Source organism: Stenella coeruleoalba, assembly GCF_951394435.1.
Source record: "Stenella coeruleoalba genome assembly, chromosome: 8".
NCBI lineage: Eukaryota > Metazoa > Chordata > Mammalia > Artiodactyla > Delphinidae > Stenella > Stenella coeruleoalba.
The window spans coordinates 9463754-9523662 of NC_137154.1; the positions used below are offsets into that span (position 1 = coordinate 9463754).

At 49.4% G+C, this 59909-nt stretch overlaps 2 protein-coding genes across 2 annotated transcripts; one reads left to right on the plus strand and one right to left on the minus strand.

The window, feature by feature from the left end:
• The first annotated feature begins 42666 nt into the window (after positions 1-42666).
• Positions 42667-45607, plus strand: FTH1 (ferritin heavy chain 1). Its single transcript, XM_079929965.1, has 4 exons — positions 42667-42996; positions 44602-44748; positions 45062-45187; positions 45284-45607. Exons 1-4 carry the CDS (start codon positions 42883-42885, stop codon positions 45446-45448), a joined length of 552 nt encoding a protein of 183 aa, XP_079786091.1. The 5' UTR covers positions 42667-42882; the 3' UTR covers positions 45449-45607.
• A 1447-nt stretch (positions 45608-47054) lies between these two features.
• Positions 47055-53946, minus strand: BEST1 (bestrophin 1). Its single transcript, XM_079930390.1, has 9 exons — positions 53768-53946; positions 52780-52874; positions 51973-52206; positions 51194-51348; positions 50723-50800; positions 50271-50423; positions 49971-50051; positions 49534-49685; positions 47055-47791 (listed from the first exon to the last, which is right to left on the minus strand). The coding sequence occupies exons 1-9, from the start codon at positions 53917-53919 to the stop codon at positions 47119-47121; spliced, it is 1773 nt and encodes a 590-aa protein (XP_079786516.1). The 5' UTR covers positions 53920-53946; the 3' UTR covers positions 47055-47118.
• Between the last annotated feature and the right edge of the window lie 5963 nt (positions 53947-59909).

The window sequence follows — 59909 nt, forward strand, 5'->3', positions numbered from 1 at the left end:
GCCACCCAGGCATAGGGATTTAAAAAGCTCTCCAGGTGATTATGAGGGGCAACCAAGGTTGAATACCACTGCTCTAAAGTTCAAACAGGAAGACTATGGCCTCAGTGAGTGAGGTAGGAGCTGCAGCAGATGGAGATTAAAAAGGTCCAGGGAAGCCCAGGTACCACTGAGTGATCGTTTCATGGGGAGGACCATGGACGGGCAGTATCCGCTATTTCTGATGAACAGGAGCCATTAATCTGAAGCTGGTTTGGTCTGTGCACACATAGTGATGTGAAGACCCTGCCTTCTGCATTGAAAATACAGCTTTGGACTTGCCTGGTGGTGCAGCAGTTAAGAATCCGCCTGCTAATGCAGGGGACACAGGTTCGAGCCCTGGTCCGGGAAGATCCCACGTGCCGCGGAGCAACTAAGCCCCTGCACCACAACTATTGAGCCTACTCTCTAGAGCCCGCGAGCCACAACTACTGAAGCCTGCACGCCTAGAGCCTGTGCTCCGCAACAAGAGAAGCCACTGCAATGAGAAGCCTGCGCACCACAATGGAGAATAGCCCCCGCTCTCCACAACTAGAGAAAGCCCGCGCACAGCAACAAAGACCCAACGCAGCCAAAAATAAATAAGTAAATAAATAAATAAATTTGTTAAAAAAACAAACAAACATAGCTTTGTGAAATATAAACTAGGTCCCCCAAATGGTCACTTTTCTGCCAGTCATGGTGTCTGGGCTTTTCCCTTTGGCTTGTACCGGAACTGCTGAGAATCGTAGTCAAAACACACCCTGTCACATCTGCGGGTGTCTGCTGACTGCTTACTTCAGCTTTCTTGATGTCATAACAAAGCTGTCCAATGTATTTCTTAATGGGGTGAAGTCTGCTGTCTCTTCTGTTTTGAAATCCATGAGTGGCAAGACTCTGACGCATTTCCCTTAGCCTGTGGAGTTCTACTGCTTCCTGGATCGCAAACCCTGCGGGCACCAGAATTCATAGCAGGGGTGAAAACTACCATTCCTCAAGGCCACGAGTTCAAATTCAGACTCTCCCACTGTTGGCGGGGGAGTTGCGTGGACAACTAGCTGACATTTCTGGGCTTTGAGGGTTTGTAGAAAAGGAGATGTGTAAATACAAAACGTGGTTAACCCTAATTCAGACTTCTGAGGAGAGGACCAGCAGATTTCTCTCAGTGTGTAAGAGACTTGATTGTTCTCCTGGGCGACCCTGACACCGACTAGCTTTTGTTCAAACATTCAAGACATACGCACTGCCCGAAACTGTTCTAGGCTCCTAGAAAACAGGCAGAGGCAAGTTGGACATTATGGACCCGGCCTCTTTAATTTTTTGGAAGACTTTATTTGTTTAGAACAAAAGGTTTACAACAAAATTGAGAGGAAGGTACAGAGATTTCCCATATATCCCGTTCCCTTCAACATGCATAGCTTCCCCTATGGTCAGCATTACTCACCAGAATAGTACATTTTATTTTTACCGAGGATGAACCTACACTGACACATCAGAATCACCCAAAGTCCACAGTTTACCTTAGGGTTCACTATTGGTGTTGTATATTCTATGGGTTTGGACAAATGTATAATGACATGTACTCACCACTACAGTATCATACAGAGTATTTTCACTGCCCTAAAATTCCTCTGTGCTCTGCCTGTTCATTCCCTCACTCACCCTCCCAACCCCTGGTCTTTTTATTATCTCCATAGTTTTGCCTTTTCCAGAATATCAAGAAGTTGGAACCATACAGCCTGGAGGCTTTTCAAATTGGCTTCTTTCATTTAGTAACATGCATTTAAGATGCCTCCGTGTCTTATCACGGCTTGATAGCTCACTCTTTTTTAATCTGAATAATATTCCATTGTCTGGATGGACCACAGTTTATTCATTCACCTACTGAAGGATATCTTGGTTGCTTCCAAGTTCGGGCAATTATGAATAAAGCTGCTCTAAACGTCATGTGCCGGTTTTTATGTGAACATGTTTTCAACCCCTTGGATAAATACCAAGGAGCTCATTGCTGGCTCATAGGGTAAAAGTACGTTAATTTTGTAAGGAACTGTCCAACTATCTTCCAAAATGGCTGCACCGTTCTGCATTCCCATCCGCAACGAATTAGAGTTCCTGTTGCTCCGCATCCTCCCCAGCATTTGGTGTTGCCAGTGTGCGGGATTTTGGCCATTCGGATAGGTATGTAGTGGTATCTCCGTGTTGTTTTAATTTGCGCTTCCCTGATGACATATGATGTGGAGCTTTTTGTATGCTTCCTTGTCATCTGTATATCTTTGGTGAGGTATCTGTTAAGGTCTTTAGCCCATTTTTTTAAATCAGGTTTTTTGTTTTCTTATTGTTGAGTTTTAAGTGTTCTTTGTATATTTTGGATAACAGTCCTTTATCAGATGTGTCTTTTGCAAATATTTTCTCCCCATCTGTGGTTTGTCTTTTGATATTGTCTTTTGCAGAGCAGAAGTTTTCAATTTTATCTGGACTCTGCCTTTTCATGAAGCTTACCAAGATGTGTGCTTGGGAAATAGCATTTACTGTCTTCAGACTATTTTTTTTCCAGTTTTATTGAGACATAATTAACATATGGCATTGTATAAGTTTAAAGTGTACAGCATAGTGATTTTTTTAAAACTTACCATTTTAATTATTTTACCATTTTTTGTGTGCACAGTTCAGCGCCATTAAGAACATTAACATTGGGGACTTCCCTGGTGGTCCAGTGGGTAAGACTCCGTGCTCCCAGTGCAGGGGGCCTGGGTTCGATCACTGGTCGAGGAACTAGATCCCGCATGCATGCCGCAACTAGGAGTCCACAGGCTGCAACGAAGAAAGACCCCGCATGCTGCGGCAAGGATCCCATGTGCTGCAGCTAAGACAGGGTGCAGCCTAAATAAATAAATTAATAATAAATATTTTTTTAAAAAGAACATTAACATTGTTGTGCAATCATCACCACCATCATCTCCAGAGCTTTTTCATCTTCCTAAACTGATACTCTACCCATTAAACACTAACTCCCCATTCTCCACTGCCCCCAGCTCCTGGTAACCAGTATTCTACTTTCTGTCTCTATGAATTTGACTGCTAGAGACCTCACATAAGTAGAATCATACAGTATTTGTCCTTTGTGCCCGGCTTATTTCACTTAGCATAATGTATTCAGAGTTCATCTGTGTTTTCGCATACAACATAGTGATTTGACTTACATGTAACCTTGAACCATTCTTTTTCACTTAATTAATAACAGCGAACGCTTAGGGAGTGCTTACCGCATGCCAGTTCCCGTGCTAAACCCTCGGTTTGCACTCCTTTTAAAAACAGCTATTTCCTTTTATCACAATTCTTACTCCCCTTTTCCTTTAAGCAACCGTCCTAACATGTTTTGCGTATGTCCTTGTTTGTGGTTGTGGAATCTTCAGTTGTTGTTTCTATGCATGCATTTTAATTTATATTTGTCAGATATGCTTATGTAAATTAGGGTGGGCGCACTTTTTCTTCCAGCATATGTTAGTATGATCCATCTGTGTTGCTAGCTGTGCGTCTCCCCTCTTCTCATGGTTATAAATGACTCACAGAGTGCAGCCACTGTGTTTCACCCGTCCACCACCCCACGGAAGGGCTGCGAATTGCGCCCAGCGCCCTGCCCCTGCCAGCAACCCTCTGCTACAACGAGCATCCTCGTGTAGGTGTCCTTAGGCCCCTGTGTGAGACACTTCAGGATATATCTCTCTCTATATATATTCCCAGGAGTGGATTATTGGTTATGTGGTACACATACAGGTGGTCAGGCTAAGGAAGGCGGATTGCCTGTAGAATGGCTACACCACCTACCTACTACCTGCAGTCACGTAGGGAGCTTATAGCCCCACATCCTAACCCACTTGACCTTACTAAGCTTTTTAATTTTTGCCGAATAGGTGGCAAGTAATATCTCGTTGGTCTAATTTGCATTTACCTTATAACCAAAGAACATCTCTCCATATTATGTGTTTAGTCCTTTTGGTTTCCTCTTCTCAAAATGACCTGTTCCTAGTCTTGGCCCATTTTTCCACTGGGTTCTTCTCTCTTTCTTGTTGATGTGCAGGACTTCCTGTCTATTCCAGACACGAGTCACTTTTGGGCTTGATATTGCAGTATCTTTGCCCAATCTGTTATCTGGTCATTATCTTTGACCGCTGTGCCCTTTGTTTTACAGAAATCCTGTATTTGGAGGGATCACATTTACCTCGAGTCCTATGATTGTGCTTTTCGACTTTTTTTTCAAGAAGTCCTTCTTTGCCTCTAGTCCGTAAAGACACTATTTACGGTTCTTCTCTTACCAGCTGAGTTTGTATTTCACAGGTCGGGCTGCAGTTCATCTGCACAGTAGCTCTGTAAATGATGTTTATCAAGGATCCACTTGTGTTTGTTTCTGCTTACCCTACTCACTGGATCTTTATAACAGCTCTCTGAGGTAGAGGAATAAACTGAGGGCAAGGAAGGTTAAAATGCTAGCAAGTGGCAAAATCCAAACCTGATTTTGTTTCTTCAAATGTCAAGTAGCTGGACCGTGTTACAGAGTTCCAGGGCAGGGGAGCAATGAAGCCTGGGACCCAGAACACAATTCACCTAGAATAGGCATTATTCATTACTCGGTGGATGGATGAGGCCCTCAGTTTGGTCTCTTGGACTTAGTTCATTAAGAAATGCCAACAGGGCTTCCCTGGTGGCGCAGTGGTTGAGAGTCCGCCTGCCGATGCAGGGGACGCGGGTTCACGCCCCGGTCCGGGAAGATCCCACATGCCGTGGAGCGGCTGGGCCCGTGAGCCATGGCCGCTGAGCCTGCGCGTCCGGAGCCTGTGCTCCACAACGGGAGAGGCCACAACAGTGAGAGGCCCGCGGACCGCAGAAAAAAAAAAGAAAAGAAATGCCAACAAACCCCCAGGAAGGGGCACACTCAAACCCCCAGCTTCAGTAGGAAGCCCCTTCCCATCTCTCTGACCCCTTCACCACGTAGGCCACACACGCAGCCTACTCCAAAGTAGCTTCTCCTCCCTCAGCTTAGGGTCTCCTTCTACTTCCTGTCCTCGTATTTTGCGCTTCTGAACTCTAAGAAATCTAAGAAACTCTAAGATGCGGAGAGTATTTTCCAAGTGCCAGGCACTGTCCTATGCACTTAACGTGTAGACACTCATTTACTGTTCATAACAACCCTATGAGGTGGGTATTATCATTGTACCCATTTTGCAGATCATAAAATCAAGGCCACAGTTCTCACTTTTAGTAAGTAGCAGAGCAGGGATATAAACCCAAGCCACTGAGCATGGAGCCTGCACTCCCAACCACTGCATCATACTGTCTCTTGTAGGGTACATTACCATCCTATCCAGATCAAGTACAACTTCAGAAACTATAAAATACAGGTACCTGAATAAGGCTGTGAGTTTTATTTCAAGCATCTTTGTAACAGACGCTGCCATTTGACATTCCAGCATCCAGAATCTGGATGAAGACTTGCAGTCATCGCGGTGGCCTGGTTACCTCACATCCCTGCTGGAGCCAAAGACCTCAAACATCTTGCTCTGCAAGAAAGCCCACCTGATTCATTAGGGCTTGCTGTGCAGCACAACTTTTTATTAAGTGAGCATCCCACTAACTGTAGAGTTGCAGTTCCCAGCCCAGCCACACAGCATGGCGCTTGTCACTGCTTTTGGCAGAATCTCTTAGTCCCCTTTGTGTAACGGAATCAGGGGGGCGGCAGTATGACCACTTCCCAGCCTGTGCTGGCTCTGTCCTGGGCTTTGTTCTCCTCTCCCATGACCCATTGTTCTCAGACCCTTTGCTTTCTGCATTATCATCTTGTTTTTAGCCCATCTTGGTTCTGTTCATCATCATCATGTTTTCTTCCATCCTTCGCTCTTGCCTCCAGCTTTTCTCTCTTCTTTCTACCTCTTTCTGTCTCCTGTTCAAAAAGACATCTTATCTACCTGTCCTTTCTCTGCCCTTCTTTTTTCTCTAACCCTTTCATCCTAAACCCACCTTGGAGCTGGTTCTGTGCAGTCACTTCTTCTCTTTCCCTCCCTGCTGAGCCCCCCATCCTCCGGGCAAGCTCAGCCACTCCGAGGGCAGCCCCCCCCGACTGTGCGACAGTGGCTCTAAATCGTCCTTTGGTCAGATTTGAATGTAAGCAACGAGATAGATCTGGCTTCTCCTTGCTGTAGTTCTGATTTATTTCTCTCCTGCAGGGAAGGTGACTGGGCATGCCTCCTTGTTGGTATTGCTTTCATTTCCTGGGAACAGTCTCCTTTACTCAGCTTTTCCAGTTAACCCTGTCACTTCAGCCCTTCCTGTCTGACCTCTAATTCGTTCCCCACCGTCCCCGACTATGTCTTTGAGCACATTTAAGTGTAAGACTGTCCCACCTTATGAGACATGTCCTCCTCATCCTGTTTGTCCAGGGCACCTGCTCTGGCCAGGTGTCCTGGAACACCTGAGGTCCTGCATTGCCCCAACAGACGCACCCGTGAAGGTCCTTCAGGGGCACTGATATGCTATTAGAAGCACACGTGGGCTGCACATGGGCTTATTCTAATGTACACAGATTATCTCCCAACACAAAACCCGACCTCTGCCAACAGCTAACGCCAGCCAGTCCTGACCCCCTCACAAATGTGAACACCTTTTGCTGTCAGCGCTTTCGTCCCTTTGCTCATTCTGTCCTTTTTCCCCTCAGCTCTCCCACTTCATCCCCATGGCTGAGACTGCCTCTAGGCCTTTCCCAGCACAAGTCCTGAGGGTCTTCCAGGACCCGACTTGAGTCCCACCTCCCCTGCAGAGCCCTCCCTGCTCTCTGTCGTCTGAGTCCCCATAGTTGTACCAGCAATGTAAGGGCACTCACATCCGTACTGATACTACCTGGTATCGCTAGGACATTTTTTATTTGTCTCTCTAGTAAGATTCTTGGTGCCTTTGAGGCAAAGGATCACATTTTCGGTGTTTAGAGTCCAGATGGGCAGATGGGGAACGATTCTGGATCCTTAACAAGTATCTGAATGAACAGATGTGGAATCTCGGACCCCTCCCTCCTGCCATAGTCACAGGCCGCCTTGGTCTACGGCCGTCCAGTTATATGTTATAGTTTCCCCCACTAGACTGTAAGCTCCTAAGGTGATTGGAGCAGGGTGTCTCCAAAAGGACCTCATCCCATCCCCCCCAGAACTCAGCACCACTGCAGACTGAGCACCCACCGAAAGTTGTCAAATTGGCATGGAGGTCAGAAGACACAGTTCTCTGCCCATGACCTCTAGGGCTGCAGGAGAAAAAGGAAGTTAAGGGGACAGGGGAGGGATCAGAAGCGCTTGGGTGTCCATCTGCTGGAAAATCAATCTTTTCATTTGCAAGACCCAGAAGAGAAGGCCTAGGCAGTTAAACCCCAGACCAGGAGTATATTGTACCTTGGCACCGGGAGCCCGGGAGGAATTGGGTACTTGAGGCCATGAGAGTGTTGATGTTGACCACTCAGGTCAGGGCTCTGGGTTCCATGAGCCTTTGGCCTCCTTGCTTTCCTGCCGAAGTGACATAGAGCTGACTGGACTCTAGGGGAAGCCCAGGACTGGGGATTCAGGACTCAGGAAGGCCAGCTGTGCCACCCTGGGTGGGAAGGGGGCCCTTCCTGGACTTCTTGTTCTTGCGTTGAGAAACCATATCACCACCAATTCACGTTATTGCTGACCAGGCCCACATTCATTTCCTTTTGCTGCTGCAACAAATTGCCACAAACTTCGTGGCTTCGAAGAACACAAGTTCATCACCTCACAGCCCTGGAGGTCAGAGGTCTCAAAGGAGTCTTACAGGGGCTAGAAATGATCCTCCTGGAGACTCTAGGGGAGAATCCGTTCCTTGGCTTTCCCAAGGCTGCCCATGTTCATCAGCTCGTCGTGACCACATCACTCCAACTTCTGCCTCCATTTTCATGTCTCCTCTGACTCTGAGGCTCCTGCCTCCCTCTCATAATGAATGACCTTGTGATGCCAGCAGGCCCACTCGGATATCCCTCCATCCCCAAATCTTTAACTCAATCATACCTGCAAGGCCCCTTTTGCCATGTAAGGTCACATAGTCACAGGTCCTGGGATAAGGCCTGGAACATCTTTGGGGGAACATTATTCACCCCACCACAATGCCCCACAGAAGGACAGTTTTAATTATAAAATATTTCAAGCTTACAGGAAAGCACAGACCATGTTAAAGAGACCCATGTACCCACCACCCAGCTTTGTCCAATCTCGACATTGTATTGTATTTACTTCTTATGTTTTTAAGTAATAAAATGGTAAAACATTGCAGATTCAGTTGAAGCCCCTTGGGTGGCTCTCCCCGACATCTTCCTTGCTTCAAGAGATGACAGCCTGGGGGGATCACCCCCCACAGGGCCCTGTGTGCCCAGCTGCCTGGGTTTTACTCTCCAGGTAAGCCTGAAGTGGGGGTTAAGGTCAACAAGCCCGAGTGGGAATTGTGACCCTGTCGTTGCTTGGCTGGTGTGACCCCTTGGAGGTCACGCAGCCTCTTTGCTCCTGTTTCCTCATCTATAATACCAACAGAGCACTCCCTAGACTTGTTGAGAGAACTCAATGCGATAAGCTTTGGAAAGATTTCCTGGAACCCTAACAGCGTCCACTGAGCCACAATAATCCTCCTATCTGCTGTATCGTAATTGAAGGCATTCACCCAGGTGGGAGAGTCTCCCCGGGTGCGGGGAGGAGAGAGGATTTGCAGCTCCAGGGGCCCACGGGCAGATCCTTTCCTGGCTGACTCTACAGAAGGTTCCAGGAAAGCCGGGAAGCATGGTGGGTGGTCGGGAACTCCCCGGCAGCTCAGCCTCCCAGGGAGCCAGAGGGAAACCCTGAACCACCTCGCCTTTCCAGAGGCCAGGACTCCAGCTTTCCAGCTCACCATCGGCGTTCCCCGCGGTGTAGCCTGGCCCCCGCCGCCCCGGCCCAGCAGCGGGAAGCAAGCCGGAGAGAGCCGGCAGCGGATGAGGGAGCTTAGGAATGTGGCTCCTTCCCTCACTCTGCGTGGCTCAAGGCAGGCTCTTCCTCTGATTCATCTTTGCCTCCTGCCCTGCCCCCTCCCCACACTGCACCTGGCTCTCGGAAGCCACGTGGCTTTGAGCAGCTCTCAGTCCAACAGGGGCTCGGGTTTCCCTTCCCAAAGACCAGGGACCTGGGGACAGCCGGTTCCCTATGAACACAGTGTCCTATTCACGGATGAGGGCTCCGAGCACTCGCCCTCAGGGAGTTGGTTGAGATACAGGGACACAAAGGCAGTCAGTGGCAGAGCTGGGACCAGAGCCCCATCTCGAGGGCTAGGGAAGGCCATTAAGTTCTGCAGTGGGGAGAGCACACATCAGCCGTACCCCAAGTCTTCAGCTCCGGGAGACAAAAAACTCAACATCGGGGACTCCAAAGGGAGAGCCCCTTTATAGGGAAAAATGAGATCTTTTGGTCTCTAAAGTGGACATGACTGATGTCACAGTTAGGAATGCATTCAGCTGCAGAAAAATAAAAAACCTGACCAACAATGTTTTAAAGAAAGAGTTGTTTATTTTTCTCATAAAGAAGATGACAGGGCTCTGGGTTCTTAGCTTTCCCCTCATGGTTTCAAGATGTTTGCAGGAGCCCCACACATCACATCACATCCTCACACCATGTTCAGAAGCAGGAAGCAGGTGGTGATATCAGGCAGCTTCTTCCCCCAGCTTCCCCCTTATCAGCAAGCAAAGACTGTTTTCAAGGACCCAACAGCTGACCTCACGTTATTGGCCAAAGAGGGGTTATAAAGTGCTCCCCAGAAAACCCAGACTGTGTATCTGGCTGTCCCAGGCTTTACAGTGAGAGGAGGACAGGAAGAAAGTTTTGGGCGATGACTCTGGGTTAGGCAGCAAAAAGTACCTGCCACAGCTGACTAGCTTGAGGACTCCTGGTTTTGAGTAACTAGACTTAGGTGAAAAATTCTTACGGTTTTCTGGTGGGAGGACCAGAGATTGACCTGCAAAGCTAAGGAAAAATCTTCCAGTTTGGACTAGAGAAGAGAGAATTTAAACTCTGTCCCTGAGTGAGACAGAAAACTTCCTGATGAGACATCATTTTCAGGTGGTGTTTCAGTTGCCAATTTCTGTGTAACAAACCACCCCAAAATTTAGAGGTTTAAAAGGATAACTTTTTATTATCTCTCATGATCTGGGAGTTGACTGGGCTCAGCAGGGCAGTTCTTACTCAGGGTCTCTTGACATCACAGAGTGGGCTGGAGCCATCCGAAGTTGTCTTTACTTAAATGTCTGATTCCTGGGCTGGGATAGCTAAAAGAGCTAGAAGAATCATCTATATCCACAATAAGTAGTTAAGGGATACACAAAACAAAAAGGTGTAAAATATGACATCAAAAACATTAGGGACTTCACTGGTGGCGCAGTGGTTAAGAATCCACCTGCCAATGTAGGGGACATGGGTTCGATCCCTGGTCCAGGAAGATCCCACATGCTGCGGAGCAACGAAGCCCGTGCGCCACAACTACTGAGCCTGTGCTCTAGAGCCCGTGAGCCACAGCTACTGACCCTGCGTGCCACAAGTACTGAAGCCCACGTGCCTAGAGCCCATGCTCCGCAACAAGAGAAGCCACCACAGTGAGAAGGCTGCTCACCGCAATGAGTAGCCCCCACTCACTGCTGCTAAAGAAAGCCCGCATGCAGCAACAAAGACCCAATGCAGCCAAATATAAATACATTAGTTAATTAATTAATTTAAAAACAACAATAACAACCAAAAAAACCCATTAAGGGGTTTTAATGGGTTTAATGGGAGGTAGTGATAATGCAGGGTTGTTACAACGTGTTCAAACTTAAGAAACTATCAACTTAAAATAATCATGTACATATAGGTTGTTACATATAAACCTCATGGTAACCACAAACCAAAAAAAATCTATAATTATAATAGATATACAAAAAAGAGAAAGGAATCCAAACATAACACTAAAGATAGTTATCAAATCACAAGGGAAGAGAGCAAAAGAAGAAGGGAACAAAAAAGAACTTCAAAAACAACCAGAAGACAATTACCAAATGGCCATAAGGACACACCAATCAATAATTACTGAAAGTGTAAATGGACTAAATCCTCCAATCAGAAGACACAGAGTGGCTGAAGCAACTGAAGTGCCCATCAATAGATGAATGGATAAAGAAGGTATACAATGGAATATTACTCATCCATAAAAATTAATGAAATCTTGGGGGAATTCCCTGGCGGTCCAGTGGTTAGGACTCTGTGCTCTCACTGCTAAGGGCCCAGGTTCCATCCCTGGTTGGGGAACTAAGATCCCACAAGCAGCGTGGCGCGGTGGGAAAAAAAAACAAAACAATGAAATCTTGCCATTCGTGACAACATGGATGGACCTAGAGGGTGTTATGCTAAATGAAATAAGTCAGACAGAGAAAAATAAAATACCATATGATTTCACTTATGTGTGGAATCCAAAAAAAAAACAAATGAACAAACATAACAAAACAGAAAGAGTCATAGATACAGAGGACAAACAGGTGGTTGCCAGAAGGGAGGGAGGCGAGGAAAGGTAAGAAATAGGTGAGGGAGAAGAGAGCTGTAAACTTCCAGGTGCAAAATAAATGAGTCACAGGTATGAAATGTACGGTGTGGGGAATAAAGTCAATAATTATGTAATATCTTTGTATGGTGACAGATGGTAACTAGACTTATCGTGGTGATCATTTTGAAATGTATAGAAATAGCAAATCACTGTGTTGTGCTCCTGGAACTAACATAGTGTTGTAGGTCAATTATACTTCAGTAAAAAAAAAAAAAAAAACTAACTAAAAACACTACATTAAAAAAGATTTGCAGCAACATGGGTGGACCTAGAGATTGTCATACTGAGTGAAGTAAGTTAGAGAAAGAAAAATGTCATATGATATCGCTTATATGTGGAATCTAAAAAAAAAGGCTACAAATGAACTTATCTACAAAACAGAAATAGAGTTACAGATGTAGACAATAAACTTATGGTTACCAAGGGGTAAGGAGGGGAGGGATAAATTGAGAGACTGAGATTGACATATACACACTACTTTATATAAAATAGGTAACCAATAAGGACCTACTGTATAGCACAGGGAACTCTACTCAATACTCTGTAATGGCCTACATGGGAAAAGAATCTAAAAAAGAGTGGATACATGTCTATGTATAACAGATTCACTTTGCTGTACACCTGAAAGTAACACAACATTTTAAATCAACTATACTCTAATAAAAATTTTTTAAAAATAAAAAAGCTAATACATCAGTATTTTTAAAATGTTGTTTCCACAAATACTATGAGTTATGTATGATTACCAAGGGGAAAAAACAATAGCAACTACCTGGTAATCATTTGTGCTTTTATGAAGTTAAATACCATCTGTGCACATTCTTAATATTTTCTCCTCAAACACCTTAATAAGCTGTACCATTGGCATACCATATGCCTCTCCTAGATGGTAATAACCGGATGAAAAGGAAAAACCCAAACGGAGCTGACACGTATGCTAACAAGGCGTACTGAAATTGCATTTGTGCCGCTGCGTGGACGATTCACCTTGACTCGGCAGTGTTCCAGTTTGTTACGTTAAAACTCCATTGTAACCCAGTTTCTTACAAGATGGGTTTAAGTATGACATTTATCACAACATGTGTGCCAAAACCTAACCACCAGAGACATTGTGAAGTTGAATACATGGTTATAGTATTAAAATTATATTGATTTTGTCCCCTAACACACATTTCATGAATTTCGGGGGTATTTTTATATTAAAAAAGTGATCTATTTTGGAGAAATAAATAAGACAGCTGGAGGATGTCGAGCGTCTCTCTTTCCATGTGTTCTCTCTGCTTGACTAGCTTGGGCTTCCTCACAGCATGGTGGTCCTGGGATCGTCGAGCTTCTTTCAAGGCAGCTGGCCCCACTCTAAACAAGTGTCCAAAGACAGGTTTCGGGACTTCCCTGGTGGTCCAGCGGGTAAGACTCCACAGTCCCAATGCAGGGGGCCCGGGTTCAATACCTGGTCGAGGAACTAGATCCTGCACGCATGCCGCAACTAAGAGTCTGCATGTCACAATGAAGATCCCGCGAGCCGCAACTAAGACCCGGCACAGCCAAAAAGAAAAAAAAAAGAGAAAATAGGTTCTGTCAGAACCTGCACGGCTTCTTGCAGCCTTGCCCTAGAAGACCTAGAACACCCCTTCCACCTCAGACGGAAGAGCCACTCACACCCAAGGTGGAAGAGGGGTCATTGAACTCCATCTCCTGACATGAGGCAGGGAAGGCTTGATGGCAGCCCTCGGAGATCGGGGGTCATAAGGTGATCTCAATGTGGCTGCTCTTCAGTGGGGAAGGAGGGACAGTGAGGCCTTAGGCCAAGGCACGGAGACGCCCTGCAGGGAAGGAGTGACATCAGAAGAGGAACTTGTGGGGTCCAGAGGGAGATGCTGGTGCTGAAATGCTGACCCAGCCCAAAGGGCTACCCCAAGGGTATGTCCCTGAACAATGGGTTCTGAGAGTCTCTGACGCTGTGAAAGTATCAGCAAAGCAGGTGTGGCCAAATCCCCCCCCTGGAATCATGGGGGATAAGGAATTATGCTGTGGGAGGAGCCTAAAAACAGAGGCGGTGAAGGGCCATTCGTGCCTGGGAAGGGAATGATTATTTGTGCTCAGAAGCTAAGTGCTTAGAGAACTAACTTATGGTTACAGGGGGAAGGGTGGGGGAGGGCACAGACTGGGAGTTTGGAATTGACACGTACACAGTGCTATATTTAAAATAGAAAACCAACAAGGACGTGCTCTACAGCACAGGGAACTCTGCTCAGTAGTCTGTAATAACCTAAATGGGAAAAGAACTTGAAAAAAAACAGATACATGTATATGTATAACTGTATCACTTTGCTGTACACCTGAAACTAACACAACATTGTTAATCAACTATACTCCAACGTAAAATAGAAATTAAAAAGAAAAAGAATAAGTTGAGCACCAAGGAACCCCTTGGGACATCACAGGCTCCTATCTCTCTTGGGAATCTGCTCTTCTCTCCTACAGCCTGTGCACCAAATCCAGCCCTGGGCCTCTTTTTATACAACCCAGAACTGAGAATGATTTTAAAGGATTGCAAGAAAAGAGGAAGGAGGGGGTGAGGAGTATGCCACAGGGATGCAAGTGGCCCTCAGAGTCGAAAATATTTCCTCTCTGGTCATTTACAGAAAAAGTTTGAGGACCCCTGCTTTAAACAAAGGGCGTGGCTCCCACTGGTGCCAAGTGCACTGACTGTAGGGGAGATCTGAGCTGATTGTAGGTGTCTGCAAGCACGTCATTCCCTTTTCAGCTCTCTCCCAATCCTGATTCCTTCCAGGGGCAAGTCTCAGTTGTGTGTGTGGGTATGTCTTGCAAGCACGACTAACATTTGAGAATCTCCTTTTCAAACAGAGAAAGGAGGCCATGGTATCCAGCTGGAATTGTTCGAAGTCCTCTGGTCAGCCCAGGAGTCCCGCATGGCCCAGCACCCCACCTCCACCCCCGGCTTGGCTTCCATGCTCAGCCTGATGCTCGGCTCTCCTGAAATAGACGGAACTCTTCAGTTTGCTACATGCATGCTGTTCCACTTCAACCTTGGACCTCTGCATCTGTGTCTCCTCTTAGAATACTTCACACCTGGCCTGCGCTGAGTAACTCCCACTCACCCTACAGGGCTCTATAGTACCATTGATTCCCATAGAACAATTTCAGTAATTTACAGACAGCCTATCTATCCACTGTCCCGCACCCACCTGTGTGGTTCAACAAATGAAACATTCTTTAACAAAATAGGAAAAGAAGTCATTTTAGGGAACATATAAATACAAAGAAAACAAAAAATAACGCTCATCTCCCAATCGCTGCTTCTCCATCCCTGGCCCTGGGCAGAGGGCTTTAACCAGTCCAATCTCATTTTTCCTTCACAGTGGGTGTGGCTTCCAGTGGACAATGGTTCCATTCAGCTTCCCAGCCCCTGACCCTGGGGGAGAACCAGAGAAATGGGGTTGGGTCTGGAAGAGCCATCTGAAGCAGATGGATGTAAATTCAACCCTGTGGCCCCGTCTATAACCAGGGCTAACCCTCCCCACCCCCCAACAGTTTCCCTCCCTTAGAAGAGAACCTGGGACTTCCCTGGTGGTCCAGTGGGTAAGACTCTGCCCTCCCCATGCAGGGGGCCTCGGTTCTATCCCTGGCTCGGGACCTAGATCCCGCATGCACGCCACATCTAAGAAGTCCACATGCCGCAACTAAGACCCAGCGCAGCCAAAAAAACAACGATAAAAAATAAGAGAACCTGATTCTTGCTGGTGTTCTCTCCAGACCGGGGTCTCAGACACTGTGTGATCGTTTCCCACTCTTACCCCTCAAAAGAGGCACCACCACACGGTGGTTGGATCACGGGCTCTTGAGTCAGACAAACGTGCGTTCAAGTTTCCACTTACTACAAGACCTTGAGCAAGTTGCATAACCTGATGCCAAATGGGTTTATTGAGAAGAAAAACATGAGACAATGTATATACCGCACTGAGCACAGAATCAGGTACATGGGAAGCAAATGTCAGCCACTATCATCATTAACTTTTTAAGTTTTTATTTTAAAAAGTATCACTACAGTAAAATTGACTTATTTTGGTGTACGATTCTTTGAATTTTTGCACCTGTATAGACTCACATAACCGTCACCATAGTCAGATACACAACAGTTCCATTATCCAACCCTCCCGAAAACAACCAAACCACTCTCCTGCTACCCAGTACCCTGCTCCACTCATAACCCCCTGACAACCACTGACCTGTCCTCCCTCCCCGTAGTTCTATCCTCAACAATGTCCTATAAATGGAATCTCACAGTATATAAACATCTGAGACTGGCTTCTCTCGCTTGGCATAAACACCATTGCGACTCATCCAAGTTGTGTGTATCAGTGGTGTCTTCCTTTTTATTGCCCAGGAGTGTACACTTGCTGAAAATGGCTTTCTCTTTTTTCATCCCAACCAACTGTCCAAGTCAGATAAACACAAATACTCTATAGGTCTTGATCTAGGAGTCACTTTCCCTGGGGAAGCTGGTAACCCCATATTTTGTCAGGTCCTCTTCCTATCAACCTCCCATAAGCCCTCCTGAAAGAAAGGCCCTGAGTTTACATTTATGGTTTGAGGGAAAGAAAAATCTTTGGTGCCCTGGATGGTAGCAAATGGAAGACCCCAAAGGGTCTGGGGAATAGCACTCTGAGCCTGGAGTCCCTTGTGCTCTGTGACCTACAATTTGCAGCCAACTGGCCAGACACAGTCAGGCGGCCAGTTATCCTATTCCCCTCATACACAATTGCAGGGCAGAAAGGCTGGTGCCTGAGGGTGGGAAGAAGAATTCCAGAGACCAACGGGGAGACCGAGCAGAAGAGGCCGTTTGTGACTCTGAATACCATCCTTCTTTGCACTATTTTGTTTCTCCAGATTGGCTTAGAGGGACACCCCAACTGCTGCCTTCTCTGCTGTTCAAAATTATTATTGAGGGACTTCCCTGGTGGTCCAGTGGTTAAGAATCAGCCTTCCAATACAGGGGACACAGGTTCCATCCTGGGTCGGGGAACTAATATCCCACATGCCGTGGGCAACTAAGTCCGTGTGCCTCAACTACTGAGCCCACGCACTCTAGACCCCACGCACCACAACTAGACAGAAGCCTGCGCGCCGCAATGAAAGATCCCACATGCCGCAATGAAGCTAATGTGTGCCCCAACTAAGACCCGACGCTGCCAAATAATAAATATTCTTAAAAATTATTATTAAAGGGGGCTTCCCTGGTGGCGCAGTGGTTGAGAGCCCGCCTGCCGATGCAGGGGACACGGGTTCGTGCCCCGGTCCGGGAAGATCCCACATACCGTGGAGCGGCTGGGCCCGTGAGCCATGGCCGCTGAGCCTGCGTGTCCGGAGCCTGTGCTCCGCAACGGGAGAGGCCACAACAGTGAGAGGCCCGCGTACCGCAAACAAACAAACAAACAAACAAAATTATTATTAAAGGGCACATCCTTTCTTAGAACCATTAGGGAACAGATACAACACTGGCCTCTGAGTTGTCCTAGGAATGTCTTTTTTGTCTTTTGTCTATCCTTCTGTCCATTCCTGGGTGGCCTAGGGCAGGGTCCTAGGGCAACTGCTCATTAGAGGAGGGGGTGAGAGAGAGAGAGTCTTTGATTTCAAAGTGCAAAGTCCATGGCCAGAGAGCCTTTCCAGCCTCCCAGATCCTTAGGGGACACACCGTGGCAGTGCCACTGACAAGTGACCCAGTTCCGCCATCTTCGGGAGGCTCGTGAGCTTTGGCTCAGGGAAAATGAGCTTGTTCTGGGTTCCAGGGCAAGAAGTTAGCTTTGGGGTTGGGCTGTGGCCAGCTGGTCTGCATGTCCCAACTGGTGCTGGAAGCCGGTTTTCACTTCCTTTGGAAATCCCACGCACTTGGCCTCTGAGGTTTCCGCAATATGCATAGACCCTAAATTCCCCTGGGAGTTTTGGTTGACGGGTTTTCTGAGCAATGGATCAACTTCAGTAAGATGACACACAACGTTAGAGCTTTCTGACCCAGGAGAGCAAAGGTTACAATCCCGAGAAGCCTAGCACCGAGAAACACAGAACACTGCGAACAGGTGTGTGAGTTAGAAACTATGTCCTCTCACCTGGACTTGGCATCAGAGGAGATTCGGGTGGTGTCAGAGGCTCGAATCCCAGCTCTGCAGACAGCCCGGAGACCTTGGACAGACCCTGGACTGCGGCCTCTTGAGCTTAGGGTCCTCTGAGTCCTGTTGTCCATTCTGAGTCACTTCATAGATGCCCAGGTCTGTGTGAGGCCCCGTTAGAGACACGGGAAGATGGGGGTGGTCCTTGCTTCCCAGGGCATGTGGAGATGTGGCCCACACACCAGATAAGACGGGAGCGTAGGAGGAGATGAGGATGTGATTCAGGTCAATAAGCGCTGGAAGAATCAAAGGGTGTGATGTTGGTGCTTGACGAGGACTTTCAGAGGAGCAGGAAGGGGACGTCGGAGGCGGGGGAGGTGGCAGAGGCCAAGGCACCTGGGGGGAGGGATGTGGCTCATCCAGGGCAGTAGGAGGCACGGTTGGAGGCCGTAGGAGACGCTACAGATGCCCCACCCAGATCCCCATCACCCACTCCCCTGAGCTGTGACTGTCCGGCTGCTGCAGCCCCATAGCTACACCCTTCCCCAGACCAGGAGCCACCTGGTCATTACACCCCCAAGGGGTGGCCGGCAGCCAATGCCGGGACAGTTACGAAGGCCCGCCCCCTTGCATCTGGTGGACCGGCTCTGTGGGGCCATTCACACTCCAGAGCCCCCAGGGGATCAGGCTGAAGTCAGACTTGAGCCACAAACAACTCTGCTTGGCTTCTTCACCCGCCCTATCCTGCTTCCCCCACTCCCTCACCGGTTTCCATCCTCTGGGTTCTCCCACAACACATCATCTGCACAAAAGCCCCAACCTCAGATGCTGCCTCTAAGGAACCCGCCAACTAGGATCAGCACAGGCAGGGCTAAGGGGTCCTCGGATGCTGGAAGGTCTGGTATGTGGGCAGAGACCAAATAGAAGGAGACCTGGCTCCTTCAAGCTGTTCGCACCTGTGCCACTTACTTTTCTTTCTTTTCTTTTTTTTTTTTTTTTGCGGTACGCGGGCCTCTCACTGTTGTGGCCTCTTCCGTTGCGGAGCACAGGCTCCGGACGCGCAGGCTCAGCGGCCATGGCTCACGGGCGCAGCCGCTCCGCGGCACGTGGGATCTTCCCGGACCGGGGCACAAACCCGTGTCCCCTGCATCGGCAGGCGGACTCTCAACCACTGCGCCGCCAGGGAAGCCCGCCGCTTACTTTGAAAGTTCAGCACGTCAAAGTGGCCCACCCCACTTTATCCTGGGTGCCCGCCCCACACAGAGAAGAATTTCTAATGGATTTGCTAATGGTACTGGAAGTTCTTCGGTTTAGCTAAAGAACAGGGGCAGGTGTGATTCTGCTGCCCCGGAAACACCTCTGTGGGGGGTGGTCCATCTGCCGACCCCAGCGCAAGGGGGAGTGTCAGCCTCCTTGTCGGTGAAGGCGCTTAAAGGGGGAGACTGGTGAGGTGTTTCTTTCTTCACATGATCCGCCCCTCAGGAGGCATATGAAGAAGAAAGGCAATAGAAAGGAAAGGCCATCTCCCCCCGACATGCCCCCTTCTGTCTCCAAGCCACCTCCTTCCTTTCCCCCTCTATTCCAAGTACCACCCACCAATTCAACTAAACATCCACCAGGTGCCGGGCACAGTTCTCGGCACTGGGATACGGCAGTGATCGCCACAGTGAGGGCCTGCTCTCGGAGACTTCACATTCTAGTCAGTGGAGGCTGGAAAGGGGAAGTATATTAAACAGAAATAGAGTTCACGACCATCAAGAATATACAGTAATGGCTTAGAGAGAGGCTGGCTCCTAGGGGGATGGGCCACCTTGGGTAGGGGTCAGGGAGGGCCTCTAGGAGCTAAGCCATCAGTGCTGAGAAGGTGTTGGTCCAGCAAAGATCTGGGGGAAGAGCATCCAGGCAGGGGGAACAGCAAATAAGGAAGTCCTGGTGTGCATTGAATACGACGAACCTGGGAGATCCAGGGGGATCTCTGCGGAATCTCAGGTTGTTCTCCCTTTCGTCTGGTCCTTGCAAGGATGCTCGTGGAGGGAGGAAATCGAATGTGTCTTCCTGAAGTTTCTACAGCTTTACGCTGATGGCATTCTGACCAAGCAGAGCTCTCTGCTGGGGTATCTTCTCCTCTTCCAGACAGTGAGCTGGGTTTTCAATAGTAACCCAAGGCTTTCAGGTTGGAGCCCAGCCTTGCGTTCTCTTTTTAGTGCCTCGTGGCTTCGGACATCCTGGTCACTCCCTGTACTGGACCGCTGACTCTCACGTGCCAGGGATGATGAAACTTCCTGTCTGGATGCAAAGGCTTCAATTTCCTTCTCTTCGGACACACAAACACATTGCAAACTTACAGACCGAAACTGTCCTATCGGCAAGGTAGGTCCAAAACACCTCTTAGAGCCGAGGGAACAGGGGCCTCCACCTCTTCTCCCAGGAGATGTGGAGCCAGACAACGTACTGATTAACCTTCCACCAGACTCCGGCCAAGTCTTCCCCCCAAGGCATGCTTCCCTAATGAGTCAGCTGGGCCCCAAAGCTGGCTTCCTTCCTCCACTGGCCTCTGGGCTGCCTGGACACTGGCTTGGCTCATGACAATTTATTTTATTATATGGTCAGGAAGATGCTCAGGGGTCTCAGCAGGTCAGATGATGGGCTTAGGAACTTCGAGACACTTAGGAACTTCCCCAGACCCCACGTCAGGGAGACACCTGTCCCTCTGTTCTCTGCACCTGGCACCCCTCTGGCAGGCAGGGGAGAGGGTTGGTGAGGGGCCAGGACACAGAGGAGGCTGGAAAGCGTGGCATGTGGGACACAGAGAGCAGTGTTTAGGGGAAGGAGATGGAGAGAGTGGGAGTGGCCGGGTGTCAGAGCGGGGCACTCAGATGACGTGGGCGCAACTTCCCGGGGCTCAAGGAGTGGGCAGAAGTCACTTTATTGTAATAAGGAACAGCCTGATTCTGCTGCAGCCCAGCAGAGGAAGGGGCTACCCCAGGTGGCCAGCCCCGCCCCTCAACCACGCTGAGCCTCAGGTTCTCAGGCCCGACGGGGCCAACCAGGAGAGCCGGTGGTCCTGGATCTGGACGAGGCCCATACTCGGGGCAGGCTGGGCTAGAACCACACAACCTGGGCAGCTCCTCCCTCCACACACACATCTGAGGGCGGGACATGCTTCCGTAGCATCCCCCGCTTCCCATGAACGTAAATCTCAACAACAGCTGTGGGGCCGGCAAACAGGGCCACAGCCGCCATTGTTCTTTACTAAACCAAAGTGCTACCAACACTGAGAATCACTGCATACCAGGATTTCTAGGGTCACTTTAACTCTTAAACAATGTCTGATTCTATGAACCTGGGACTTCAAGGTCAACTTGGAGGGCTAAGGGAAGCACAGGAGTCAGAGCTACTAAGCCAGGAATGGCTGTCTGATGGTGGGGAGAGAGGTCGCAAAATCTAGGGCATATGAACAATAATAATATTGTGGGGCACTTGCCTGTAAGTCACTTTATACGGTGTCAACACACACATCAACCCTCCCAGAGACCCTGTGCAGTGAGTGGAGCAGGTATGACGTCATGCAGGTGTCCGGGTGTGGGAGGAAGCGTACCATGGCTCCCACTTCCTGTGGCCCTACCCTGTGCTCTAGAGCCCGCGAGCCACAACTACTGAGCCCACGTGCCGCAACTGCTGAAGCCCACGCGCCTAGAGCCCGTGCTCTGCAACAAGAGAAGCCACCGCAATGAGAAGACCGCGCACCGCAACGAAGAGTAGCCCCCGCTCGCCGCAACTAGAGAAAGCCCGCACGCAGCAACAAAGACCCAACGCAGCCAAAATAAATAAATAAATAAATAACAAATAATTTTTTTAAAAAAAAGGTGAGAGCTTAACTTATCATTAAAGGCTTGTCCCCTGGTCCTCTCCTCCTCCTAGAACTTGTATTTCTGGCCAGCAGAGTTTTGACAACAGACACTGATTTACTGAAGCAGATGTGTTGACCACTGCTCAGAAAACAAGACCCACTCTTCTTTTCGTGATGTTTTTAGCTCTCAGAACATCTGTTCTTATCTCCCCAAAGAAACAAGAACAGTGTATTGATTCTCTTCCCCCCCAGCACAGAGCATGGTATTTGCTACAAAGTAGAAGTTAAGTAAATATTGATAAGATGAGTGGGTGGATAGGTGATAAATGGTCTCTCTGTCTTTTGTTTAAAGAAATGATCCTTTAAGGGCCACCATTAGCCAAGAACTAGATTCTCTCCGGGGCCCCAGCTCTGTAGTAAGGATAGAATATTTGGTCCCACCCATACCTTCCCCAGGGGCAGAATAGGGACCACCTACTTCCAGAGAGCTCTCCTCTCTGAAGGTCATTCTCCAGAAACAGCTCTTTATCTGCAGAGTCTGGGTTAGTGTGAATTTGGCCCCCATAGACTCCCTCTCAGAGCATTTGCCTCCAAAGCTTGACCTCTGAGCCTGGAGGAAAGGGCTTTGTTGTCAGGTGGGAGCCTTCCCCAAGGATGATCTTGGCAAGGAGGGTCCTAAGCAGTGGTGAATGAGATAAAGTGATTCCCCTTGACAACAAAGTCCAAAATCCAGAAACAGCCCCCGTTGCCTATGGAAAGCTTGTATATGATAAAGGCAGCATCACAAATTGTGGGGAAAGCATGGGTGACTTAACAGTTAGTGTTAGGAGGGACTTCCCTGGCGGTCCAGTGGTTAAGACTCCACGCTCCCAATGCAGGGGGCATGGGTTCCATCCCTGGTCAGGGAACTAAGATCCCGTATTCTGCACTGCGCGGCCTAAAAAACAAACACACACACACACACACACACACACACACACACACACAAACAGTTAGTGTTAGGATAACTGGAGAGCCTTGTGGAATCAGAAACAGTTGGTGGCATTCCTCTTGTATTACCAGGACACATTCCAAAAAAACTGGAGAGTTCAGTATAAAAGTGAAACCATCCAAGCACTAAAGGGAAACATGGGTAAAACCTTCTGTAATTTGGGACCAGAGAAATCTTTCCTGATTCTGACTCAACATCCAGAAGCAATAGGGGGAAGATTAGTAAGTTTCATGGAATTGACGTTTTTCTATGCGGCCAAAAAAATTTTTTTTAATTTAAATAAATAAGTAAATAAAAATTTAAAAGACAAATGACAGACTGGTAAAAAAAAAAGATTCACAACTACAACACAAAAGAGTTAACATTCTTAGAATAAATATAAAGTGTTTCTAATACAAATTAAAAGGCCAACTATCTGTGAGAAAGATGCACTAGAAATATAAACAGTTTACAGAAAAAGAAAAGCAAATAAATATTTCAAAACTATACGAAAAGATGTTCAACCACACTTGTAGTTAAAGAAATGCAAAGTGCTCCAAGGAACTATTTCTTGCTGGTCAGATTGGCAAAAATCCAAAAGTTTAACAAATACTCTCTTCTCTAGGCTGTGAGAAAACAGACATTCTCACACTTTGCTGGTGGGAATGTAACCGTCCTGATGGAAGGGGCTTTGGCAATACCTACATGTGTATTTGCCCTTTGATCCTGCAATCCCACTTCTAGGAATCTGTCTTAAAGATTCACTGCAAACAGTACAAAAAGACACAGGGACAAGGTTATTTATTGCAGCTCTATTTGTAACAGCTTAAGCCTGGAAAAAAAGCCAAATGCCCATCAATAAGTCCCAGCAGAATAAACAATAGTATATCCACACAATGGAATACTTTGGAGCCATAAAACGAATGAGGAGTGTTCCTCAAAAAATTAAAAATAGAATGACCATATGACCCAGCAATTTCACTTCCGGGTATATACTAAAAAGAATTGAAAGCAGGGTCTCGAAGGGACCCTGTGTTCACAGCAGCATTATTCACAATAGCTAAAACACGGAAGCAACCCAAGTGTCCACTGATGGATGAAGGGATAAGCAAAATGTGGTCTATACATACAGTGGAATATTATTCAACCTTAAAAGCAAAGGAAAATCTGCTACATGGATGAACCTTGAGGACATTATGCTACATGAAATACAGGATCTCAAAGAGATATCTGCGGGATTTCCCTGGTAGTCCAGTGGTTAAGACTCCACGCTCCCAATGCAGGGGGCCCGGGTTCAATCCCTGGTCGAGGAACTAAGATCCCACCGCAACTAAGCCCACGCACCGTAACTAGAGAAGTCCACACGCCACAACGAAGACCCGGCTCAGTCTAAATACAATTAAGAATATTAAAAAAAAAAAAAGAGAGATCTGCACTCCCATGTTCAGTGCAGCATTATTCACAATAGCCCTGAGATAGAAGCACCCTAAATGCCTAGGAATAGATGAATGGATAAAGAAAATGTGGCATAGACACACAACAGGATATTATTCAGCCTTAAAAGAAGCAGAAAACTCTCTCATCTGCACAATGCGGATGAACCTGGAGGAAGCTGTACTAAGTGAAATAAGCCGGTCACAAAAAGACAGTTTCTGCATGTTTCCACTTATGTGGGGCACCTAGAGCCATCAAACTCATAGAAACAGGAAGTGGAACGGTGGGTGCCAGGGTCTGGGGGGAAGGGGAAGCAGGGAGCTCTTCAATGTGTGTAAAGTTTCAGTCGTTTAAGATGAAAAGCTCATGAGATCTGTTATACAACCATGTGCATTTAGGTAACAGTATTTTCACGTATACTTTAAACAACGATAAATTCATGTCATGTTTTTTTTTAATTTTTTTATTTTTTATTTTATTATTTTTTTTTTTTGCGGTACGCGGGCCTCTCACTGTTGTGGCCTCTCCCGTTGCGGAGCACAGGCTCCGGACGCGCAGGCTCAGCGGCCATGGCTCACGGGCCCAGCCGCTCCGCGGCATGTGGGATCTTCCCGGACCGGGGCACGAACCCGTGTCCCCTGCATCGGCAGGCAGACTCTCAACCACTGCGCCACCAGGGAAGTCCTAATTTTTTTATTTTAATAGATCTTTATTGGAGTATAATTGCTTCACAATAACATGTTAGTTTCTGTTGCACAACAAAGCGCGCCAGCCATATGCGTACACATGTTCCCATGTCCCCTCCCTCTTGAGCCTCCCTCCCACCCTCCCTACCCCACCCCTCTAGGTGGTCACAAAGCACCAAGCCCATCTCCCTGTGCTATGCGGCTGCTTCCCAGCACCCAACTATTTTACATTTGGTCGTGTAGGTATGTTGATGCTACTCTCACTTCGCCCCAGCTTTCCCCTCGCACCCCAGGTCCTCAAGTCCATTCTCTATGTCTACCTCTTTATTCCTGCCCTGCAACTAGGTTCATCAGAACCAATTTTTTTTTTTTGATTCCATATATATGTGTTAACATATGGTATTTGTTTTTCTTTTTCTGAATTACCTCACTCTGTATGACAGACTCTAGGTCCATCCACCTCAGTACAAATAATTCAATCACGTTTATTTTTATGGCTGAGTAATATTCCGTTGTATATAGGTGCCACATCTTCTTTATCCATTCATCTGTCGATGGACACTTAGGTTGCTTCCATGTCCTGGCTATTGTAAATAGTGCTGCAATGAACATTGTGGTACATGTCTCTTTTTGAATTATGGTTTTCTCAGGGTATATGCCCAGTAGTGGGATTGCTGGGTCATATGGTAGTGCTATTTTTAGTTTTTTAAGGAACCTCCATACTGTTTTCCACAGAGATTGTATCAATTTACATTCCCACCAACAATGCAGGAGGGTTCCCTTTTCACCACACCTTTTCCAGCATTTACTGTTTCTAGATTTTTTGATAATGGCCATTCTAACCAGTGTGAGGTGATACCTCACTGTAGTTTGTTGTTGTTGTTGTTGTTGTAGTTTGCGGTACGCGGGCCTCTCACTGCTGTGGCCTCTCCCGTTGCGGAGCACAGGCTCCGGAGGCGCAGGCCCAGCGGCCATGGCTCACGGGCCCAGCCGCTTTGCGGCATGTGGGATCCTCCCGGACCGGGGCACGAACCCGTGTCCCCTGCATCGGCAGGCGGACTCTCAATCACTGCACCACCAGAGAAGCCTGGATTGTTTGTTTTTTTGATATTGAGCTACATGAGCTGTTTGTATATTTTGGAGATTAATCCTTTGTTGCATTTGCAAATATTTTCTCCCATTCTGAGGGTTGTCTTTTTGTCTTGTTTATGGTTTCCTTTGCTATGCAAAAGCTTTAAAGTTTAATTAAGTCCCATTTATTTATTTTTGTTTTTCACCATTGAGTATCATGCTTGCTGTGGGTTTGCCATACATGGCCTTTATTATGTTGAGGTAGGTTCCCTCTATACCTATTTTCTGGAGAGTTTTTGTCATTAATCAGTGTTGAATTTTGTCAAAATCTTTTACTGCATCTATTGAGATGATCACATGGTTTTTATTCCTTAATTTGTTAATGTGGTGTGTTACATTGATTGATTTGCATGTATTGAAGAATCCTTGCATCCCTGGGATAAATCCCACATGATCACGGTGTTTGATCCTTTTAATGTGCTGCTGGATTCTGTTTGCTAGTATTTTGTTCAGGATTTTTGCATCTACATTCATCAGTGATACTGGTCTATAATTTTCTTTTTTTGTGATATCTTTTTCTGGTTTGGGTATCAGGGTGATGGTGGCTTTGTAGAATGAATTCGGGAGTGTTTCTCCCTCTGCAATTTTTTGGAAGAATTTGAGAAGGATTGGTGTTAGCTCTTCTCTAAATGTTTGATAGGGCTTCCCTGGTGGTACAGTGGTTGAGAGTCCACCTGCCGATGCAGAGGACACAGGTTCGTGCCCTGGTCTGGGAAGATCCCACATGCCGTGGAGCGGCTGGGCCCGTGAGCCATGGCTGCTAAGCCTGTGCATCTGGAGCCCATGCTCTGCAACGGGAGAGGCCACAACAGAGGCCCACGTACCGCAAAAAAAAAAAAAAAAAAAGTTTGATAGAATTCGTCTGTGAAGCCATCTGGTCCTGGGCTTTTGTTTGTTGGAAGAGGTTTAATTCCAGTTTCAATTTCATTACTTGTGATAGGTTTGTTTATATTTTCTAATTCTTCCTAGTTCAGTCTTGGAAAATTGTACCTTTCCAAGAATCTTTTCATCTCTTTGCGGTTGTTCATTTTATTGGCATATAGTTGTTTGTAGTAGTCTCTTATAATCCTTTGTATTTCTGCAGTGTCGGTTGTGATTTCTCCTTTTTCATTTCTAATTTTATTGATTTGCGTCCTCTCCCTTCTTAGCCAGATGAGTCTGGCTCAGGGTTTATCAATTTTGTTTATCTTCTCAAAGAACCAGCCTTTAGTTTTACTGATCTTTGCTATTGTTTTCTTCATTTCTATTTCATTTATTTCTGCTTTGATCTTTATGATTTCTTTCCTTCTACTGACTTTGGGTTTTCTTTGTTCTTCTCTCTCTAGTTGTTTTACGTGTAGGGTTAGATTGTTTATTTGAGATTTTTCTTTTTCTTGAGGTGAGGTTGAATTGCTATAAACTTCCCTCTTAGAACTGCTTTTGCTGTGACCCATAGGTTTTGGGTCGTCGTGTTTATGTTGTCATTTGTTTCCATGTATTTTTTGATTTCTTCTTTGATTTCTTCAGTGATCTCTTGGTTATTAGTAGCACACTGTTTAGCCTCCATGTATTTGTACTTTTCACAGTTTTTTTCCTGTAATTGATTTCCAATCTCATAGCGTTGTGGTCAGAAAAGATGCTTGATATGACTTCAATTTTCTTAAATTTTCTGAGGCTTGATTTGTGACCAAGATGTGATCTATAGAATGTTCTGTGTGCACTTGAGAGGAAAGTGTATTCTGCCACTTTTGGGTGGAATGTTCTATAAATATCAATTAAATCTATCTGGTCTATTGTGTCATTTAAAGCTTGTGTTTCCTTGTTTATTTTCTGTTTGGATGATCTGTCCATTGGTGTAAGTGGGGTGTTAAAGTCCCCTACTATTATTGTGTTAGTCGATTTCCCCTTTCATGGTTGTTAGCATTTGCCTTATGTATTGAGGTGCTCCTATGTTGGGTGCATAAACATTTATAATTGTTATATCTTCTTGGATTGATTCTTTGATCATTATGTACTGTCCCTCCTTATCTCTCGTAACAGTCTTTATTTTAAAGTCCATTTTATCTGATATGAGTATTGCTACTCCAGCTTTCTTTTGATTTCCATTTGCATGGAATATCTTTTTCCCACTTCAGACCCAGGGACGCATACAGACTGAAAGCGAAGGGATGGAAAAAGATATTCTATGTCATGTGTTTTTTACCACAATTTTTTTTTAAGTGATTCCTCTGGTGAAGAGGCTGACCCTTAGCCTTGGTTAACCCAACCTTCCCCACACCTGAACTCCGGAGGGGCTCCCACCCTGTTCTGCCCCAGGCTACGTATGGTACCCTTGGCAGGGTGCACGGTGAAAGCAGCCAGGGACAAATCCAAGAAAAAAGGGAGTGACTGCCCTGGGGTTAAGATGCTGGTGCAGCCCTGCCCTTTCACCTCTGCAGCCCCAGGCCTTCCCCAGTCACTGCAGAATTAAGTCGGTGTGTATCTAGTACCTTCCTCCACAAGCAAAGGGCACTTCCATTCTTGGGCTCTTACGTGGCTCTCAGGCTCTCAGCCCGCTCTCCTGAATCCCACCATCCTCTTATTTCATGTCCCTGCTGATGCCAAGTCATGTGCCCGGACCACCGTGAACGCAGCGGTGCTGCTCAGCGAGCTCACCCCTTCAGAACCTGTTGGGAGCTTGGCTTAGAGAGCGCAGTGAACTTGTGTCTGTTAATCGGATCCCAAAGGAACTGGGTTTACATGGCTCTAAAGTAACTCTCAGTTCATCCCCTCTGCTCTTGCAGCTGGAAGGAATGCTCCCCCAGGAAGCACACAGTGAAGAAATGCAAGCATCCTTATCTCCAATGGACAATTGACCACACAGAGGCCCAGAGAGGTTGGCAACTTGCCCAAGGTCACGTAGCTAGTTAGCCGCAGAGCTGGGACCAGCTTCAGCAGGTCTGGCTCCAGGCCTGGTGTCCTTTCCGGCGCAGGCACGCAAGTCACCATCACTAGACTCCACCCAGCTTGTTCTCCGTAATAAGCACCACAGGCCCTGGGCCTCGTGCTCCTGAGCTTTGCAAAGGCCCAAGACAATGTGTTGGTTCCTAAATTCAAAAAGAAAATAGCAAAATCAGTAAAAGTAAATGTTGGAAATCCCCTGGTGGTCCAGTGGTTAGGACTCTGTGCTTTAACTGCCGAGGGCCCAGGTTCAATCCCTAGTGGGGGAACGAAGATCCCGCAAGCCACATGGCACGGCCAAAAAACTAACAAATAAATAAATAAAAGTAAACGTTTACAAACTGTGACACGGTCACCTATTCAACTGCAACTGAGCTCAGCTATTTTTTAAGTTACTTTTCCATTAAGTTGAATGAGGCATGTAGGTACGTTTTAATGTATTTGCTGTGGTATGCAGTGGAGCTTCCAAAATCAGAGTGCTGGGCCCCTCATAGGTCTTCAAACAGACACATGGTGGTAGAACTCTGTAGGGCACAGGCCTGGGCGCGCCAGCTCCAATGTCCTGCCTCTAAGATAACTGTTTTATTTGGTAAAATGATACCAGCAAGCCAGACAAGAGAGCACTTGGCAGAAACTCCTCCTGTCTCCAGTGAGCCCTGGGGCCAAAATCCCACTTAGAAACACTCATCAACTCCATCTTCTAGGTTTACGTAAGCAGCTATTTAGAATCAGACACTCCAACTGACTCAGGTGAGACCCGATCAGACAATGCTCGTGAAATGGAAGGGCTGGGGGAGTGGGGGCAGTGTGTGTGTGGCATGTCTAACATTACCTCTGGAAGAAGAAGATCTGCAACACTGGATGCTATCGGAAGATAGCCTGAGGATGAAGCTCCACAGATGGGAGCAGATCCCAGAGAGGATCACAGAGAAATAGGGGCAGAGGCCTGATGGAACCGTGCCTGAAACCCATCTTCTCTTGATCTCTCAGCTACAAGAGCCAACAAATCCCTTTTGTTGCTAAGCTAGTGTGGCTTGGATTTTATTGCCTGAAATCAAAATCATCCTGACTGATACAGACCTCCCAGCTTTTTCATCCATCTGATCTTGGAGAGACAGCAGTGAGCAGTCCGGAAGAGAGATCTCAATTCGCTGCCCAGGAATTGAACCTGGCTAGCCTGGATGAAAACCAGGACTCCCAGCCACTAGACCACCAGGGGCTAGAGGCTAGAAGCAAAGTAGCTCTGGCTCTTTCCTTGGTCTGAAAGAATGTTGCAAGGAGGCAAAAAAATGTAAAAATACAGGTACAGAGTTTGTTAGTAGACACAGCACAACGTACGGGAGCGCACACAGAGAAGCAGTTTATTTATTTAAGTCAGAAGCTAGGCAGAAATACACACCCAGAGAGGAGTGCAGGAGTCCTGAATGAGGAGGGCAGCGAAGGGGTGATTTATATCACTTGTATAGGACACTCCTCCTGCTGTCTGTTTACCTTTGGCCAATTATCTTGTTTCTTTTTTCACACCTGACCTGTCCTAGGAGTCTCCCCAACATGCATGTGCAACTTTTCGCTAAGATGGATCCCACAGCAGAGGCCTATGGGTGCATGTCCACACTTACTATGGGGTGGTGCCCCACCCCTTTTTGGCCCCCAAGGAGCCTTCCTGTGCATGCGCAGACAGGGAAGTTTTCCTTGACCTCAAGAGTGGCCACTGTATCTCTTTATTCCAGCACAGCTCAGCTTCTGCCACTAGCTTTGTCCTTAGAGTGTCTGGGTGAGAACAAACTTAAGTTTTACTGCACTTGACAAACACCAGCTGTCCAGCCCGGGGACCCGTCTATCTCCTACCTCACGTATAACCTCAGAAGCCTCCAGAGTGTTTTTCCCTGGAGTACTTTCACAGGGGCTGGCCAAGAGGCAACTGTACTCAAGCCCTCTGATCTTACACTAACAGTGACGAGAGCCTATCTGAAATCTGGGAACTTTTCAGAAACATCCCTTTCCCTAGATGTGGCAGAGAGTATCAGGGTGTCCAGGAGGCTGGGCTTGGGGTGGGAGTGTCGTGCTGCTGGACCCAACATTTTTGTTCTTCCCTCTCATGCCCTCCATACCCTCCTAGAGATAACCTGGATAAGCAGACAGAATTCCCAAACTCCATTCACCTGTTCCAGAAGCACTTACTAAACCCCCAGGTGAGACACCCCGTGATGGACCCTGGACATGCAGAGTGGAGTGACGAGCAGAGAACGGGTTGGAGCAGAGGGATGAGTGATCTGGGCAGTGGAAGGGGGATGAAGAGCAGTTAGGAGTGTGGGCTCTGGGAGTTCCCTGGCGGTCCCGTGGTTAAGACTCGGTGCTTTCACTGCTGGGGCCTGAGTTCAATCCCTGGTTGGGGTACTAAGATCCTGCAAGTTGTGTGGCCAAAAAAAGTTTTTAAAAAGAGTGTGGGCTCTGGATCCGAACTGCAGGTGTCCTTGGGCAAGTTACTATGTAGTTCGGTGCCTCAGTTTTCTCATCTGGCAAATGGCATGCCTGGAATATCTAGTAAGGGCTCAAAAGTATTAGCTTTTATTATTAAGTATTTGTTTTTATTATTGAGCATTATTTATTATTATTATTGGATTCATTTTAAGAAACGGAATTGACTATAACCCACATGGCTGGGTGGAGCTTGGGCCTGAGGACCCCTTACCTTGGAACACAGGAGTTTTCAGCTAAAGAGCTTCAGAAAGGGACGTCCCTGGTGGTCCAGTGGTTAGGACTCCGCACTTACACTGCAGGGGGCACGGGTTTGATCCCTGGGGAACTAAGGTCTTGCATGCCTCTCGGAGCAGCCAAAATAAAAAGAGGGAGGGTGGGTTCAGGCAAATTCCAGAGACCAATTCCAGTTCCACCTCTGAGGTTCCCATTGTGGGCTCCTAAGGAGAAAATGCAGGAGGGGCCCTCCCTAACCCTTAGTTAAGAACCATGTCTGAGGGAATGAAGGATGCTCCTGGGGCAAGGATTCCTCCTTTTCACAACGGTTCAACTACATCCAACCAGAGCTTGCACTGAGCACCTGCAGTGTGCCAGAGCACGGGCCAGCGTACCAGGAGCACAGAAGAAACAAAGTTCCTGTGTCCACTGAGCCCTCGGTCTCCCAGTGGCCATGGAGGGATGGTGATGCAATGGCACAAGTGCCTACTGTCACTCAGTAAAAGTTGAAGGGACCAATGTCAGAGGAAGAAAGAGATTAGCTCCGAATCCTGGAAGACTCCTCGGCAGAAGCAGGGTTTGGACCGGTGTTTGGAGGAAGGGTAGGTCTTTCATAACTCGAAGGGCACAGCTTTGGGAGGAAAGACGTAAGCAAAGGGACAGAGGTGGGGCCCATACAGGACCTGTGGGGCACTGCAGGGACGGGGGTGGATGAGGCAGAGAGCTGATGGGACCAGCAGGAGGGACGCCAGCAGGGACTGAGACCTCTCACAGCCTCAGCCTGCTCTGCCACCTGTCAGGCAACTGTGTCTGGCACGCAGGGCAGCTGCTGGTAGCAAATGCTATGAAAGGTTAGTAAAGCTCAGAAAGACAAGAGTGAGGGACTTCCCTGGCGGTCCAGTGGTTAAGACTCTACGCTTCCCCTGCAGGGGACACTGGTTCCATCCCTGGTCAGGGAACTAGGATCCCGCATGCCACAAGGCGCGGCCAAAAAAAAAAAAGAAGAAACACAAAGGTGAACCAGATTGGGGGGTCAGGGGCAAGGATCCTTGACGGCCCCTCCACAGGTGCCTAATTGGTTTGACAACAGCTCCCCTTTCCCTCTGACTCCTGGATAGAAACACAGGGCATCTGGAATCTGCTCTGATCAGTTCTGGGCAATGTTTCCACAGGCCCCGTTCCACAGCTGCCAATTGCTGCTTGCTTGCCCCGGGGCACAGGGAGGTGACATCTGGGCTCAGTGCAGCCCTTGCAGCCAGCAGGTATGGCAGGCAAGGTGGTCATCACAGACATTCACAGGGAACGTTGTCAGACACGGCTGGAGCTCCTGAGGGCAGACACGGAGTCCCACTTGTCACTGTATGGCCACGGCTCAGCCCAGCACTGAAAGCACAAGTGAATTGTTCAGTTGTTTCCTTTAGCCATTCTCTACCAGGCAAGCGGTGTGTGTGTGTGTGTGTGTGATTTTCGTGTGTGTGTGTGTAATTTTCATGTACATATGTGTGCTGAATTTTTCATAGATGTAGTTTTGATCATGGACAGCTCTTTATTTTCTCCTTCCTCCTTCTTCTCTGTCCCTTTCTCTGCAGTCTTTACCACCTCTGCTTTGCCCAGAAAGCAGTGACCACTGCTTAGCATAGAGTCCTCCATCTTTTTCACACTCACGTATCCACGTGCAAACACCGCCACTGGGATTTAATCTCGGGAAGCCGAGGAGCATAATTAGAGAATGCTGGCTTGGGGGTCAGAAGGCCTAGGTTCTGGTTCTTGACTCAGCCGCAAACTTTCTGTGAAACCCTGAGTCAGGCCCCTCCTCCCTCGAGGACTCAGTCTCCTCATCTAGGGCCTGGCCCAAAGCCGGCATTTTAAAATGTTGCTTGAGTGGCTGAATGAAAGTATTTGATAGTCTCAAAATCAACTTCCTGGCTTGAAAATTCTGTGATCCATGAAGGAATTAGTTGCCCTTTAGGTGATTTAAAAGGTAAATTGACTGGAAAATGTGTTGCAAGTGACAGAATATGTATCTTCCTCTGAATGTGGGGGGCAGAGGCTGTTCTAACCATAGTACAGGGCAGGGGCTGGAGGGGAGGAGATGTCTCCCCAGAGGAAAATCGGGGTGGGGGTGGGGGGGAGTGGATGTGAGGAAGTAGGTGTGACTCTTCGAGAAATCACCCATTCCAGAAAAGGTAACATTTCTGGATTCCTGTCACTACCACCACATACACACCCACAGTACTGAAAGGACAGCTGGACAGATGAGCAAGTTGGAAAAAAATTAGAGCTGCTGAACTCCAGCTAGTGATTCCAAAGTATTACAAAAGGCGGGGATGTTTGAAAGGGGGACACCTCATTGTGGTTTTGATTTGCATTTCTCTGATTTGCATTTCTCTGCATTTCTCTGATGATTAGTGATGTTAGTGCACTGCCAAGGTGAATAGGGCAGGAGCTCCCCTTCCGGTGTGGGAGGTGGGTACAAAACAAGTCACTGCAGTACTTGTGGCCACAGAGAAATGTTCAGAGCACTGGAGGGCACAAAGAATGGAAATTCTCACCTCTGCAGGGGGAGGTGAGGGAAGCCTCACAGAGGATATGTGAGCTGGGTGTCGAAGGCTGGGTTGTTTTCAGGCAGAAAAGTCAGGGCAGGGCAGTCCGTGCAGAGGGACCAGATATACCAAGTCCAAGGGGACCGCCACTGGGCTGAGGGGAATAGCTGAAGAGGAGGCCCAGGAGGAGAGTGGCTGGCGGATGAGCAGGGCCTCTCACTGGACTTTTATCCCAAGGGCAGAGGAGAGCCTGGGAGGAGTTTTAAGCAGAAGAGTGAAGCGCTTACCTTTGCATTTCATAAAGCTGGGACAGGCAGAAAAGAGACTACAATCTTCCCTCCATATCTGTGGGTTCCATGTCCACAGATTCAACCAACTGGATTGAAAATACTAAAAAAAAAAAAAAAAAATCTAGAAAGTTCTGAAAAGCAAAATGAATTTGTCGTGTGCCCGGCATGTTTACATAGCATTTACATTGTATTAGGTATTATAAGTAAGCTAGAGACAATTGAAAGAATACAGGAGGATGTGCATGGGTTATATGCAAATACTACACTGTTTTATACAAGGGACTGGAGCATCCTCGGATTTTGGTACCACAGGGGTCCTGGAACGATGGTAGTTAGAGAAGGGCCAGGCTGCAACTGGTAGTGCAGGCAGGAAATACAGGGCCAGGGACACTGGTAACAGTCAAAGGCTGACTAGGGCCTCTTCCACGATAACGGTGAGGTCTTTTGGGTCCTGACCCTCTCCTGGAACACTCAGGACTCCCCTCTGCTGGCCACTGGGCCCCATCTGCTTGCTTAGCCAGAAACACTAGCTTGCCCGGAGCACACGCACCTACGGACCTTCCTGGGAAAGTCAGAGAGTCACTCACTCCCGCTACATTCTACTGCCTCCCAGCTTGGTTAGCCCCCAGCTGCCCTTCACTTCAGCCTCCCCTCTGCCCCGGGCCACTGGCCTCTCAGATTCCTAACAAGCTTCTGTGCCCTGCGCCCCACCCCCCACCCCCGGCTCAGGGCAGCCTGAAGCTCAGGGTTCTGCCTCCATCCTCAACTTCTCCCAGCAGACGTGGGACTGTGCTCGTGCAGCCTCCCCTGGGTGTGGCTGAAATGCGCAGCCACGGGGCGAGAGCAGAGGCAGACGTCAGTCCCTACTTCCTGGCTGCCCACCTCGGCCAAAGCGAGCACGCCACTCTACTCATTCCCTTCTCCGAGGCTGCCCTTTGCTGAGCCAGGCCTCTCCTGATTTGGCCACGGTGGGCGTGGCTGAGCCTGGACTGGGTGACGTGGGCATGCCATGCGGCTGGGTACCAGCTCATGGGGTGAAACATGAATCGTGGTGACAAGGGCACCCAAAGTGTGTGTTGGGGGGGGGGACACCCAGGGTAGCACGGGGGAGGACTAGCTCCAGAGACCGTAAATAAATATAAGAATCAAAGTTTGGAAAGGCCAGGTGACCTCATTGAAGCTTCCAGAATGTGGGCACATACCCAGGGGCTCCTTCGGAAGGATATAGCAAGAGACCATCAAAGGCCAGATGCTTACTTCCAGAGGCCTACAGTCTGAAGGCAGAGACTAGGTATTATTCCACTGGGCCCGATGATTCCAGAGGAGGGCCCTAGGGCTGCAAACTGCTAGAACCGGAAGGGCCCCCGATTGTGCTAGGGTCTGGTGACACAGGTTAAAATGGAGCTCAAAGTCCAGTGGGAAGGCAGACAAGCAAACAACAGCCAGGGTCCATGGGATAAAGTCTCTGGCAGAGGTGAGGTGTGCTGGGCTCTCCCAGAGGGAGCTCCCATGGATGTGGTAAGGCCTGAGTTGCCTTAAAAAGTGGGCCTTCCAGGCTTCCCTGGTGGCACGGTGGTCAGGAGTCCGCCTGCCAGTGCAGGGGACACGGGTTCAAGCCCTGGTCCGGGAAGATCCCACATACCACGGAGCAACTAAGCCCGTGCGCCACAACTACTGAGCCTGCGTGCCACAACTACTGAAGCCTGTGTGCCTAGAGCCCGTGCTCCGCAACAAGAGAAGCCACCGCAATGAGAAGCCCGTGTGCTGCAACGAAGAGTAGCCCCTGCTCACCGCAACTAGAGAAAGCCTGAGCGCAGCAACGAAGACCCAATGCAGCCAAAAGATAGATAAATAAATAAATAAATAAATAAATTTAAAAAGTGGGCGTTCCTTTCTCACTTATCCCCAAACATCCCAGGTCATGGCTCTTGACCTTAACCTCCTGGAAAAGGGGAAACCTGAGTACCTAGACTGCTGGGTTTTCAAGAAATGCCTTAAGGACAAGCTCTCTGAATCACGGCTGCATCGTCCAGAAACGCACCCAAATCTGATTCAGTATTATTTTTTCCAATTTCTGAACTCTGATTTCCTGCACACGTCACTTTACTTAACTTCAGGGAAAATCCCAGACACTGAAAACACCAGCTCTTCAGTGAAAACATCACTGAACCCGTTCTCTCCCAGTCCTCCTCTGTGCTTCCAGCCTGGGGATTCTTCACTGTCATCAGCTGTGAAGGAACTATTCTGGGCTCTGCTTTTTCATATAACATCATTTCATATACACTTTCCAGCAACAAATGTATCCATTTTAACAACCCCACACCGTATGCCCTCATGCGTCTTGTCCTTCATTTTCAGCTTGTGTTTCTGCCAGTGATGATGGCCTTAGGCAAGCCCTGGCCTTCTATGGGCCTCTTACCTCTGTATCTGTAAAATACAGTGATTTGGAAACTCTAAAGTTCTTTCTGAGCCTTAACATTCCAAGGCCTATGATTTTCCAGCTGTGGAATCATAACCCCATAGCAACAATCCCTAGAAAGGAAAAAGAGACCCAGCATCTGTTGAGAACTCACTGTGAGGCAGGAAAGCACTGAGGAAGAAGCAGGCACAGAAAAAAAGAAAAGGGAATTCCCTGGTGGTCCAGTGGTTAGCACCCTGCGCTTTCACTGCCGACAGCATGGGTTCAGTCCCTGGGCGGGCAACTAAGATCCTGCAAGCCGAGCAGCGAGGCCAAGAAAAAAAAAGAAAAGAAAAAAAATATTAAAAAAAAGAAAAACAAATAAACAAAAAAGAAATGGGTGTGAAAAGTGACACCTTCCCTTTCCTGCAAAAACACTATCTGAGGCCTGGGTGGGTGAACTAGATCCCTTTGTTCCAGGTCCAGCCTGGACACCCGGACACACTACCAAATGTGGCTTACCCTATAGTAAAGCCCTCCAACGTTCCCCTCCCCCGGATGACAGAGCACTTTTGGAGCCCAAGCCCCACCCCTCCAGCCCAGCAGAGTGCTGAGTCACGGTGGGGCAGCAGTTCTCCATCCCATCCCCCACCTCTTCCCCCTCCCGGGTGAGCTGGAGTCCTCCAGAAACCACAGGCCTGGCTCTTCCCTAGCCTGAGGCTCCTCCTGCAGAGGCCCCAGGGAGGCCAGCCAAACTCCCCACCTTCTCAGAGGAGCCGGGGCTGGAGGGGAGGGAGGCAGAATCCTGGTCAACAAAGGTCCAACGACCAGGCCAGGGCTCCGAAAGGATCTAGAGGCTTGGAGATGGCAGTTCGGACACCCCAGAGTTCCCAGAAGGTGCGGAACAGGCCCAAGCAAACACCCCCCACCCCCAGCACAAGACTGCCCTTTCATTTTTCCCAGCCGGCCTCCCCCAGTGACCTTCTACATCCCAAGCTGACCCTCAGTTTTGCTGTGATGGTCACTGCAGCTGCATGTGTTTTAACCAAGCACGGAGCCAAGAAACCTCCTTTCTGCACCAGAACAACTTCCTTCCGGTGGATCCAACTTCATGTTGGCTCTGTCCACCTGGATGTCCTGGAGGCCCTGAAACTCAGCAAATCCTGTGCAAAACCAAGCTGGCCTCCTTCAACAACCCTCCCCCCAAACTGCATTTCCTTCTGTGTCCCCATCCTCAGTGAACGGCAGCAGCAACTCAGCTGCCCAGGCCAGACAGCTGGGGGCTCTCTTGCCCACCGGCCCCCCCTTACCACCCCCCTCCACAGCTATCCAATCAGCTACCTCATCCTGTCTGTTCTGTCTTCTCCATATCTCTCAAATCTGCTTTCTGTCTCTTCTACTCACTGAGAACTAGGGCTGTTACCTCCCAACAGGTACCCAGCCCTCTTGTCTGACTTTAAACTATCCTCCACATTCAATCATGCATACATCCGTTCATTCAACAAATACTGAGGACCAAGTTACAAGCATCTTGCAAAATGCTTGAAATGCAGGATGGAGAAGACAGAACTAATGCCTGCCCACCAGGAGCTTACAGTATACAGCAGCAGGGAAGACGATCCAAAAGTGATCTATATGTCTACAATATACGGTTATACATACGAATATATATTGTATAGTATGGTTATGAATCTTCACTACTTAGCAAGCTACAAACACTAACTTAATTGTCATTTGTATTTTAACTTTGTTTACGGCATCTTTTGTCTTACAGCTTTTCATTTTTGTTGTATGATTCCATCCATATGAAATTCTAGAACATGCCAAGTTAGTTAATATCAGAAGAGAGCTCTTCTTGAGGGGTATGGGGGAAATCTGGAAAGGGGTACAGAGAAACTTTCTGGGATAATGGAAATGTTCTGCATCTTGTTTCAGCTGTATTCAAGTGTCAAAACACATTTAATAAAACACCTAAGATTCTGCATTTTATTTAGTTAATTATAGCTTTATTTCAAAAACTTAAATCACTCATCTTTGCAAAGAAAGGAACAATTTTGTTGGCTTTTTACCTACTTGATACCAGTTAGCTTCATATTCCAATAACTATTCACAGTATGTTTCTAGATATGCCTCTCAAAGACTTAACTCCATGTATTTTGAATTCATCAAGATTTGGTGGGACCACACCCTTTGCTCTCCCCGCGGCCCCCCCCCCCCGGGCCCCCCAGGCGCTTGGTCCAACGGAAAGGACTTCCTAGAAACTACCTTAATCCATTCAGAAATTTTAACAAACTGTGTGACGGCCATGCTCTTGATTTGGTCATTACCCTGAGGATTCATCTTAATCAGCCTGTGTTACTCAAAGTATTTCTTGGTTTTATTTTTTACTGGTTGAAAAAGACAAAGAGTTCTAACTTCAATACTACACGTCCCAGAAATTCTGGATTCCCTATTTTCCTCTTCCCTCCCACTGCCAAAGGGGCCAGTTCTGTTCTAAATTTATCTCTTTCCTGTAATCAAATGCACCTGATAACCAAGGCACTCTAGTAACATTCTGTTTTGCAATCTTGCTTCATTTTGGAGCTCTTTCAGGAATTGTAGTGTCATCGATTTTCTCTGCTTTGGCATATTCTTTGTTTTCTGAAGACTTGGACTTTACTTTTTCTTTGGTGTAGTTCAATAGTTGGTCCTTCTTGCTCTGCCATCGTCCAGATTTTCAAGTAGTCATATCTGCCAACTGGCTTCTTTTTTTAAGGCAGCCTCAGAAGAACACTCCCTACCCCCTAATTCTAAAAGATAATTTTCTATACATTCTTCTAATGACTTCATAGGTGGTTGTTGTTTTTTTTTAAGGCAGCCGCAGAAGAACACTCCCTACCCCCAAATTCTAAAAGATAATTTTCTATATATTCTTCTAATGACTTTATAGGGGTTTTTTTGTTTTGTTTTTTGTTTTTTAAGGCTTGGATCTTTAATCCATCTGGAACGCATTTTTGAAATGCTGAGTCATTTTTCACCACATGACTATCTATTGTTTCAACATCATTTGTTGAACCCACTCTCTCTCTCTCCTAATTGAAATGCCACTTTAGCATGTACCAAGTTCCCGTTCATATGGGGGTAGGACTGTTTAGTTGCACTGATCTACTCACCTTTTCCTGCGCCAGTACCAACTGCTTTATAATATTATATTTATACTACTGTTTTTTTTTTATGTCGGGGAGGACAAATCTAACCTCATAACATTTTTCCCCCCAAATGCTTATCAGCTTTTCTACACACTCTTCCAAATGAACTTTAGAAGCATTTTGTCAAGGTTCCAAAAGACCACTGAGTTTTACAGAAATTGCACTGAATTTATAAGTTAATTTGGGGAGAATTGACATCTTTGCCAAACTGAGGTTGGCTATGTAGAAACATGGTGTCTCTTCATTTATGCAAGTTTTCTTTTCTGTCCAGCAGTAAACATTCATAGTTTTCTTCACACATTTGGTAACTTTATTCCTAGGTACTTTAAGCTTTTGTTGCCATTGTAAATGAAGAAAATTTTTCTCTCATTTCATTGTCTAACTGGTTACTGACACATAGGAAAACTTTGCATCTGGTAACTTTGTCATACTCTTACCCTAATAGTTTTTCTGTTGATTCGGTGTAAGATTTCTAGAAACAAAACTAACGTGGTTATTTCTCTGGCTAGAAATCCTTTAGGGTCTCCATGTCCTCCAGGATAAGATTTAACCCCTTTTTACGACACACAACCCTTCCTGACCTTGCCCCTATACTACCCTCCCAGGCTTCACCAACATGGGCTCTACTTTCAGGCCAACACATTTTCTTAAGGTGCCTTGGATAGGCCATGCATTTCCACACCTTATACCTTTACATGTGCTGCTCTCTCTGCTTGGAATTCCCTCCTCATCTCCCTCCTCCCTTTCACCTTTCTTTTACTTTTCCTTCTTTTACTTTTCCTTGAACTAAGTGACACTTAGTTCAAGTGTCACTTTCTTTTCTTTTTCAACATTTATTTATTTTCCTTTTTTGTGTGTGTGGCTGCATCGTGTCTTAGTTGCGGCACACGGGATCTTTGTTGAGGCATACGGAAGCTTTTCATTATGGCCCTCAGTCTGCTCGGGTTTCTCTCTAGTTGCGGCTGTCGGGCTTCTCTCTAGTTTTGGCAAGCGGGTTTTCTCTTCTCTAGTTGTGCTGTGCGGGCTCCAAAGAGAGTGTGCTCTGTAGTTTGTGCCATGCGAGCTCAACAGTTGTGGCACGTGGGCTTAGTTGCCCTGCAGCATGTGGGATCTTAGTTCCCTGAACAGGGACGGAACCTACATCCCCCGCATTGGAAGGTGGATTCCCTACCACTGGACCACCAGGGAAGTCCCCCTCAAGTGTCACTTTGTTAGGGAAGCTTTCCCTGACCTCCTATCCCAGACTGGGTAAGGCACTCCTTGTCTGTATTCTCCCACCACCCTTCTGCTTACTTTATCATATGTAGCTCTAGCCCCACTAAAAACTTTTTTCCTTAAAGTAACACATGTTCGTTATGAAATGAATAACAGATGCAAGAGATCGTGCCATAATTCCATCAGCAACTTAATATTTTAGTAAAGTTCCTTCTTTAAAGTTTTTAAAATTGAAATATAGTTGATTTACAATGTTGTGTTAATTTCTGCTGTACAGCAAAGTGATTCAGTTATAGAGACATACATTCCTTTTTTTCCATTCTTTCTTTTTTTAATTGAAATTTTTAAAAAAATGTTTTTTAAAGGTTTGGAAGTCCAGCTTCCAGTTGCATGTTTATGAACATCCTGAAAAGGTTCTTGGGTAGGTCTCCCACCCATGCGTTGAAGAACCTGGCTAAGAATAGTGACCCTGAGGAGAGCAGACTGGGGCGCAGGCGCTCGGCCTAGCTCCGTCCAGTTCTGCCATCCATGAATTCACACCCATTCAGTGCTGGGGACACTGCTGCAAGCCACACGCAGTGCCCCTGTGTTTCCCCCCCTCCCCAGGGTCCCTGGCATCTGTCGCGCACATTCGTTCAGTGCCATTAGCTTCTCTCCAAGGACAACCTGGGGGTGGCTCCCTGTAGCGCCTGCTCAGCCCGAGGCTCCTGGGACTGGGGCCAATAAAAGAGGCCTTTTCAAAATGGCCTCGCAGCATCCTTTCCAGACCCAAGCGGCTTCTTCTCTATTTTCTAATCCCTGGTCTCTGAGCTTTAAGCTACCGGCGATTTCCTCAGAATTCAATGGCTCATCCCCACGTTTCCCTCGGGAAGGCGATCACCGCAGTCTCTCGGGAAACACGACCCGCCCAGCCTTTGTTGTATCAAATGCTGCACGAGGAGCCATATTTGCTTTCAGCAAACGGCGGACCAGGTCGCCGGAGCCGGAAGAGGGGCCGACCCGCGACGGGCCGTGGGCCCCACCCGGCCTGCATTCGGTCTCTTTCTAAGCTTTGAGGAAGAGAAATTGAGCCCTTTCCCAGCCCGACCTCTGACTCACTCGGCCTCCTCGGGCCCACGTTCACCCTCCAGGTTCCCTATTTGCATCACGAAGTAATCACCTCGGGGTGTGGCAACTGCGGCTCTACCGCTCTGATTTTTAACATGCCCTTGGCCAAGAGTCTCAGGGTGCCTTCTGGGACCTCGCAATCGCCCTGACGCCCCCGGCGCCAGGGGCAGTTTCCTGTCGGTTTCAAGACCTAGGACGCCACCGGGGTCAGGGCTCCGAACTGAGCTTCCTGCCCCCGCTCAGGTTTTCTCTCCAACCCCACGAAACAAGCCCCACGCTCCACGGAACAAGCTGCACCCTCCAGGCCACCCAGACCCCGCACCGCCACCCCCACCCCTCCTTCCCCACCCACCCCCAGCGGGGCGGAGCCGCGCGTCCACAGGAAGGGGCGGGGCTCAGCTAGGCGGGCGGGCGGCGTGATTGGCCGCGGCGGGCCTGACGCCCATTCCCGCTATAAGAGCCGGGCAAGAGTCACCTGCGCCACAGTCCTCGCGGAGAGTCGCCGCGGTTTCTTGCTTCAACAGTGCTTGGACGGAACCCGGCGCTCGTCCCCCGCTCCGGCCGGCCGCTCAGAGCCAGCCCTCGCCACCACCTCACGGCGCCCTCTGATCGCCCCAAGGTCCCCGCCGCCGTTACAGCGCCGCGCAGCCACCGCCACCGTTTCACCTCAGCCGCCCGCCATGACGACCGCGTCCCCCTCGCAGGTGCGCCAGAACTACCACCAGGACTCGGAGGCCGCCATCAACCGCCAGATCAACCTGGAGCTCTACGCCTCCTACGTCTACCTGTCCATGGTGAGCGCGGGCGGGCCCACGGGGCACGGGCGCGGCCTCCCTGGCTGCAGGGCGGGGGTGTGGCTACCGGGAGGGCCCTCCCGCCTCCCGCCTCCCGCCTCCCGCCTCCCGCCTCCCGCCTCCGTGCGCCCTTCTGCAAAATGAAGGGTGCTCGGGGTCCTCTAGGACTCCTGCGCAGAAATTCTGAGCAGTTGTCCCCTGGGAGTGTTGCCTCGCGGGCCAGGGCCGCCTCTGCGCACCCCAGTTTATTTAAAGAGAGCTGAGTTTCCTCCCGGGGTTGCCACACTTGCCACCAGTACGACCCTGCAGTTAGGAAGGTGGATTTTCGCATTTCCATCCCTTCTGCATTCGATCACGTGATGGGGGCGGTGCTGAGGAGGTCCGGCTCCCATCCCCCTGAGTCAGGCGGAGCCTGCTGGGTAATGGTGTCCAACTGTGGGGGCTGGTGCGAAGTGGTTTATTTCTCGTGGGCCGAACAGCCGCCTCCACCTCTCCGCTCTGTTTATCTCGAAGTCCCGCTTGAATTGAAGCATATCTCTAGAAATCTCCCTTTCAGTCTCACCGAGTTGTCTGCCACCCGTATTCTTTATCTTTTTTGTGTCTGAGGGTTGTGGCGTAATTAAATCTTTAGTTCTTGGATATAGTCCACCAACAGTTACGGGGCCTGAAAATTTTCCATGCAGTAATCGGTGGAATCAGTTTTCCAAAATCCTGGTTTTAATCGGTGTGGTAGGAGTTTTAGTTATAATTGTCTTATTACGTTTTGCAAATCATCCAAGAATAAACGTGTTCCGGATGGGTTTGGAATACGCCTGGATTTCTATGACTGTCACTCCATTTCAGGAACAACTGAATACAGCAGGGGTGTAAAAGGGACTAAAATTTTTGCTTTCTACTGATAACATGTTTACATGGTAAACAAGGTAACAACTGTTACCTTGCCTAGTGGGTTAATTTTACACATCCATCAGCCTGCTGCAAGCTGGCAGCTCATGTTTTTTGTTTTTGTTTCGCTTTTTTTGCGGTACGCGGGCCTCACTGTTGTGGCCTCTCCCGTTGCGGAGCACAGGCTCCGGACGCGCAGGCTCAGCGGCCATGGCTCACGGGCCCAGCCGCTCCGCGGCATGTGGGATCTTCCCGGACCGGAGCACGAACCCGTGTCCCCTGCATCGGCAGGCGGACTCTCAACCACTGCGCCACCAGGGAAGCCCGCAGCTCATGTTTTAACGTGGATTACCCAGGGAGGAGGGGGAGAAGGCACTACTAACAGTGCAGGGTAAATACTCCAACATCTCTTCAACCAGATTTCACAGGGGCTGTAAGAACTTTACTGTGCACTTAAACAGATGCTTAAGATGTTCCATGGTGGAGGCAATTCCCATGCTATTCTAACGGTTCCTTGTAGCAAACTTTCAGTTTCAAGGACCAAGTTTCATTTTTGTGTTTCAGAGTAAAAACTAATTACTGTCGTGTTCAATCCGGGAACACACCTTGCTCTAGTCTTCCTGTGCTCAGACCCTTTCTTGCTGGGCTTTGAGAAGGAAGCCTAGACTAGCCGACTGCCTTTCTTTGGGAATCCCTAACATGTTCATGTACTGTTTTCAGTCGTACTATTTTGACCGCGATGATGTGGCTTTGAAGAACTTTGCCAAATATTTTCTTCACCAATCTTCTGAGGAGAGGGAACATGCTGAGAAACTGATGAAGCTGCAGAACCAACGGGGTGGCCGAATCTTCCTTCAGGATATCAAGGTGAACTGAAGATCCTAGGGTCGGCATGCCTCATCTCTCTAGCAGTCCTCTGACGTCAGAAATCACTGAGCTCAGCAGTTGCCCTTATCAGATGAGGATACTTTGGGTTTTTGTCTTTTGCGCTTTTTCGGGCCTACCGTCTAAGCTAAAGTTGGCAGACGGTAATGGGCAAGGATATTAAATGGGAAGCGGTTGTCAGGGGGAACTTGGCTGTTCCTTTTGCCAAGCGGGTTGTTACACATCAGATGCTTGCTGATTTGTGGTTTAAGTGGTAGAGGTTGCAGATGCACTGACTTAACCTCCTCTCATTCAGAAACCAGACCGTGATGACTGGGAGAATGGGCTGAATGCAATGGAATGTGCGCTACACTTGGAAAAAAGTGTGAATCAGTCACTACTGGAACTGCACAAACTGGCCACTGAGAAAAATGACCCCCATGTGAGTATTGGCAACCTGGGAGTAAATGGAGGAAATCATTTGTCTTAGGGGCTGGGGAAGCTTCCCAATAACTTTTTTCCTTGTTCTCTTTTCTAGTTGTGTGACTTCCTTGAGACGCATTATCTGAATGAGCAGGTGAAATCCATCAAAGAATTGGGTGACCACGTGACCAACTTGCGCACGATGGGGGCCCCCGAATCTGGCATGGCACAGTATCTCTTTGACAAGCACACCCTTGGAAACAGTGATAATGAGAGCTAAGCCTTAGGCTGGCTTCCCGTAGCCACAGGGGTGACCTCCCTGGTCACCAAGGCAGTGCATGCATGTTTGGGTTACCTTACCTTTTCTGTAAGTTGTACCAAAATATCTACAAGTCCTTTCCTTAGTACTATTCCTTCAAATAAAGTAATTTGGTACCCAGCTGTTGTCTTTGAATTCTCGGGGTGGGCTAGGAGTGTATCCAGGCCATCTTTATTAAACTTGTAAGTGCCACCATGGCTCAGTCACACTCACCAAAGTGAACCGCTTAGGAGGATCTGTATTTACGTACGAAATTCCTTAGTTCGCGAAAGATACCAAGGCTTGGGTGTTTTGAATTCAGACAGGACTTAAGGATTCCTGATTCTGAATTAGGTGTTTTATACGTTTCCAGCAGTTCTGGCTTTCACAATTTATATGTATGGAAAGCATTTTGAGGCTTAAAGTAGACTTGAAGCTACTGATTCTTGTTCTTCATTAAGGTAACCATTTAATTCAGGCTGTCGTAGGGACATGTTCTTCAGTGTGGACAGCTATATGGCTATGACTGGATCAGTGTCCTGCTGGTGTACACGCAGGTAGGACCAGGCCGGTGAAGCATCCCCCTTGGGAAGCAGGCTAGGAACGTGCTTCATCCCTAGTGAGAATTTGAGGAAAGTTTACATGAGTATGGAAAGGCCTTCATTTCAATAGGAAAATAGCTGCAGTAGGAGGGAAGAGGTTGAGACATCTTGAATATTAACCAGTGAGTAGTGTTAGAAGACTGGGGAGCCGTCTGGGTCCTTGCTAACCAACTACATTAACATTGTTTCCTAAACCAGCCACAGTGATTTGTAAGTTTCCAGCTAGCCCTGAGAAGTATGACAGGTGGTAGGCCTTTTCAGCCTTTTCAGTTTTCAATACAAAGTTAGGTATTCTGACCTCAGAATAACTGCTTGAGAATAATAAGAAATGAGAAGTTACACTTCCCTTTCACATCGTGATGGGGGGCTGGGGTGGGGGGCTGGGTCTAATTGGGTGAGTGAACATCTGGGGAATCTGGAATAAAGGCAAACATCTGGTGGTACCGTGACAACTTTAGGTTGACCTCAAAAATGCATGAAGAGCTCATTTAAGTTCAGAAGTCTTGGTGAGGTCCCCAAAGCAGTAAGATGCCCCAAGGGACCTGGATTGTCCCCCACCTCATCTGCCAGTTCCCAGGAGTGTGGCACCCTTCCCAGGACGGCTTCAGAGCCACCACTGGTTATGGGGGAGGGCTCATGCGACCTCCCAGCTAAGCCTGGCCAGTAAGTCGAGTTCTTGGGCTACAGTCTAGAGCCCCGAGTTCTGCCTGTGTTTCTGTGTCTGCCACCCCTGCTTAAGGTGAGCTGGGCCCACTGGTATCGTCAGCCCATGTAAGCCTGGCCTAGTGGCCCTTTGCCGTTACTCTTGTCGGTGCAAACCTCGTCTTCCTATCCCTGGGCCCCAGAGAAGTCTTGGTGAGTCAGGCTCTCGGGTGAAATAAGCGAAAGTCGCCAACACTTCCCTAGAGCCCCTGCTGTGGCGGCCAGGTGTGTGCCCCACGCCAGTGCTGGGCATGGCCTGGCAGCCACAGAGCCATAGGAAAACTGGGAGTAGGGTGGGCTTCAGAGCAGCGGAAGCTGGTGGGGACCACCCCTGGTGGGCTGGGGGGTTCAGTGACCCTGGTGTGGGTAGAGGACAGACCTGTTGTTTTCCAAGGCCCAGTAGGGATCGCCACGATCTTTGAGTATAGTGTGTATGTTGCTTGTCGACTGTCCCAAATGCGGTTCTCTGAGATGTTCAGGGGCCTCTGACATGTCTGTTAGGTTAAACTCAACAGTTTTCCTCCTCATGTGACTCACTTCCGGGTGCTCCGTTGAGGCCCCAGCACTCTCTGGGAGCAATTCAAAGCTCTTCTTGGACCTGGGAGTTGGAGGCTGAAGGCTTTGGTCTTTGACGGTGTCATCCATGCCTGAGACTTTGCGAAGACTTGAGGGTGCTGACTGTCCAGGTGGGAAGACCATAGGGGTGTGGCTGAGGGGTGTCTGGGGGGCACTGTGGTAGCCTGACCTCCCGTATAGCACGGCGGACTTGAAGGCATCCTCCCCTTTCCAGGCCTTGACGTCTTCCTGATCACTGGTGTCCTGGCCGTCTCCCCCGAGGTTCTTGGGCTGGCCCTCGTGGGAGAGGACTTCTGTCTTCGGCCACAGTAGTTTGGTCTTTGAGTTTGTCCTGGGGGGCTGGCGGTCGTGGGATTGCAGCCCTCGGAAGCGGCCGGCGATGCCAGTGTGAGCACTTTCCTCCTCCTCCGGATCTGGCTGGAACTCCAAATCCTCCTTATCCAGACTGGAAAGAAACAGGAGACTCGGGGGTCAGTGGGCAGACAACGGCCTGAAGCCTGACTTGACTTCTCCCTTACCCTCTCTTCTCCCTCTGGCCCAAGGCCCAGGACACAGTCTTCCTTACCTCAGCTTTGACTCGCCTCTCTGCTGATCCATCTTGTACCTCTCAATGAATCCCTCCTGGCCGAGCTCGCCTCACTGTTCTGTGGTTCCTCCCTCTTGCCCATGTTAACATCCAAACTCCCTAGCCTGGTATTTCAGGGCTTCCTCTTCAGCACCCACATTTTCCCTTTGAAACCCCTCACTCCAGGCTGTCTGAACAGCTCTTCCCCAGGTATGGAGGGTCACGTGAGGCCCAGGAGTCACTGAGTGAGCCAGGGGTTTGTGGTTCCCGCTGGGGAGCAGTATCCCCCCAGAGAGAAGTCTGGCTTCCTGGGAGCCTAAAGCCTTTACTCTGCAAGAGAAAGCCTACCCACCCGTGAATGTGGCCACCTTTGCCCATGTCCAAATTCTCCCCATGCTTCAAGGCCCAGCTCCAGGTCCAGCTGGAGGCCAGCTCTCAGGCAGCCAAAGGTGATCTCTGTTCTATACTCTGTCCCTTGCCCAGGCATCCAGTACTTTGTACCTTGTATCCAGAGTCTGGGCCCTGGGTTTGAACTCCCTCACTAAATCGTGTGTTTCTTGGAGGCAAGGTCTATGTGTTATTATTCTCTGTTATCCTCCTTCCCCAGCAGCTGGGCTACCAACCATGGAAAACTCAGAGGCGACCTCCAGCAATGTTTCTGACCTAAGCAAGCCTCCATCCTTGATCATTTGATCTCTTATCCAAACCTTCCTCACACCAACTAGAGACTCTAGCTAATTCTAATTACAGCTGAATAGGATATTCGGTTCTTAAAAAGAGAACAGCGCTTTTAATACTGTGGAAGAACACCTTGATGGGATAGACCCCGAGATGCAGCAAACACTCTCCGAAGTCCTCTCCACTCTGTCATCCTAGGGAGAGAGAGCTGTCTGGGGCGCCTCTTCAGCCGGCCATGGCCCAGCTACAGCTCAAAAGGGATTCTAACCAAATCAGGGAAAGAGGACCCATGTGGGGGAAAATGTGGCTGCTGTGGGCTGACCTGAGGCCCGTACTCTGTAGCAAGAAGTCTGCTCCGAAGGTCCCTGTGATGACCCAGCCTCTTGCTCGCTCCCTTGCCCAGGGAGCCCCACTCCCATTCCCCATGCCAACACCCTGGCTTATCAGGAAACATAGCTCTGAACCAGAGTCAGGAACCAGGCCCTGACATCCCAGATGCATCACTAATCACTGACTGCCCTTGAGTAAGTCCCTTCTCTCTCTAAGCCTCGGTTTTCAACTCTGGATAAGGGGTGGGGCTTAGATTGGAGACTACCTAAGATCCCTTATAGCTTTAAGAGTCCTTACACAGCACAAGGTAAGGGTTAAGGGTGTGGAGTTGGACCCAGACATACCTGGCCCACCTGTGCTGCTTGCTAGCTATGTGACCTTGGGTTGGGCAACTGACTTAACCTCTCTGAACCTGGTCTTAATCATCTGAAAACTGGAGAAAACAAACCAAATTTATTGGAGGGGGGGGGGAATAGCTAATATATGTAAAGAGCTTAGTACAACGCCCAGCACTCAATAGGAACCCAATATGCATTAACTAATATATTCTAAGCTCTCAGGCCCTCGCACTTGGGGTTTTCTACCCACCGAAGTGGTTCCCTGGCACTTCCCACCTGATGTTGAAGGTGGAGCCGAAAAAGGAGGGCCGACGAGACTGGGCAGAAGCGGCTGTGTAGGGGGGATGTGGTTCTGGCTCATTCCAGTACATATCTCGCTCCATCGGTGGCAGGTCCTGGTGCATCTCATCTACAGCCAACAGGGACACCTGGTCATCGGGGACAGAAGGAGAAGTCCAACAGGTCAGCCCAAGCAGGACCATGAATTTGCCAGGTGACTTGGAGAGGTCACTGCTCTCTCTCTGGGCCTCAAGTTTCCCTTCCTGTGAAATGGAGAGACTGATGCAGCCTGTAGCCTCAATAGTTAGGCTGAGAATCCTGTGAGTAAATGGTTGGGCCATTCACTGTGAGGCCTCCCTACAGAACTGTGGGCCCCCCCCCCGGGTCCAGTTTGGGGAGGGACTATGGGGCAGGCTCTCTTCCTCCCGTCATACCTGCAAACTCCTGTCGACAATCCAGTTGGTCTCAAAGTCATCATCATCCTCTCCGAACGGGTTGATGAGCTGCTCAGCCACCTTGAGGGTAGGTGAGGCTCTGGAAGTCCTCAGGTGGAACCCCTCGCAGCCTTGCTCCCACCCTTAAACCTTGGCTCCTGCCATGTCCACCTCTCCACCCCCCTCAGCGATGCCCTTCTCGCCTGACCACTGTCTCCAAAGCCACTATGTAGGGCCCCTCCTTTCCTAACTGGCCATGACTCCCTGGGCCACAGCTGGCCTTGTCCCGGGGAGGCTTACCTTCAGCCAGCCAGCATAGAAGAAGAACTGCAGGAATGTGAAGAGGGGCACAACGAGGTCCATCTCGTGGCCGGGGTAGGCCTTGGCTGGGTTCAGAAACTGCCGTCCCACCAGGCAAGCCAGGAAGAAGCTGTACACCGCCACGGTCACCACCTGGGAGGCAGAGGCGGCGTCGGCAGAGATGGGCTGCGTGGGGACCGCGCGATCAGGAAGCTCCCCAGGCTCTGTGGTCTCCCCTTTAGAATGGGGATGATCACACTGCCTCCACCACCTGGACCAGGCAGGGACCTGGACTCTTTGAACTTGGCACTAGAGACAACCTGCAAAGTCCAGACCTGACTCCCCAGGGTGAGCCTCTTCTTCAGCCTCTGAGTGAGCCCTTCCCATCATAGGCTGCTTCCCGGGTCCTCCTCAGTTTCCCAAAGGGGCAGCTTCACCAGCCTAGTCCTCACCTGAGTGTACACCAGTGGGATACTGATCCAGTCGTAGGCATACAGCTGTCCACACTGAGTACGCAAGGTGTTCATTTCCTAGGGGGGCAGGAGGGAAGGTTGGGCCTTTGACCATCACCTGCTCTCCCAGGCTCACCCCCCAGCTCTTCCGCAGATACCAGGGTCTCGTGCTCATGGTCCAGCCCTGGCTGTGTGGTCATGGACAGCTCACTTAACCTCTCTGTGCCTCAGCCTCCTCAATATCAAAAAGGAACCAGGATCTCAGAGGTTCACTTTAGAGAGGGGAGGGGAGGGGAAATTGGAAAGGGGCCACCTTGGGCCACGGAATCCTGTTGGAAAAGATCCTACAGTCCCAAGGTAGGCTCTGGGAAGACCCTCAGAGGCTCAAAGTTCCTCTTTGCAGAAAACCTGTTCCACGTGGGGCGTGACCCTCCCCGCGCTGCAGCAGCCCCATGTGTGTAGCGGGCTCACGTTGAGCAGACTCTGGAGCAGGACAGGGTCCCGGATTCGACCTCCAATCCAGGCCTTCGTTGACAGGTTGGCAAACCACACCCAGGGCATCCAGAATGAGTTGTGTGGCAAGCTCAGTTTTTGTAAGTGCTTGTGTTCCGAGGGGGTCATAAAGCCTGCGGGGTAGAGTGGAGAAGACAGTGGGTAGGGGAACCTGCAGAAGGGGTGGCTGGCCAGGCGCTGCTGGGTGGGACCCAGAGTTCAAACCAAGTCCCTGCTGAGCCCATAGGGACCTCAGAGCTCCTTTGCGATCCTCTTTCTTTCAACAAATTATCACTGCGTCGTATCTACTATGTGCTGCTCTGGGCTGAGTACGTGAGAGGGATCTGTCTTATTAACCAGGATCAGGTCAGGCAAGGCCAGAGAGTGAGACTGCTGACGTACAGACTGGAAACCGGAAAACAGGAAGGGGAAGGGCAGTTCCCAGTTCCCAAAGCCCCACTCTGGCCCTCAACCCTCACTCTTCCCTCATCCCTCAAGAGGCCTTAGCCCTATCTCAAAGCCCTATCCTCCTAGAGTCGGTTCCTGGCCTCTCCCCACCTTTAGACCCCTGACTTCGCCCCGCCCAATTCAGGTCCCCGCCCCCCACCCCCACCCCGCCATCCCAGGTCTCGACCCCACTCCGCTCCTGGTCCCACCCAATCCTCAGCCCTGGGGCCTCTGACTCCACCCATCTGCAGCTCCGGCCCCGCCCTTGTCAGCCTCTGGCTCCGCCCACTGCTTCTCCAGGCCCCGCCCACCTGCTTTCACCAGGTGTTGGGGACTGGGAAAGCGTTTGTAGACCGCAGCACTGACGCTACGCAGGATGAGCACGTTGCCCAGGTTGGCGTAGCGCATGAGCGTGCGCCGCAGCAGCCGGCCCTGCTCGTCCTTGCCCTCGACGAAGCACGACACCAGGTTCATGAGGCGGTCGGGCCATGGCAGGTTCTCGTATTGGTTCCACCAGCGGGTCACGACCAGTGTCACGTAGAAGCCTGGGCGGGAGGGGGGCGGGGGCGCGAGGGGCGAAGGCCCACGCTGCGGCTAGAGCCCAGCGAGGGCGACGCCTCGGTTTCTCCATCTTTCTAATGGGGCCGGGCCCAGCACCAACCCTCCTGGAGGGCGCTCGGGAAGGGGAGACCATCAGAGCTTCGCGTGAAGGCACGAGAGACTTGAGTTCTCTCTCTGGCCCCGCTTGCTTTCCCAGAAATCCGCCAGATACCTCCCCTCCTGCGCAAGGCTCCAGAGACTACTGTAATGTCGGCGCTGCCCTCAGAAAGTGGGGTCTTAGCAGAAACTAACACAGCAATGTAAAGCAGTTATACTTCAATAAAGATGTTTAAAATAATAATAAAATTTAAAAAAAGAAAGTGGGGTCTTGAGTGCTAACAGCAGGACAGCCTTCCTAATGTCTAACTTCAGTCCCTCTGGCTGCAGGCTCCCCGTTGCCCTGAACCACCGAGAGGCGCTGACATGCCACTGGCCTTCCCCAGCTAGCTCTTCATGATCTGCCTGTCTGGAGCCTGGAGCAGCCACTGGGACCCCAACACGCGGAAGGGGGAGCTCACCCAGCACGAAGGAAATGGGGATGAGCTGGATGTAGCTGTCGCAATATAGAGTCAGCTTCTCAAAAATCACCTGCTGATCGTCCGTGAGGGCCATCCTGGGGGAGGCGGGGGGTGGGGGGAAAGATGTGTAGATACTGGAAGGGGATGGCTGAGACCGGTCCCAGGTCCAGCCAGGCCCGGGGTAGGAGGGTGGCAGCCTCACCTCCCTATCCCTTTCACTGGCCTGCCTGGGGCCCCTCCTCTGGCCTGAGCCAGGTCCCCCTCTTTCTCCCGCCGCCCTGAAACCCCAATGGGCCCTCTGCTCCATGCCTGGAGGAGAAACCCTCAGGAGGTTTTCTATAAGGTGGAGGAAGGAAGGTCCTGCTGAAGGGGTCAGCTTTAGGCACCACTGACCTTTTTAAAGGATCCAAAAGACAGTTGTTTGAAAGCAGGTTGAAATGAGTGTTCGGTCTTTAAAAAAAAATATCTGGTAGGGAGGGATGAATCGGCAGAGCACAGAGCAATGGAATTGCTTTGTGAACATGCTTTGTTATTAGGATTATCATTATGAACTCAAGAGGTTTATGTGTTTGATATTTGTCAATGCATTGCCATCATTAATGCTTTTTCCATTAAAAATGCTATCATATATTCTGTGGTTTTAGCTGTCTTTTATCGTTTAAATACACATTTTTATTGGGAAAAAAAAAGTATGTTATGGGCCTGTGAGACTATGTGGGATTCAGGGAAACAGGCTGACTGAGTGGGACTAGGTAAGGCCTGGGTTCCGATGCCCCTCCCTCGATTTGAAGAAAGCGTGTTTGAGATGCTCCGACCTACACTGAGCTGCCCCCCAAGGCTGCCTCCTTTTCTCTCCTCCCCAGCCCCCAGGCCTCAGGCCCCACGGCTTGACCACAAGCCCAGCTCAGCCTTCTCTGTCTCGTGCATTGGCCGCCTAGATGGCTGGGAGGCACCCAGGAGCTCCAAGCCCTGGCTTGTCCCCCAGTACCTGTAAATGAAGCGGATGATGTAGTAGCAGATGAGGAAAATGAGGAACTCGCCATAGAGCAGCTTGTAGATGCTGCCTCGCCAGCACAGAAGCAGGCGGGAGAAGGAACCTAGACGGGCATTAGCCACTTGGCTCGAGTAGGTGACGGTCATGGCCAGGCACTGAGCTGCAGCAGGTGGGCTTGGGTGCTGGTGAACAGACAGAGAGGGATACTGATGGGGGGGGCCAGGAAGGAGTAGGGACCTCTTCAGAATCTGTCCAGGACACATGAGTGACCTTATCCAGGACCCTTCCCTTCTCTGGGCCTCAGCTCTCCCATCTGGACACTGGGAGGGGGGCGGTGAGGTGACCTCCAAGAATCCAGGAAAGTGAGCTCAGGGACCGTCCATAGCCTTGGCACAGAAGACACAGAGAGGTCTGTGCCCTTAAATTGTACCACAAAGGCAACAACAGAAATGTCCACATGCTGGGCTCCTTCCTGAGTTATGAGCCCATCATGTTCAGTAGCTCCCCCAGCTCCATCACCCTGGAGTGAGAACTGGTAAGGGGCGTGGTCAGCCTTGGCCACCACCCTGTTCCCCGTGCCCAGAACAGAGCCTGGCTGGTGGAGATGTTTACTGAATGGTGGCCCCAGGGCCTTTTCACATGCTGATCCTCCTTCCTGGGGGATGCTCGTCCTAATCTAACTGTATGGCTCACTCCCACTTCAGATCACCTCCTCAGAAAGGATACCCCCAGCCACCCTACCTGGAAATAACATCCTAGCACCACTGGCCCTCTCTTCCCCTCGCCTTGCTCCATTTTTCTACACAGCACTTATCATGTTATAACTGCCATTATATTTTGCATGTTACCTGCGTGTTTACTGCCTATTCCCTCCTGGGAATGGAGCTCCTATTGTGTACTCATAGGTGGTGCTCAATAAAAATTTACTGAAGCGATGTTTGGCACCCCATCCTCCCCCTACCTGCTCTGATGCAGCCGCACTGGCTGTCTCTGTGCCTGGTGTTCCCTAAGTTCATTTCTACCTCAGGGCCTTTGCACAGACACACAGGTGCCCGCACACCTGCACGTGTGCTGCCTGTGTGTATCCATCATGTGCACATGTACAGGTTATCTACCCCAAAGGCTCTCAATGTCCCAGCCCAGCCTTCTGGGGTAACCCTTACTCACAGTTGGGGCTCCAGGCTGGTCAGGCGATCCCACAAAAGGTCTGGCCACAGGACTGGTGGGACTCTCTGGGGTCCTCTGGCCAGTGCCCCTGCCCACTTAGGGGTTGGCACTGCCCACGTGTGTGCTAAGTGGTCACTTGACTCCCTAAGCCAGGGCCTCCACAAAGGAACCCTTGTCTTGGCCCCCTTCTCGTAATCTGCCCATTAAGCAGCAGGCGGCACAGTCTGGCCTCTAATTCCTTCCGGGGGTGAGGGGCATTGAGCTGAGACCAGGGCTGAGATGGGGGGCAACCCCCCTCCACCGTGGGCCCCGACTACCCTGCCATTTCCTCTGGGCCCTAGACTCCGGAGACTGAGGGATCTGTTTCTGACCCCTGAGGGCTTGCAGGGAGAGCCGTGGGGAGGAGGGGCCAGGGCCTTGGACCTCACCTCCTGTGCCAGGAGCCATCCAGAGAGGGGAGCCTCCGCCCAGGCCCTGTGGGCTTTGGCAGCGCTCTGGGCACCCAAAAGAACATTGGACCACAGGCAGAAGTCCTGGCTTCTAGTCCTGGCTCTGCCACCTGGTGAAGTGACCCTGCGTGGGCCTCTTCTCCTCTCTGTGCCTCAGTGTCCCTCTGTGAAAAGCATGGCGTTGCTTTAGAATTCCATCACCTCATTAAGATGACAGAATTCAGCATATACTCGTGAGGAGCTCTGATTGGCTGCTGGTGACATCATAGGTTATTCGGGCTGTGATTGGCTGGCAGGATCCAGTGAGGTTGGTTTATAGTCATGGAAGGAGAAGGGGGGCAAGGGGGCTGCTGCGTGGGGGCCGGGCCTGGTGTGGGATGACACAGCAGTGTTTCTGCATTTCCCAACTAGCCTGTGCAATAGGGAAGTATGTGCCCAGGTCCCCAAGGACAGCTGGTTGATATCTCAACAGTGGGTTTCATACATTTTAATACATCAGTCCATATGTGAGAACCCTCCCCTAAGTCGCTAGAAGTGATGGGGGTCTAGGATGTATTTCCTCTTGTATTAAGTGAAAGCTTGAAGCAGCAGTGGCTCTTGGTCTTCAGTGGCTGTAAGAAGAGCCTGGAATATTTGTTAAACATGCAGCTTCTCAGGATCTTTCTCCAGAGTCTGATTCTGAGACCTGAGGGATGCTGCATTTCTCACAAGCACTGTGGAGATTATAATGCCAGTGGTCTCTGAGCCACACTTCCGCAGCCCTGATTTACAATGTGACCTTGAGCCTTACCATAAATCCGCTCCTTCCCTCCTCCCTCCCTCTCTCCTTCCCTCTCCCCTTTCCTACCTGTCCCCACACCCCCCACCCCATACTCCTCATGGTTAACAGTGCTGAGATTGCAGGCGATTTTTGTGCACAGTATTTTGCCTTTATAATTCTCTGTCTGGAAAAAAAATTATTTGACAACAACCTTGGGTACTTTTCTTATCACAGCAAACAATCACACCATTATTGTTATAAGGGAGTCTCTTCAGAGATCAGGGACCATCTTTTAGGAGTATTTGCTGCATCCCTGCTGCCTGTGCTGTGGGAGACATATTCCCCACAACTGTCCTTAACTGAACTGGGGAAAGGGGCAGGTTCACTTGAGCCTCAGTCTCCTAATCTGTGAAATGGGAGAATAACACCTACCTCAGCAGCTGGGTGAGAATGACGGACGGGAAACGTTTTAGTCAACTCTCCAAACCAGAGAGTTCTCGTGCCTGTTCACTCTTCCTGGGGAACATCTACAAACCCCTGGTGCCTCTGCCCCACCCTCCAGAGTCAATTGGTCTGGGTGGGGCCCAGTGGTTGGTGTTTTTTCAAGTTCCCCAGGTGAGTCTAGTTGACGGTGTAGGTTGAGGATCGCTGCTGTGAGGGAATTTCTCCCTTCCTTGTATTCCCTCTTCCCCCACCCCACCCCAGCGCATATCAACGCTCAAGAGAGAGCTTTCCATTTACCAGATGATTAATAAGTATATTTTATTTTATTGTATTTTTTTAAAATTTATTTTATTTATTTTTACTTTTTTGGTTGCACTGGGTCTTCGTTGCAGCGCACGGGCTTTCTCTAGTTGCAGCAAGCGGGGTCTACTCTTTGTTGCGGTGCGCAGGTTTCTCATTGCGGTGGCTTCTCCTGTTGCGGAGCACGGGCTCTAGGCGTGCGGGCTCAGTAGTTGTGGCGCACGGGCTTAATTGCTCTGCGGCATGTGGGATCTTCCCAGACCAGGGCTCGAACCCGTGTCCCCTGCATTGGCAGGCGGATTCTTAACCACTGCGCCACCAGGGAAGCCCAATAAGTATACTTTAAAATTAAAATTGAAACATGTGCCCAGCACCAAACCCGGCATGAAGATGTTCAATTAGGTGGAATAAATGAACCACCTGCCTTTGTGGAGTCAGGTTCCTGCCTCCCCTGTGGTGGCCACTGGAGGGCGCCCTTGGCCAGCTGGCTTTGTCCTGGAAAGCCTGGTCCACTGGTCAGGGCCTGGGTGGACGGTGGAACTGGCACTGGATGGCACCTTCATCTCCTTGAGCCTGACAAGCAGCTATAGAGAGGGAGTTGGGAGACACTGGAGTCCTCCCTCCCTTTTCCTGAACCACAGGTTCCTTGGCAATTCCCCCAAATCCCAGCAGGACCGGCTGACTGTGCTACCCCAGCCCCCTTCCCTCCCAGATGCCCCAGGATATCCCCAGAGACACCCCATGAGCAGCTGCTCCTGGCCACACCCCACTGCTAAGACAGGCACACCCCAGGCATGCCACTGTCTTTCCCACTGGGTCTTGGCCGTGAAAATGTCCCCAGCCAGTCAGGCATGGCTCAGGCACACAGAAAGGCCACAGCAAGCACTGATTGACTCAAGCCATCTCGGACAAAGGCCCTAGGATTGACCCCTGCAAGGATGGGGCCCAACCCCATCAGTGTCGGTCTCTTCTGCTTTCCATTCCGCAAAGTAGTCAGTCAACAAACTATTTCCAGCAACAGAACTGAGCCTAATCTGATTCCTGCCTCCAAGAATTCACGCTTAATGAAGCAAGTCAGACAGAGAAAGACAAATACCATATGATATCACTTATATGTGGAGTCTAAAAAAAAGGCTACAAAGAACTTATGTACAAAACAGAAATAGTGACAGGTGTACAAAACAAACTTATGGCTACCAAGGGGGAAAGGGTGGGGAGGGATAAACTGGGAGATTAGGATTGACATATATATATAACTAGATATAAAATAGATCACTAATAAGAACCTACTGTATAGCACAGGGAACTCTACTCAGTACTCTGTAATGACCTATATGGGAAAAGAATCTAAAAAAGAGTGGATATATGTATATATATATAACTGATTCACTTTGCTGTACAGCAGAAACTAACACAACATTGTAAATCAACTATACTCCAACAAAAATTAATTAAAAATTAAAAAATAGGGCTTCCCTGGCGGCGCAGTGGTTGGGAGTCCGCCTGCCAATGCAGGGGACGCGGGTTCTTGCCCGGTCTGGGAAGATCCCACATGCCGCGGAGCGGCTGGGCCCGTGAGCCATGGCCGCTGAGCCTGCGCGTCCGGAGCCTGTGCTCCGCAACGGGAGAGGCTGCAACAGTGAGAGGCCCGTGTACCGCAAAAAAAAAAAAAAAAAAAATTAAAAAATAAAAGAACTCATGGTTAAGTAAAAACCAGGAAAACACTTAAATAACTAACACAGAGAGGCAAGGCCTAATATCTGTGCCAAGTACACAGAGGTCAGGGAAAGTTTTTCAGAGATGGGAGCATTTAAGTTGGGTCATGAAGCATGAGTAGGAGTTTGAGTTGAGAAGGATGGAAGAGCACTATATATCAGGAGTACAGCCCATGAAAAGTCACAGAGGCATTACTGAGGGACAGTTAAGTATGGCGTTATTATCCACATTTTATAGAGGAGGACACTGAAGTTCAAAGCCCACATTTTTTTTTTTTTTTTTTTTTTGACCTTGGCCGTACGGCTTGTGGGATCTTAGTTCCCGGACAAGGGATCGAACCCCGGGCTTTTGGCAGTAAAAGTGCAGAGTCCCAGCCACTGGACCGCCAGGGAATTCCCAAAGCCCGCCTTGTCCAAGGTAACGCGGTTATAAAGGGCCAGGTTGGAATTGGAATCTGTGTCTTCTGATTTTGAATCTGTGCCTTTTCCACCACCCATCATCGCCTCTCCAGTGGAGGTCAGTTTCTGAGGGGGAGAGTCTTACCAGTTAGGGTAGTGGTCTCTGTTGGGGTTGAAGGGAGGTCCAAGGGATGGGGGATGCCTGGAAGAGACTTTGACTGCAGTAGAGCCCGTGCTCTCAAGCCCCCCAACAGAGAGCCATCTCCGGTGGCAGGCAGAGCAGAGCTGGTCAGATGGGTGGAGGTTCCAGAGGCAGAATGTTATGGCCTTCTTATCTAGGATAACCATGGCAACAGGAGCATCACAGACGGCCTGCCACTGTGCCCTTCCAGGCCCTGTCTCAGCCGGGCAGGAAGGAGGGGACCCAGCTTGGCTGGGGGCAGTGACAGGGGGCCCTGGGGTGGGCCAGCCAGGCCTGGATGCTGCCCAGGCTCTGTGTAGGGCACCTGCCAGCCCACAACCCTCTCTTGGGCCAATCACAGTACAAACAGGACAGAAGCCAAGAAAGAAAAGAAGAGGTCTTGGCACAGTTGGACAGGGGTGGTGAGGGAAACTGCCAGCCTGGGGCCTGGAATCAAGACAGACAACACCTCTACCCTGGGGCCAGGTAGCCCTGATCCCTGAAGGGCCACATAGACTCAACATACAAAGATATGAACACGTGAGCTCTGATTCCTGCAGGAAGACGACAGAGACCAGGAGAGGCAGAGAGAGGCTGGGACACGCCCAGGTCCAGCTCCACCAAGCCCAGTCCTGCCAAAGACAACAGAATAGCCCGAATAGGAATTCTGGGATAGGCCAGAGCTGGCCCAGCTACAGACACAAGGCGAGAGCATTCACCA

Excerpts from the sequence above, each read along its gene's own strand:
- FTH1 (XM_079929965.1), top strand. The coding sequence starts at position 42,883 with ATGACGACCGCGTCCCCCTCGCAGGTGCGCCAGAACTACCACCAGGAC. Across the intron at positions 42,997-44,601 it reads CCTACGTCTACCTGTCCATG|TCGTACTATTTTGACCGCGA; the intron begins GTGAGCGCGGGC and ends TACTGTTTTCAG. Across the intron at positions 45,188-45,283 it reads CTGAGAAAAATGACCCCCAT|TTGTGTGACTTCCTTGAGAC; the intron begins GTGAGTATTGGC and ends TCTCTTTTCTAG.
- BEST1 (XM_079930390.1), bottom strand. The coding sequence starts at position 53,919 with ATGACCGTCACCTACTCGAGCCAAGTGGCTAATGCCCGTCTAGGTTCC. Across the intron at positions 52,875-53,767 it reads ATCATCCGCTTCATTTACAG|GATGGCCCTCACGGACGATC; the intron begins GTACTGGGGGAC and ends CGCCTCCCCCAG. Across the intron at positions 50,801-51,193 it reads TGCTCCAGAGTCTGCTCAAC|GAAATGAACACCTTGCGTAC; the intron begins GTGAGCCCGCTA and ends CTGCCCCCCTAG.